We start from the raw sequence: 72089 nt of genomic DNA, 5'->3' as shown, positions 1-72089 counted from the left end.
AGCCTGCTCTCTCTCTCACTCTCCTGGCCTCTCCACTGCTAGCCTGCTCTCTCTCTCACTCTCCTAGCCTCTCCACTGCTAGCCTGCTCTCTCTCTCACTCTCCTGGCCTCTCCACTGCTAGCCTGCTCTCTCTCTCACTCTCCTGGCCTCTCCACTGCTAGCCTGCTCTCTCTCTCACTCTCCTGGCCTCTCCACTGCTAGCCTGCTCTCTCTCTCTCACTCTCCTAGCCTCTCCACTGCTAGCCTGCTCTCTCTCTCTCTCTCTCCTAGCCTCTCCACTGCTAGCCTGCTCTCTCACTCTCCTAGCCTCTCCACTGCTAGCCTGCTCTCTCTCTCACTCTCCTGGCCTCTCCACTGCTAGCCTGCTCTCTCTCTCACTCTCCTGGCCTCTCCACTGCTAGCCTGCTCTCTCTCTCACTCTCCTAGCCTCTCCACTGCTAGCCTGCTCTCTCTCTCTCACTCTCTTAGCCTCTCCACTGCTAGCCTGCTCTCTCTCACTCTCCTAGCCTCTCCACTGCTAGCCTGCTCTCTCTCACTCTCCTAGCCTCTCCACTGCTAGCCTGCTCTCTCTCACTCTCCTAGCCTCTCCACTGCTAGCCTGCTCTCTCTCTCACTCTCCTAGCCTCTCCACTGCTAGCCTGCTCTCTCTCACTCTCCTAGCCTCTCCACTGCTAGCCTGCTCTCTCTCTCACTCTCCTAGCCTCTCCACTGCTAGCCTGCTCTCTCTCACTCTCCTAGCCTCTCCACTGCTAGCCTGCTCTCTCTCACTCTCCTAGCCTCTCCACTGCTAGCCTGCTCTCTCTCCCTCTCCTGGCCTCTCCACTGCTAGCCTGCTCTCTCTCACTCTCCTAGCCTCTCCACTGCTAGCCTGCTCTCTCTCTCACTCTCCTAGCCTCTCCACTGCTAGCCTGCTCTCTCTCTCACTCTCCTGGCCTCTCCACTGCTAGCCTGCTCTCTCTCACTCTCCTAGCCTCTCCACTGCTAGCCTGTTCTCTCTCTCACTCTCCTAGCCTATTACTATACACTCGGGTAGCTTCTCCACTGCCTCTCACTATACACTCTGCTAGCTTCTCCACTGCTAGCCTCTCACTATACAGTCTGCTAGCTTCTCTACTGCTAGCCTCTCACATTACACTCTGCTAGCTTCTCTACTGCTAGCCTCTCACTATACACTCTGCTAGCTTCTCTACTGCTAGCCTCTCGCTATACACTCTGCTAGCTTCTTTACTGCTAGCCTCTCACTATACACTCTGCTAGCTTCTCCACTGCTAGCCTCTCACTATACACTCTGCTAGCTTCTCTACTGCTAGCCTCTCACTATACACTCTGCTAGCTTCTCTACTGCTAGCCTCTCGCTATACACTCTGCTAGCTTCTCTACTGCTAGCCTCTCACTATACACTCTGCTAGCTTCTCCACTGCTAGCCTCTCACTATACACTCTGCTAGCTTCTCCACTGCTAGCCTCTCACTATACACTCTGCTAGCTTCTCCACTGCTAGCCTCTCACTATACACTCTGCTAGCTTCTCTACTGCTAGCCTCTCACTATACACTCTGCTAGCTTCTCCACTACTAGCCTCTCACTATACACTCTGCTAGCTTCTCCACTGCTAGCCTCTCACTCTACACTCTGCTAGCTTCTCTACTGCTAGCCTTCCGCTATACACTCTGCTAGCTTCTCTACTGCTAGCATCTCACTATACACTCTGCTAGCTTCTCCACTGCTAGCCTCTCACTCTACACTCTGCTAGCTTCTCTACTGCTAGCCTTCCGCTATACACTCTGCTAGCTTCTATACTGCTAGCCTCTCACTATACACTATGCTAGCTTCTCTACTGCTAGCCTTCCGCTATACTCTGCTAGCTTCTCTACTGCTAGCTTCGCATGCTCACATTTAGGATTCCACTAGCTTCTCTACTGCTAGCCTTTCTCCCCTCGCCTCTCCAACCTCGCCCTTGCCTCCAGTAGGGGTTAAGCCATCACCGCTGGAGAGGGCGAGCTGTGGAGATCGGGGACCTGGGACTTCTCTTGTCGTTCGTCTTGTCTTCACTCCGACCAACTCAACTCCCTCTCTCTCACGCTCCCCTATATATCCCCCTCCTCATTAATTGAGCTGGCGACCTCCCGTCGCTTCCGCCGCTATCGCCTCAATCTCCCGTCAACCTGGCGCCTGTTCCCCGCCTGCATTTGCAGCCGGCCAATCACCGCGATGCATCTTCATTGGCCGTCTGCTTTCCGTTGCTCTCTCTCGCCGCACCTGTTCATCCCGATGCGACCTCACTGTCCGCAACTCGCACATGCGTGCACACCGCTTGCAAACTCCCGCGCGCGTTACTCCACTATACATGTGAAGTATTGGAAATGACGGCAGGAAACTCCTTGACGGGTAACACACTTCTTTTATTAAATCTTCACTTATCTCGATACAACGTGTAGTCTCTATTCTTCCGCGTACAGTCACCAGACACCGGTACAACTCGTAACCTCTTCTCTTCTTATAACACACCGTACTGAACTCGTGTAGACTCCAAGCCTCTAGCTACACACGCCTCACTCGTCTCGTGTAGACTTGCCTCGTGTAGACCCTATGCCTCTGGCTACACACACATCACTCGTCTCGTGTAGACTCTTCTCGTGTAGACCCTATGCCTCTGGCTACACACACATCACTCGTCTCGTGTAGACTCTTCTCGTGTAGACTCTATGCCTCTGGCTACACACACATCACTCGTCTCGGGTAGACTCTTCTTGTGTAGACTCGTCTCGTGTAGACCCTACGCCTCTGGCTACACCCATATCACTCGTCTCGTGTAGACTCTAGGCCCCGGCTACACACTCGGCATGCTGACACCGCATGCTCACACTACCCCCGCCTCTGGGTTACACAGAGTCCCGGTCCTCGCAGGACAGCGGGACTAGGTACCGCAGGGCCCTGGCTCTTCTTCCCGTCTTCAGTCTTCGCTGGTTACACTCCCCCCGTGCGCCTGTGCGCATCCCCTTATATAGTCGTTCCTCCCGGGAGACGGAGCGGATGCGGACCTCGATGCGAGCATCGCTTGTTAGTGAACCAATCACAACGCGTTATCTGTACGATCCTTTTTCCCCAACGCGTGTTTCCACTCACCAACCAATCACGCCGCGCTGCCACTCGATCACTCCCACACCAGCACGTCACCGGCACCCAGCCAATCAACACCACACAACCCACGATCCCGCGCTGACCCCTGATCCCTCACCGTCAGCGCGCGTCACCACCCACACATCCAATCACAACGCGCTGGCACCTGATCGCTACCCCAGCGCGTATCACCACTACACATGTGTAAGTTGGCCACACTGAGTCGCAGACGTACTTCTTAGAGGCAACACATTTTTTTACACCAACACGAATACACAAAGGGGTAGCTGCCCCTTTACCAGAAAACAGCCAAGGGTGGTGGACCACCTGGCTAACTACACTAACACACTGGGAGTTAGCTACAACGGACCGGACTCCGGCTCGGGTCCCAGACCACGTGTTGGAGGCTTCTTCTTGACGTAGAACGTAGATCTTCAGATGACGGAAGCAACGACGACTGCGGCCCCTTCCGGGGACCCGGCTTATATGCTCCCGGGTCGGGGCCGGCTCCACCCTTGGCCCCGCCCACCTTCGAGAGAGCTCTGGCTCTCTTTCTCGACTCTTCTCGAGACAACCTTCCTCCGGACACGTGACCACTCCTTAGCCCCCATCTGGGGGCCCCCTGTAGACTTGACCGGTCACGTGCCGTTGGGGTCAAACAGAGCGCCATGGCCCGGGGTAACCCTATCCCTGGGCTTACACTCTCCCACTCCCTCGGGTAGGAGACAGCACTGCACGCCACGCATGGTGCCATTGCGCTATCCCAGCGCTCACCAATCCCTCACTTGGGCTGGTACTACACCCACCTGTGTAGTTGTGTCCGCCCAGGATACTTCACTTCTCTTCCCCTTACCCTTATCTTAACTATTAATCAGCTAATCCCCCCCCCACTCCTTGGCTCCTCCACCCCTCTTCCCCTATATAATCACGGTTCTCTAAACAACTCTCTTTATTCACTACATTAATTTTACTGTGGCGGTTCCACCTGAAGACGGAGGCTTGTGTTGCTTCCGAAACGTCGTGATTTAATTTAGTTGTGTTCATTTTAATTTGTTTTATTTTTTTATCTACGTGACTTTTACCGAAAAATACAAAAAGTAAGTACACCTACGGGGTGTTCGCGATGTGAGTAGATCGCACGCCGTGCCCCTCTAGGGTCGGCACCATACAGTGACATCCGCGATATCACTACATATGCAAACAATTCTGGAATAGCTTCGACAGTCTCGTCAGCAAATCAGACTTGTTTGAACCAATGCCGTTATATTAACTCCCTGATGTACATCGGCAAGGACCCTCTCTATAAGAAATGGACCAACACATTCCTGCGGAGGGAGCTGGTAGGAACGTTGGGTTGCTCGGTCAATGGCCAGGGTCAACGGCGGCGTGGTGTATTCCGCAAATATGCCCGACTGTGAGGGTGGGCACAAGCCGGCGTGAGTAGGTTAAACGTTGAGTTTTATAAGGGCACCACGGGGTGACCAGCCCCTCCCCTCCCCACCCAGCCCCACCCCCCCACCCCTCACCCAGCCCCACCCTCCCACCCCTCACCCAGCCCCACCCTCCCCACCCAGCCCCTCCCCACCCTCCCCACCCAGCCCCTCTCCACCCTCCCCAGCCCCACCCTCCCCACCCTCCTCTCCCTACCCAGCCCCTCCCTCTCCACCCAGCCCCTCCCTGCACGACGGACGGACGGACACAATAATCCCCTGTGGGCTGGTGTAACCAGGAGGTTCCTTCCAGTATAATTTTACATGAAATTATACACTGTAATACATAACACGAAATAATAATTTAGCATATTTGTGGAGAATATTAACTCGTGGTTTGGTAATGTGTGTACATCACCATGCCACCCATACAAGTTATGTGAACACGTATGCATTAACCTGTACAATGAACCCGAAACCAAAATCTGAGCCCACTGAGAGCATCAAGACAATGGAGCATGTGATACAGAGGGATTCATGTCTTGCTCGATGTATTCTGGAAAGCTGCTAGGCTGGCTTGGCATAGAAATTATCAAACATTTTAAGACAAGAACAAGGAAGCAACATTTAAGGACTTATCGTCCTTTACGGCAATTGGAAACCCTAAGTGCTACTCACGCACGTGACCTCCGCAGTATCACGTGAGGACTAAACACGGGGCCAGAAGGATGATGTGGTGAGAAAATGTCACTCTCGTCACGGCGATCCGGAAAGTTCCGGCTAAAATTAAGGACTAACCATAACTGTAACGTGTACAACCCATTTGTCAATCCACTGCTGGATGAGGGCCTTCGTGTGTTGTGTGGGTCATGGGGGTTGTTTGACAATACTTCACCACGTCCATCGGTTCCAGTTGGTGAAGGACTGGAGCATGAACGTGGATTTTGCTGCACTGCTTTTTCCTGAGCTGCAGCGGCAGCCTACAATGCCTGTTATTATGCACGGTGGTCGTTCATCCACGCCCTATGCAGGCTTAACGCTGCTTGGCTTCTGAGGTCGGAGGATACTTGACGCATTCCAGGTGATTTTGTCATAGGGAGAAAGTACAGAAAGTATTCACACCTCCGATTAGCACGATTGGCTGCGTACTGCGCGAAAAAGTTAAACATGTACATTTACACTTTGCAGGAGAGTAAATCTACACATGCTCGTACATGTATATTTGGTCAAATAAATACCCACGACCCGCGGGGTGTGGGGAAGCCCTCATTCAACGGTGGACTGACAACGGGCTGTACGTTATTATACGCATACCATGTCGGGGTTAGTGTGTATGGATGTCACCTTCACATGACCCCTGCCCCCCTCTTTGCACTCCACCAAGGGACACGGGAGTGAACAATGCACACAAGCTCATGGTCCGTGTTTGTAACCTCGAAGGGCACCCTGCAGTATGATGCACACTCAAGCGACTTCATCAACCAAGGACAGTGACGGAGTGACAGCCAAGGAGTGGAATGCGGCAGAGAGCACGCACATCGGGGGAGATGGAGGGATGAGATCATCTCGTGTGGCAGGTGCTTGGTATAGTATTACAGGCCACTTCTGAAAAAGAGCTATATAGCTCAATTGACCTTACCTGGTAAAAATGTTGTATAGTTTAAATAAAAAACTGGTTGAAGGTTTTACATTACAGGATCATGAGAGATGGTGGTGGCGACTTGGGGAGGCCTTCATCCAGCAGTGGATTAACCATGGATGACTATGATGATGGCCCTTTCTGCATCCATAAACAATATGCTTCAATAAATATAACGGAACCGGTTTTTCATCGACTGGGTTTGGAATCGAAATCAGATTTTCGGGTTATCGGCTGGTTGTATTGCCATGACATGACCTTCAAACTTCCCGATTGATAAATGCACACACGCATTTAACAGTACATGCCTGTGATCCAGAGACTTGGAGGTAAGGGCTGGTGGGGAATGCAGAGATGAGAGCCTATCTCGCTGGTTTGCGAGCAGTGGCCAGGAGATGGCAGTAGAAACAAGTGGATTCGTGAACCTGTGCGTGTGGACTTTGAGTATTATCCCCTCGTTTGCATGGGGGGGGGGGGTCTTCTCTGGGAACTCCGATTTGCTCGCACACACAAAGTGCTCCTTGTAAACAGACCTGGTCAAGCAGTCCAATGCAGGACCCTCCTGAAAAAGAGTATTGAAACACAGCGGGGATTTCTAAATATATAAATTGCACTATTAATATTCAAATATTACAATCCTGAGTGAATAAAAAACATGATAATGAATTACCAGACTAAGTTAGTGCATACAAAAACAAATGGAGCACTGTACTGCACAAATAAAGTTAAAACACGTGTTACCCAGAAGAGAACAATCCTACAAAATCGGTTGTTGGACTGCACTTAAAAACTTTGACGCTTATTTATGCTCCCCATCTTCACCAATCCGCATTGACCAACGTGGTGAAGTATGGTGAAGTGACCCCTATCACCTACATGGTGTGCAGAGGCCCTCATCCAACAGTGTATTGACAATGGGCTGTGAACTATGATTATTATATAAGTTGACATTATGCGAGCATGTTAACAATATATGTTTACCAATAGATAGCCCAAGTCTCAAGATCTAGTATTGTTCATGAGGGTATGACCATTTCCTTGTGAGATGAAACCAGAGGTACCGCAGAGAACGCACACACACGAGGTGATACACGCAAGGTGATACACACGAGGTCAATGCAGAGAGGTGCCGCTTGACCAGACAGATTAAACAAAACACATTTATTTATGTTAATACATTCGTATAACCTCAACTCCAATTACAAAAGTAAATTCACTCTTATACAGTATCTATCACACGCTTAGTGGTGCTGTTTATCACTGGTAGGTTGGCATTGCGGACCTTTTGTTCCTGTGCTCAGCAACCATGGCAAAACAGTGAACCATGCGAGAGGCGCATAAAACTCGACCTTTAAAAGCGATAGACTGCAACACACCTGTCACGCAGGGCTATGGCACGCAAACACAAGGAAGTGCGGTGCTATTTTGCAAGTGGAGATTTGAATACCGCATGCAAACGAGGCGCACGGTCGGGTGCATGAAAAGGAATTCAGGTCCAGAGTTCCGTGCTTGCAGCGGCTAAAATTCGCACGCGCCTCACCGGCTGCACGCACGGCGCTCTGTGTTTAACACGGCCACGCTGTCTAGTTCTCTTAAGATGTTAACTGCCTCGCCTGGTATACAGGAGGCCGTGGGTTCGATCCCGACCCTGACGCCTGCTGTATATTTGGAGTTTGCATGTCTCTCTCCCCGTGGTCGCGTGGATTTTTCTCCGGGTCCTCCGGGTTTCCCCTCCACATTTAGAAACATGCGTTTAGATTATTTGGCCACTATAAATTTCCACGTGATAAGCCACTTTGTTGAGCTATCAGTTGTGGCCAGGTCGCTTCTGGAGAAGAGCTCTCTAGCTCCGGTGGACTTTACCTGCTAAAATAAAAATAGTTTACTATACTGTGGTGAATAGCAGGGTGGAGTGTTATCTAATAACCTCCACAACCCGCATGGCTCGAGGTGCCTTTCATCCATCAGTGGATTGACAAAGGGCTGTACATGCACATCAAAGGTTCACGCCTGGGCTACGTATGATTCGAGGGCATTTCCCAGACAAGTGGACAAACAGCGAAATCGAATAGGGGCAACAAATGCTGCAGGAAACTGATTGTGAGGCCGATGCAGGGCGATGACATTTAAATACACGGATACTGTGTGTTGCATTCTTTTGCTGTACCCTATTGCATGATTGTCGTGAGCCAAGGTCTATCTACTGCTGGTGAAAGGCCTCCCCATCAAGCTGTTTCCATCTATATATTGTCCATGGGATTCTGCAATCCATCTCGCACCTGTGGGTAAAAAATGGATCTTATTGTTCCATCGTCCACAGTGGCTGTCCTTAGCCATGCAGTAACACAACTATTAACACAATTAAGACTCGGGTTTTATTGTCTCTTTCCCCAACTATATTCGAACTGTTCTACAACAACGACTTCTACAGCGCCGCAACATGGCAAGCCATTACAAGGGTGCTGAACAAAAACAAAAATATGAAACATCACTCACTAGTCCATTGAAATGAGAATGGGATGTAGTACTCTCTCGTGGCTGTTGGCAGGCGGTTTTAGAGCGAGAGTCTGAATGACGACAGCGACTCGGCAGCTCTGACGTGCAGCGGCAGAGCTGCTCCAGACACGTGGGCTGGCGATGCCAGAGTTCCTCTTACAATGAATCGAAGGCGTGGGAAGCACAGACGTATTCCATACAAACTTGTCGGACCTGTGTTTGAGAATGGTCCGCAAAGGGAGATATCATAGAGCTGCTTCTGAAATATCTTCACTGTGATCTCTTATACACCGACCCTGCTGCAAATAGTAATATTTGTAGCGTGATGCTAATTTTTAATTGTAAATGCGGGAATTAGCCAAAGCAGAGCCAAACGTAATGTCGTGGTTTTGTCTGCCGCTGCTGCAAGATGTTAACTACCTCGCCTCGTGAACAGGAGGTCGTGGGTTCGATCCCGACGCTGCCACTTGTATATTTAGAGTTTGATGTTCACCCCGTGGTCGTGTAGATTTTTCTCTGGGTCCTTTGGTTTTTCCCTCCACATTTAGAAACATGCGTTTAGATTATTTGGCTGTTATAAATTTCCACTTGATAAGCCACTTCGTTGGGCTATCATTTGCGGTCACGTCGCTTCTGAAAAAGAGCTTTATATCTCAGTGGGCTTTACCTGGTAAAATAAACAATAGTTTAGTTTAGGAACCTGATTTAATTACTCCGCTGGAGTTGAGCCCAGGTTCTCAGCGATGCCAGCTCAGTGTTTGACCTGAGCCATCCAGCCACCTCACAGCATTATACATTTAATACCGAGACAAATATTGATACAAAGCTTCCTTGTTTGTACGAGCATGACACGGTGCTCATCTCTGTTGGCAGCCCTGAATCAGTTGTAAAAGAAAACCACATCCCTCTGTCAGGGCAGGTCTCTCCAGAGGGCATCGGTTTGCCGACTTCCCACAGTGGCATTCATTTGAGCAATCCTGTGAGATGATCAGCTGATGACCAATTTAACCATGACGCCACCTAGTGACATAGTATGTATCTAGAACTTATTTCGTAAGGTACGTAGCCAACCATGCTAGCCGGAGGTGCAGGGGTAGGACAACAAACTAAACACAAAAAGCAGTACTAAAGAAATGATACAGGTTTTTGGGTTAGATCGCGTAAATATATAAATGTGTTGTTAAACCCGCCACCGCCCGACACAGCCAACTAGTAAGATTTGTCACGTAAACAGAACATGCCAATTCGTCACTCGTACAGCACACCGGTGTGTTGGAGAGAAAAGCTACAACATTTACAATCTGAGTACGATGTTTTGGGTGGTGGCGGGTTTAACGACACATTTTATGAAAAATTACTTCAATCTAAAAAACTCTAGAAAATAAATGTATGTAAGACTGCTGTTTGTGTTTCGTTTGTCACATCGTCTTGAGACTCATTTTAGGAGGGTCCTGCTTTGAGTTGTTTGGTCATTTCCTGAAGTTCTAGATTTGAAGCTTTCGTGACTGCAAGGATTCATATTCTTAGGTTTTTTCGGTAAAGTCACATAGGTAAAACATTAAAATTAATAAAAGTAGAATAAAATAAAAATCACGACGTTTCGGAGGCAACACAAGCTTCCGTCTTCAGGTGGAACCTACGTGACTTTACCGAAAAAACCTAAGAATATGAATATTTCCTGAAGTGCTGTACTGTGTTTTTAGAGTGCTGCTTACGTGGAGGAAACCAACATGCCAAGAGAAAACCACGCACAAGGGAAGAATATGTCATGGATGAAGGCCTCCACATGCAATTGCCATGCCTGACAGTCCAGTGCCCGGTTCCATCCATCTCACTTCTTTGCCTGCGATAACCTCATCGCTTCATTTCCATGATGCACGTCCTATTAGGTGCGTTGAAAAACTTGTTCACGCCACTAATATTTATTTAGATTCTTACTTTAAGGAAATGTTGCACGCTCATTCAATTCATTTACCCACAATACTCCAAAACGGTACTTTAATTTAATGCAATATTGCTTGTTTGATATTCTTTGGGTCTTTCGATAAAGTCACGTAGATAGGTTCAAAGAAAATAACAAAAACTACGACGTTTCGATCGCAACACAAGTGGTCGTCATCATCTTTTCCTGATGTTGTGATCGAAACGTCGTAGTTTTTTGTTATTTGTTTTCAACCTATCTACGTGACTTTTCCGAAAGACCCAAAGAATATGAATTCCTGCAGTCACGAAAGCTTTAAGTCAAGATTTTGCTTGCTTGAGTTGAACAGGATGCTTGGACAGGATGAAGTACTTTCACCAATTACATCTGTTCAGCAGGGTTATTTCAACCTTATGGCGGGACCCCGGGGTCCCGAATAAACAGAAGTAAAAATCTTAATTAATTTATTTCTTTTTGGTGACTCCGTCCCACCGTGCACATAAACGCCGTGACCCGCCTGGCGCGGATCGTTCTGTTGTCGTGTCTCTTATCTTCATTATTACTTGTGACCTATCAATGTCTGCAGTCAGGATCAATCAATGGCAATCCTATTGCCTGCAGATAATTAACAGATGAGATGCGTTGCACCGTTAATTCCTCCTGTTTGATAATACTTCTCTTGTCCGTATGCATCTGTGCAGATAGGTTTTTAAATCCTTTATATTAAGTTCGCTTGCTTGCTTACGACCGTGCAAATCTTTCGGTCGTTTTTTAACCCACTTCCCGTCATCCAATCGAGCTGACATTTTCCACACAGACTCGTTGTGCGTGACAATTAATGTTCGTGAAAATTTTTTTCCAAAATGTTACACTTTTTAGGCAAAAATGTTTTATTTTACATTTATTCAAATAGAACTCATTCATGGCTTTGGCTGAACGTCACAGTGTAAGAGCCCAGAGCGTGGCACCTCCACAGGCCCTGGCGGAGTAGTGCAGTTGGTAGCGCCCTCGCTTCCCATGCCAAAGGTCGCGGGATCGATCCCCGCGTCCTCCACAGGCGAATATATTTTTAAATCCTTTATTAAATCCTTTATATTAAGTTGACTTGCTTTCTTGCGTGCTTACGACTGTGCAAATCTTTCGGTCGTTTTTTAAACCACTTCCCGTGATCCAATCGAGCTGACATTTTGCACACAGACTCGTTGTGCGTGACAATTAATGTTCGTGAAATTTTTTTTCCAGAGTTTTACACTTTTTAGGACAAAAATATTATATTTAATTACCAATTGCTTAATGGTGGCATGCAATCATCTGACCCATAGGTGGCAGCCATCTCAAGCCAGAGGACGAGAGGACTCTAGCCGCCACGCATATAAAGGATGTATAGTGAAAACTTTGTTTTTACGGGTTATACTTGTTTTTTTGCGGTTAAGCCATAGTCCCCACATACCGCTCGTATCAATGCGGATAAGAGGAGCGGCGACCCACTGCTCTGTAGAGTAACATTGGTATAAAAGCTTGTTACAATATGAACAGCGCATTGAAAGCGCGTACTATTTTATGTACTGTTTACAAAGTGCGTTCATAAATCTACACCAAGAAACACGATGATTGACAGAGGGGTGTAAAACAAAATTTCGATAGTGTATTTAAATAGAGGTACGGCAGGTAAGTAGTTTTCAGTTTTAAAGGCATAGTTTAACAAGACAACACTTGCCACTATCCTTCAAACCCATTGGTGAATAAGAGCAAATTTTTTGTTGACATTATAATTTAATGTTTATGCGAGAGACGGGGCGTATGGGACCCCTGGAGTCCCGCCATGAGGTTAATTTGCTGAACGAGCCTTCTGCTGATAAGACCTGAACGGCAATTAACGGTTCAAAGTTTGCTTGCTTAAGCAAATTCTGCTCGATAATACTGTATTTATCTGGAGAGCCAATCGGCATACCCACTAAGATGTAATGCATTCTGTTTGTTCAAGATGGGGCCAGGTGGCTCAGAGGTCAGAGCTCTGGGGTGGTAAGACAGTGACTATTTAATTTTTATTTTACCAGATAGAGCCCACTGAGCGAAATAGCTATTTTTCAGAAGAGACCGGCCACAAATGATAACTCAACGAAATGTATCGCATCAAAATTACTATTAGCAAACCGGGCTCCTAAGCATAGTGCGTTGTGATCTCGGGCTCGTCACAAGAACTACTCCACGTGCTCTACCAAATACATCCTAGATTTAATTTAGGAGCTTTCGTGACTGCAGGAATTATTCTTTGGTTCTTTTCGGTTAAGTCACGTCTAAAAATAAAATAATAAATTAAAATAACATATTACGACGTTTCGATTGCAACACAAGCAATCATCATCAGGTATAAAAGAAATAGCAACAAAATCTAACTAGAAAAACTATAGACAGACATACAATGTGATGTCTGTCTGCTTGTATGTCTGTCTATAGTTTTCTAGTTAGATTTTTGTTGCTATTTCTTTTATACCTGATGATGATTGCTTGTGTTGCAATCGAAACGTCGTAATATGTTATTTTAATTTATTATTTTATTTTTAGACGTGACTTAACCGAAAAGAACCAAAGAATACATCCTAGATCTCACATTCACATGTGGTTTGCATCTTCTTGGTTCTTTCGGTAAAGTCACGTAGAATGGAAATAATAAAATAATAAAAATAAAGCATAAAATGTTTTATTTTTATGTTTAATTTTTTCTTATTTTATTATTTCCATTCTACGTGACTTTACCGAAAGAACCAAGAAGATGAATCCCTGCAGTCACTAAAGCTTTAAATCGAAATGCGGTTTGCACTTCATGTCCTATGGATAGACACGCCGCCATTATACCAATGTGGAATTCCCACCACTGGCTCGCGGCTGTAAGCATCAGATAAGCATCACCTCAATTCTCATATAAGCAAAAGATTATGACTTTGACGTTTAGGTTTGTACTGGTTGGACTGTGTTGTCTGTCTCGCCTGTATATTGGCAGTACTGTCTCATTTGTTTTCTTCCGTTCGTTCCAACTGCTGTAATTATCCCTAATTGCCAAACAAATATTTACAATTCGGAGTTATCGAGACTAATCGATTGATTTCGTGCAAGGCTCAAAGCACGTTTCATGGGAATCAGACAAACTTGAACCTTTGTAATCCATCCGTGCCGAGTAGTAGATTGACATCGTGTAGGCTCATTCGTATACCACTAGAGGTCGGCATACGCCTAATAAGCCTCTAGTGGTACCGTATTCTAATATTTAATAATATTTACACGCCAATTTAAAAACTGGTCATCACAACATTTTTTTAATGTAATTCTCATGATGTAAAGTTTCACTCTGTCACTCTGTCGCTCTCGCCTCTCTATTTAAGTGATATGAAGAAAGGCCACTTCCCGAAATGTCGCCTGTTTTATATTTCCCTTTAAAGACCACACTGTGAGACATTCTCGACGAATGTGTTGACGTCTGTGCTTGTGCACCACTGCCAAGGCTCCGCGACCCCGTACGAGATTAGTCGACGTGGGGCGCTTCCTTCACCCCCAACCCCACGGCGATTAAAGCCAACACTTTATTCATTTTGTATTATTATGATTTATACAACAATTTAGGCCCGGAATAGTGCTGTCGGTGACGTTAAAATGCGACGGGGACAAACTCTGGGCCCTGAGACCCGAGTTTATATAAGACGGGGGATGTCACGGGGGGTATGTGGGGATGTACATGTATCCATCTGTCGCCTTTTTCACAAATAAATCGCGTCGGGGAGCCGATGTGCTTTAATCGGGGGGAAGGGATGGGAAGGGAAGAAGGGGGGGGGGGGTACATTCAACTTATGGAGTAGTCCCAGGCCCGCAGGGGATGAGAGTCGCCTCCAATCATCACCACGAATGCGGTCGCCGGGAACGTTCAAGATCCCCACCACCTGCCCGAGAGTCGCCCTCGCCGAGACGCCGAGGGGGGTTCGATTCCCCTCCACTTCGGTTCCTTTCCCCAGACCCCTTGCCTCATTTATTTACTTCGGGGTTTGCGCCAAAGGGAACCATTTGGCATTAAACTTATTTTCCGTTCCATTTCAGTTAATGACTCCCATGTTCTATGCTCGCATGGGCAAGGAACATGTCATGCCACTGTTGCCAAGTAGAGGGTCGTGAATCTTCCAGTTGGTCGGTATAACATTTCTGGCAATAATGTTTAAAAAGTCTGGAGCAGTGCATGCTGATGCCTTGTTACCATGCCAACTTTAAACCCCCGGAGTCTCCTCGCAGATGGGGAGAGGTACGTGCCGCACAGGCCGTTGAAGAAGCTCGAGATGTCCTGGTAGAGTTTCATAACGTCAGGGCAGAGCCAGGAGGCCTGCGAGGAGGTTTGTATTGTGCCCCGGCACTGGACAGTCTGAAGAAACCTCCATTCATTGTCCCCCTTTTCTCAATCGTTAAGTATGCTCCCTGAATGCATTTAAATTGAATGAGCTTAAGAGTATGGGTTCTTGGGCTGCATTTAGAGGCCCGCCATATCTGCGCCCAAGCCTAGGGTGGGGGGGGGGGTGCACGAACCTGCCCCAGAGTTTCTAAGCGGCTGCTCTCGTGGCAAAAGCCCCTTTGCCCGGGAGCCGAAAGGCCGCAGTCTGTAACTGTCCAGAGGTGTCTCTTAACCAAGCAATGATGGCGTGATGGGGGGGGGGGCTACTATATATGCATCGGGAGACTTCGCTATGGTGTCTTTGATTTGGAAACACCTGAAGAATTGGGCCTGGGGGATGCTGTGAATGACTCGCAATCTTGAATCTTACTTAAATCTTTCGTGACTGCAGGAATTCATATTCTTTGGGTTTTTCGGTAAAGTCACGTAGATAGGTTCAAAGAAAATAACTAAAAAATAACTAAAAAAATACGAAATGTCGATCACGACACAAGCGATCGTCATCAGGACGAAAAAAAGAGACGACCGCTTGTGTCGTGATCGAAACGTCGCAGTTTTTTGTTATTTTCTTTGAACCTATCTACGTGACTTTACCGAAAGACCCAAATAATAACTCGCAATCTTTCAAAGGTTTGCACTCTCCTGTTTGCCGACAGGATTCCGAACCTTGTTTAGACTCCTTCCAATAGTCACCTCTTATGACGTCTCCCCCATTTTCAGCGATGGGTTTCCCCAAAGTAAATCCATAACTTTAAAAAAATATTTGTTTATTGTTGGCTTCGTTTCTCCATCTCGTTTGTCTTGTTTCTCGCATTGCTCTTCTGTCCCGGGTTTGTTTGCTCCGTGAACCTCAACGTAACCTTACCATACAAGTCGCATAATGTGCGTGCACATCCCGCTCCTTCAATCCACTGCTGGATGAGGGCCCCCCTCCCTCAATTTGCGGGTCGTGTGGGTTTCTTTGACCATACTTCACCGCGCTAGTTAGTGAGGGCTGGTGGTGGGAGGGACGTCCTAAATAACAATGGATATTGTTGCACTGCCCTCTGAGTTTTACTCCACAAACTGCTGGTGCTGGGACTGGCACGACAAACTGCAGGAATTTATCCCAAGACTCTCATTTCAGAAATCGCAATACACTCAGTACAAACGTGGTAAATTGTGAAAATTATGCTTCGAATGTTTCCTTCACAATTCCCGGCCGTCGACGTTTATGTCCAGATGGTTATACATACTGTCAGCTACTTGGTTTCCTTCTCGTTCACCGCCGCCTCTGCAATATATTTGGAGGGCAACGTCGCACATCCGACTCTCTGGGAACTGAGGTTTGTGAAGAGGTCGGCGATGAGAAGATGACAGTGACACTGTCGTGCACGAATGGGTTCCTGGACAAGAATGAACCCTCCACGGGGCGGATACTGACGCACCTCCGAGGAGCATGGGTGGCTACGTACGGTGCGAAAGAAATAAAAAATACACACAGAGTCGGGAATGCGGTGCAAAAAGTGTTCCCCTCAAAACTAAATTTGAAGAAGAAAAAACTCAAAAATCTTCGTTTGTCAATAACACAGTATGTTTAGCCTTAAACGGAAATAATAGGCGACGTTTAGGGTAACGGTCCTTCTTTATTGCACAAAAATACACATTATGTCGGCCAAACCTTTTCACAGTGACAGAGATTGTGTCCACACTATTGTGTCCACATCACAGTTGTGGATGTGAAAAGTCCCATGTCTCATTTCAAGACTATCCAATGGGTGCACGTACTGGTTGTGTAACAATTACAAACATGCTGGTCGTGTTGGGGGTTTTTTTTATTGTGGGTTGTGAAAGTTTCAGTTGATAATGTTTGCCACATCAACAAAAATGCGTGGTTATTTAGACTTAGTACAAATACCAAAGTATGTTAAAAATATCAAGCTCGTGTTTCTTTCTTGGAAGCGACGTGCACATTGCTGTACAGTGTTTGTTTGGCACTAATCGCGCGTGGTTAGGTGTGGTCAAACAATCTCCCGCAGCTGACACAGCCGTGGATTAGCAAATAAATCTTGAAACGTATCATGTCAAGCCTGCTGAAGCAGCGATGATCCGCGTCTGTCACTCATTGTTTATAATTAGTATCGAAATATAGGAAATCATAATAACCCCTCATATCATGTTGTCGAGATGGCGACGTCGTTTAGAAGTCTTGGCCTCAGTCAACAATAACTGCACACACACAACATCGATCCCATTAAATCGAGTGTTGCTCGTAATTTGGATAAATTCCAGGTCTGAAATTTAAAGCATTGGTGTTTAGTGTTAAGCGATCGACAATGTCAGCAGCAGACGTTATGGGCCAGTGTGAATCCTACTGAGTTAAAAACTAAAATTAAAAGCAACTTAAAGTATTTTTTTTCTGGAGAAGTCCTGTGGGAGAAAAAAAACCTGTTCGGCAACCACGTTCTACAACGAATGGAGCTCCCTGCGAGATTGCCAAATAGCTTAGGAAGATCGTAACGTAAAGCCAACAGCGCATTTTTTTCTCGGCTGGGGAAACAGCCCTAAAAGAGGGGGAACAATCTCCCGTTTTTACCAAGTTACAGGGTCTAACGGTGTTTATTAGAGAAAACACAAAGACTTGCAATCATGGCTAATGATGATGATTAAATATTTATCCAAGCCTTGAGTGCAAATTAATTCCTTAGATTATACATTTCGGGAAGTAAGATGCACTCAGGACGTGTCTCCTGGGTGAATAAAGTTGTGCAACTTTATTTTAATCGAAATCCAACTGAGCTGTATACCTATTTTTCAGGAGCGACCTGGGCACAAATTATAGCTAAACGAAATGCTTTTTCAAGTGGAAATGTATAGCAGCTAAGTACTCTAAATGCATATTTCTAAATGTAGAAGGAAAACCGAAGGACCCGGAGAAAAATCCACGCGACTACAGGGAGAGAGACATGCAAACTCGAAATATATAGGCGTCAGGGTTATGGTTCGACCCCACGACCTCCTGTATACCAGGCGAGGGAGTTTACATCTCACCACTATGGCACGATTTTGGGGCCGAATCCCCCAATAAATCAATTATGAATCAAAGCTATACAAGTCTGGTCTCTCGCACACACAAACATAAGGTGCACCAACAACTTTGCTTCATTTTGTTGGCATCATATAAACCATATAATATGGTAACTCATAGCGCCCCCTAAAATCTTATAATCAAGTAAACATTAAAATAAACGTTGGTCCACAAAACGGAACTCGAGCAGAATGTGTTCCAGAGTTGACTCACTTAAAACAAATGCTGCTTCAAAATATTGAACTGTATGGTCTGGAGAGCCAATGGACTTGGACGAAGAGATATTGTTTATTGAAAACAAAATCAACGTTTGCCGAAACAGTATTTGCTTTAAGTCAATCTGCCTCGTGTGTGGTCCCTCCCAGTACGTCATATTTTCCCCACAGCACCGTGACCTCAAAGAATGAATGCATTCGTGCTTAAAAATGTCACTGCTGTGTTAAAGCTGTTTTTCAGATTTAGCATAACTTGACCTTGCTTTGAATTATCGCATTGTGATAAAATGTTCCACAGTCTTTTTTTATATTCAAGAAACCAAGAACACGGACATCACAGATTACGAACATGTTTCAAACCCGGAATAATACACCCTCAAATGGGTGGCCGTCTGGAGGCACGTGGTCTCACTACCCTGCCACAGTAGGGGCACCGAATGGGCGCAGCAGATGAACGGGGTAAGGGGAAGAGGAGCACTTTCCCCAACCGTGTGTTAAGGCTATCAGGGGTGTCGTTGTATGACACCAGCGCACACTTTGCTATGAGAAATGACAATGATGATGGTAACGCACCTCCAATTAGCACGGTTGGCTACGTACGGTGCGAAAGAAGTTCAACATACGCACATGCGCGAAGAGGGGGAGGAAGTAGAATAACGTAACCAAACATAAAACAAGAACTAAAGTAACTTAAAGCGCAATGTCTTGGTTTAACCTTTGTGTTTTCCCCGATGAGCAACGGGTTTCAGGTGCTTACCGCAGTGTCAGGAGTCCATCTCCTATGTTTTACAGTGGTATAAATCCATTTTATTTTAACACAGCTTTTCTGAGCAAAGGCCAAACAGAAAGCCCGGGACGTCAAGTGGACAGTAAGCCAGCAGCACGAATCACAAGTCGTAAAAGGGCATAGCAGGTCTGCTGAATTGAGCGAGGGAAGGTTATACAAGAGCTTGTGCGAAACAACAACAACAACAGAGAGACAATGATGGGAAGAGGAATTCCAAAGAGGAGCATTGAAGAAGCAAGTGAGAAGTGTTGTGACCTGCAGTGAGAAGTGTTGTGACCTGCAGTGTGGTATGCACGCATGTTGAACTTCTTTCGCACGGTACGTAGCCAACCGTGCTAACCAGAGGTTCGGGAGAAGGATAACAAACTAAACACACAATTTAGTTCTAAAGAAATGAGTCTTCAATCTAGATTTAAAAGTGCATAGCTCAAGTGGCTTCCTAATACAGTACCGGAAGGAAGAGCATTCCAGACGGCCGCAGAATGCGCGCGATGCGGTGACCGTGTTGGTGGTTGAACACGGGGCGTGTGAGACGACGCAGTCCCGTTTGATCAGTCCCCAACACGGCTGGAGGATTGTCGACGATGGTTTAACATTTCAGTACCATCAACGAGATTGTAAATACTACGTCACTCTACATGTATCAGCTTTTATATATCGCTGGTATTTTAATCTCAACTGAACAAACTAAGTTAAGGACATGGAACTGAAACATGCATATAAACACGCGTGTTCACATTTAAACCATCTTAATCTACACGTACATCGCTTTTGTAAATCCACTGCTGGATGATCAGTGATGGGGGAGCAATGGATATTGCTGCGCTGCACTCTGCTGCCCACAATGTAGCCGCGCTGCCACCGAGAGGACCTGTGAATACGAGTCGTGGTAGCCCATCCAAGCACCATCCAGACTCAAGCTTGATTAGCTTCCGAGATCTACAAAGATGGAGCGCATTCCGGGTGATATGATCATACTGTGATTCGATGTGCACGTATATAATTAACGATGGCGAAGTATAATCAACCCGGCCAGGTGATCTCAGAGGTACAGCAAGATTTTTAAGTTCAGATGCCACCTCCCCCCCTTCGCCAGAGGAATATGTAATTTCCACCACTGACTGCTGTAAACAGGAAATTAGCATTTGGCATGGACAATCCAATATCAATTGAATAATCACATAACTCAGCAATAATCAACAATTCTCGAGGTATATCCATGCTAACAATGATCGTACATGCAGGCTTCGCTATTGAGCCATCTCTGGTAATACTGTAACGTCTGCCACCATGTGTTTATGTAATCTCTGATAAGTGGATGTAATTCCGTGCTTAATTGGCTGCTATACTGGCGTGATCTAGTTGTCGGGGGCGTGCAGGTGAGGTTTTTCGAATACAAGTGCACGACACGAGCTCACCCAACCAGCTGGTGGCCTCACAGCTTGAACATTGCCAGTTCAGCTCCGGGTATATATCTGGCGGTGGGTGTCCTCGCCTCTCGCTTGGTCGATAGCGATTTCTTTGAAGTTGTAGACATGGACTCAACCCTCGCCTGTTGCTCGTTGCTGCTGGCAATTGTGCTGCTGTACGATCTACCTGCAGGTAAGGGTTGGTCTGTGGACTAACCTCCGAGGATCGTGACAAGAGCACACTTATGCGATACCTGGACACCTACAGACCATACCAGCCGTGGTTTTTGCTTTGCATGCATTTAATATACAAATACGGAGTGCTCTTGCCAATAACACGTGGGAATGCAGAAACATTTGTTTGAAACCTGTCCAGAGTTAGATTTATTATACGAATGCTGCTTTGTAATATTGGGCTGGAAAGCCAATAGGCTGAATAACTAAACATGTTTTTATATATACAGTACGTGTATCATACCACCACAGGTCGGGTGCCAGCTGGCCAACTTGCTATGCAGCAAAGACGTGCTGTAGATAATATATCACATTCTGTGCTGTCCGTATATACAGGACTGCAGACAATAATCTGTAATTTATACATGTACTGTTTAATGGATGGGTTCATGGAACGTTGGTGGAATGGTTTACGCGTTGTGCTGTGAGCCCCTCCGTACCCGAGTTTGATTCGCAGTCATGGCTGACATCAGTGGCGAGTATTATCTGAACGCGGCCTGGACACACCTCTTCCCCCTTCACCTATTCCTAACCAACACTCACTCACCTGCGTACTTGAGTGCGTCAGCTTCCACGGTACGGTATGGGGAGGCCTTCATCCAGTCATCCAGCAGTGGATTGGCAAAGGCGCTGTCTGTACATTGTTAGTGTCCTTAGAATAACGTGGTTGGATGTACCGTGTCTCGCATCGAACAGGGTCTTCTTTGGGACCCCTAAAATGCAACTGACTTGAGGGAAATCAGGGGGGGGGGGAAGTAAAACTCTTACTCGGGATGCTCACAACCTGAGCAATGCGGACAGGCCGGCTGCATTGCTTGAGCGAGTATCATTCGCTAGCGTGTGATTGCTCAAATTCAAATCAAAGAGTATTGGTCGCACACACAGTTAAGCTGTTACAGCGGGTGACGCTAAATTATTGTTTTCAGCTCCAAACCATTGCAATTGAATGGCTAACAAATAATGAATCCATAATGAATCAACAATATGGAAATACAGAAACCTTGGATTGCGAGCATAATTCGTTCTGGAAACGTGTTTTTGTAATCCAAAGCATTCGTATGTCAGTTGTGATCACGTGACGCTCGGCAGACAAAGCATATACGTACTACTCGTATTGCAAGACCTCGCTCGTTTATCAAATTAATATTTATTTAACATTTTTGCTCGTCATGCAAAACACTCGCAGACCAAGTTACTCGCAATCCAAGGTTTTACTGTATCCGAACGAATCCCAATAGCCCAAATAACACTAACAATGAGCACAATCTGCGTCTATACATGGGATGAATGAACAGAAAGATAGACTATCTATATATATAAAATCGCAAATCTGTCTGTCTGTCTGTGTGTCTGTCTGTCTGTCGCCGGACCATACGCAGTTTCATTGGACGAAATGTGAGGGATTTGCGAGACACGATTGGTCCGTTTGGTTTTCCTAGCGCTGCAATTGGCCCGTTCATCGAGGCCGTGGCGGAGTAGCGCAGTTGGTAGCGCCCTCGCTTCCCATGCCAAAGGTCGCGGGATCGATCCCCGCGTCCTTCACAGGCGAATATATTTTTAAATCCTTTATATTAAGTTCGCTGCCACGCATATAAATAATTTATAGTGAAAAACTTTTTTTTACGGGTTATACTTATTATTTATTCATGTGCATGACCATCCCAACTCACGCGCCTTTCGTGGGGGAGACTGCTCATGCCAAGTCGCACGCTGGTAGTGAGGGGGACATTTTATTTTGCGTTAAAAATGCTTTAAAAATACACTAAACGCTCAGGTAAATTATTCACTGCGTGATGTCCCCCCCACCCCGATGCGTGCAGTGATTACTACTATACATTTGCTAGATGCTACCACTATAGGCCGTAGATATTACTGCAGAGCGGCACATATACAGTCGATAAATACTGCTATAGAGTCAGCATGTACTGCTGTAATCATAGCAGGTACCACCACAGTATGCACTGCTGCAGTGAAAGCAGGTACCACCACAGTCAGTACGCACTGCAGTTACATTATTAAGAGTAGTTTTGAAATATTTTTAAAACCCGGGCAACGCCGGGTACTTCCTGCTAGTGAATATGTACAATAGATATCAGTGATCTTTGTCGAGTACGAAATAAATGCACTGTGTATACTCTGTATATAAATTGGAAGTGTCCAGTGTTCAACATTGTTATATGTGTAGTGACATAGAACGGTCACTACTGTGTTGGCCCGTACGAGGGCTGGGGGCCCCAAGGGGGTGCCTGGGGGGTCACGTGCTGGAGGGATCCGGACCTTCCTAGAGGTGGGGGAAGTGAGGCGTGTCCTGGGAAGGGAGGCGTGGCCTGGAGAGAGCCAGCCACGCCGGGGCGGAGCCGGCCACGCCAAAGCAGATATAAGCGTGGTGTGAACGCAGAGCGAGGCTGTTGTACTGTACTCCGAAGAGTGAAGACACCATCGGTCGTCAAGTCCCGAGTCGTCGTCCTGGGCCAGGCAGGCCGTTGCCTGCCTGGTCCAGTCTGTGTCGCGTTCCAGAGTGTTAGTGAGTTGAGGAAGGTGGTCACCACCTCATGTACAGTGTTATATTACTTACCGTTAATAAATAGTGTTGCCTCCAAGCTGCGTGTGTGTGCACCTAATTCGAACCCACTACATATGCAAAGGAGAGCCTTCGTTGACTGCGTTATTTGTGCGAGTGCGAGAGACTGCGTGGTGTTTGTGTGAGCGCAAAGGCGCCACGGCGACTTCCCCGTCACTGGTGGCGAGTGGCGGGTATTGGTGTAAAAATGTCTCTTAAGGGGCAGGTCCGAGTACAGGGCAGATAGACAACTAGTGATGGCTGTTCAACAGTCTAATGGCCTGGTGGTAGAAGCTGTCTTGGAGCCTGGTCCTAGATCCGATGCTCCGCTACCGTCTGCCAGACGGTAGCGGAGCGTACAATCCGTGGTTTGAGGTGGCGGAGGTCATTAATGATCTTCTCGGCCTTACACGGATCACCGAGCATTGGAATGGTCCTGGAGGGCAGGCGGCGTGCCCCCTGTGGTACGGTGGGCTAACCGCACTACCCTCTGCAGAGCCTTGCGATCGAGGGACGTGCAGTTGCCGTACCAGGCGGTGGAGCAACCTGACAGAATGCTCTCAATGGTGCATCTGCAGAAGTTCGTCAGGGTCTTAGGGGCCATGCCGAATTTATCCAGCCGCCTGAGGTTGAAGAGGCACTTGCGCCTACACTGAACTGTCGATGTGATGGGACCATGTCAGGGCCTTGGTGATATGCATGCCCAGGACTTGTAAGCTTTTTGACCCTTCCCACTGTAGCTCTGTCGATGTAGATGGGGGGGGGGGGCGTGCTCTCCCCTCTGTCCCCTGTAGTCCACGACCAGCTCGTTGGTTTTGTTGACGTTGAGGGGGCAGCTATTTCCGCTAGGGCTCCAATCTCCTCCTTGTAGGCTGCCTCGTTGTTGGTGATTGGGCCTACTGTCGTGTCGTCAGAACTTGATAATTGAGTTGGAGTCGTGTGTGGCCACGCAGTTGTGGGTAAACAGGGAGTGCAAGAGGGGGCTGAGCACACGGGGGGGGGGGGGGGGGAGGCCTGTTGATGAGGATCAGCGTTGTGGAGTCTACCTGTCAAAGTCCAGGACCCAGTTGCATAGGGAGGAGTTCAGACCCAGTGCCCTGAGTTTGGTGACTGCTTGGAGTGGTACTATGGTGTTGAAAGCGGAGCTATAGTCGATAAACAGTATTCTCACCTAGGTAATCCTCTTGTCCAGGTGGGAATGGGCAGTGTAGTGCAATGGCGATTGCGTTGTTCGTGGATCTGTTCGGGCGGGTATGCAAATTGTAGTGGGTCTAGGGTGTCTGGTAAGGTGGAGCTGGTATTTTTCCGTGACTAGCCTCTCAAATCACTTAATGATGATTTGAAGTGAGTGCTACGGGGCGATAGTCATTTGGTTCGGTTACCTTCACTCGCTTAGGTACAGGAACGATGGTGGACCTATTGAAGCACATGGGGACAACAGGCTGGGATATGCAGAGTTTGAATATGTCCGTAAACACGCCAGCCAGCTGATCTACGCATGCTCTGAGAACGCGGCCCAGGGATGCCATTCGGGCCGGCAGCCTTGCGAGAGTTAACGCGCTTGAAAGACTGACTCGCGTCAGCCAAAGAGATCGAGAGCCCACAATACTCTTGAGCAGCGAGGGCCCATGTCGGTGGGTTGGTGTTTTCTCGAAGCAAGCAAAAAAAGGTGTTCAGCTTGTCTGGGAGTGAAGTGTCGATGTCCGTAAAGCAGCTGGTTTTCCCTTTGTAATCTGTGATTGTCTGGAGTCCTTTCCACATTCGTCTCGTGTCTGAGCCGTTGAATTGCGACTCCACTTTGTCCCCTGTACTATCTTTTTGCCTCTTGGTTGCCTTTTGGAGGTCGTAGCTGGCCAGTTTGTGTTCGTCCATGTTCCCGGTTGTCCTGTGGTTCAAATTGCGGTGGTTTGTGCTTTCAGTTGTTTTAAAATGTATATGAAATCGCATTTTATAGTTTTATAATGCAACTGCATCCATATACGGTACAAAGTAAGACCTTTTTTACAAGCTGTAAATGTGTTAATTATAATTAACCAATTATTTATCTTAATTGAAACATGGAGTATTTGTTAAATAAAATGGCGAAACAGGGCGGGGCACGCGAGCTCTAAATGAGTATTTCTAAGACGTCATCAAATGTATGGCTGTCTTGTGCAAAGGCGACCCTCTCCACCTACCTAGCAACCCTCCCCTCCACCGTGTTGCCCGTGATCAGCATATGGCACGGCCGTGAGCGCCACTCGCCTGCGTTGTGGCCGGGGCTGGCTGGAGGTGACGGTGCAGCTGGAGTTGCTGGGCGTGGGGGCCCAGGCGCTGCGACGAGGAGGGTTGTACCTGGGCGAGCCGGCGTGTCACGCCACCGGCGAGGGGGAGGGCGGCTCCCTTGTCCTCCTCTACAACCTCGGCGCGTGTGGCACCCAAGCCTCGGTAACGTAATTTTCATCCACCCTGACCCCCTCTATCTGGAGTTTTCATGGTGGGACCATTTGCAGTTTGGCAGCTTTTCCCCCCTGATTGAGACCCGTTGATTTGCCAAAAGACCATCTTTTATATAGGAGTGTTCTTCGATGGAAAGCCTGCATGCCACTGGTGGACATTAGTTTGGCCCTGATGTGCGGCCCCCGATAATACATATCTCGGCCTCGCTGTGCGCTACGGTGCACCACTATCCGAGTAGTTAACCTCACATTCAATAAACCTTCAGAGCCAGGGTGAACATCCGACTCCAACGTAATTAATGCATAGAACGAGGTAAAACTGAACAAACAGCACGAAATACAGCATCTGTTAATACTTGCAATATCAATACAATGAATGAACATAGAGCATCGGAATATTGTCTGAGATGACATGAATCTCAACAATAGGTACTGGATTGACCAGGCACTTACTTTAGCACTGACTAGCCATACAACAAGAGAATAAGCTACTGTGTTAAATAAGGTCACTGTGTAATCACCGTACTGCAGCCTAAATGTACAGTGCTGCATATAACACTGAACTGTGGATGAGATACATCTTCATCCTTGCTCTCAGGATCGCATTAAAGTTTCATGGGCAATAGTCTGGCTCGACTTATCCAACTACAAGTAACATTCGCAATGCAAGTGACAGGCTTCGTTGTTAACTAGGCCTTATATTCATTACAATGTAACAGCATCATAAATGCATTTACAGTATTATAACGGCAATCCTAACATAACAGCATTCCCAGTATTATAAGAACATAAACGAACTTGCAGACAATGCTGCTTAAAGTCTCACAATGAATTGATGCACCCGTCTTCACTGAGACGCTTTGTGCCTCCATTCTGTACTCTGTAATGGCTGACACCCTGCCTCATGGCCTAGAGAATCTTAAATCGTAACTTCCTGGTCACGTGACCAAACACGCCACCATATCAGGAAGTTCCTGTGGAATCAACGCCCCTTATCTGCCATGAGGCAGAACAATACACATGTGAAAACACCCTCCATCATAAACGTGGTTGTCCCAAACCCAAATGGTTTAAAATGTGTGGCCCTCGCACTGTCTTATCAGCAAAAGTGTCTACAAACTAAGTTGCGCCTGTGGCAGTAGTTACATTGGGAAAACTAAGCGACCACGTCTCGGACCGTGTTCGTAAACATAAGGTAGATCTGAAACACGGTAGGATCAATACCTCGGCCGTGGCTGATCATTTCTTTAATGCAGTGGGCTCACGAAATTGATTTCCCCACTGGCTATCAGAGTCGTTCATGAAGCCATCCATATATATATAGATGCAGACAATTTCAACCGAGAGGATGGGTACAAACTCGGCAATCGCTGGAAGGACGTTATCAACCAGTTCAAGTCGTAACTTACTGTAATGTTTCCATTTTTAGACCTGGTAGCCCTTTGGTAGAAACCCAGCACCATCATTACCTACTACTACCATCACCTCTAGCAGCAACCTCCACCGTAAGCTGTGTGGGTGTGTTGAGCGAGGTGCAATGTTTGCCTGGTGGCCCTTTGATTGGTGGAGACCCACTGCCGGTGTCGTTTCCCCTACATTAACATTAGCTGCCCTGCCCATGCTGCTGACACACTTGAGCTATGCCCATCTTTAAACCTTTATAAACAATTTTTCTTTAGAGGCTTAACCCCCTTTTCCTGATGACGACCGCTTGTGTTGTGATCGAAACGCCGTAGTTTTTTTTATTTTCTTTGAACCTATCTACGTGACTTTTACCAAAATACCCAAAGAATAAGAAGTGTTTATAGCATGGCTATCATTGTGGATATAACATCTCCTAAGAGGCAATTTCCAGGTTAACTGTTTACTCTTTGGTTCTTTCGGTAAAGTCACATAGAAATAAATTAAATAGTAGAATACGACGTTTCGATTGCAACACAAGCAACCGTCATCAGGTTGAACTAAATTTGAGAGAGACAAAACACAGATATAGAGACACCGACAGAGACACAACATAGACACAGACCCAATGCCTCTGTCGAGGCCTTAAATAGAGAGAGAGAGAGGTGGGTCTGCTAGAACAGCTGCTGGAGCAGAGAAATTAGTATGTCAATGAAAGACCCAACACGACTGGTACATTTTAGAGTTGTGTGGAAATCCACCTCAAAGTGGCTGGAGGGAGAGAGCGAAAGGATCTATGAGAGCCTGGTAAATTTTAGAAAGAGAAATAGGCCGTTTGAAATAACAAACTTTCATTTTTTTGGAAATGCTATGCAACTGTAGGCTAACACATTCTAGATTTGAAGTTTTCGTGACTGCAAGGATTCATACTCTTTGTTTTTTTCGGTAAAGTCACGTAGGTAAAATAAATAAATAAATGAACTCAATTAAATCACGTTTTAGGCGCAACACAAGCGTCCTTCTTCAGGTGAGGACAACGTAGCGAAAGCACAACCGCTTAGGTACGTCTCCAGAGATGGCTGTGACTAACACACAGTTAACGCATAGCCTGGTTGATGACGATTGCTGCTCCAGCAGACCCACCTCTCTCTGCCCCCCCTCCCCTCTTTCTATATAAGGCCTCGACACAGGCATTGGGTCGTTGTGTGTCTCTCTCTGCTTGTCTGTCTCCGTGTCTGTTTTGTCTCTCTAAAATTTAGTTCAACCTGATAACGGTTGCTTGTGTTGCAATCGAAACGTCGTATTATATTATTTAATGTATTTTCTTTCTACGTGACTTTAATCGAGCGTTTGATTTCTGAGAGCCGAGCGTGATGTAATTAATGAGTCGTCTTATCACTTGGATCAATACAAACATTTTTACTGCTGTAAAGTAATCCTAAAGCTAAATTAGAAAATGCTTCCTTAATGTTTTTTTTTCCACAACAGATTTTTGCCCTGTGTTTTAAGTTTTGGAGCGCTGTATCGTAATTGTTCACTCTTTACCAACTTACACTGACCAGCATGGTGAAGTATGGTTAAATATCCCATGTGACCTAAAGACATCGAAATCTTTATCAAACAGTAGATTGACAAAGGGCTGTAAGTTTTTATATTGCCACAGCGTTTGCTCATTGTTAGCAAGAGAATGGGTAAAATATTTACTTTTCTTCAAATTCATGAAACCATTTTTTGTTGGGCCCCGTAATGATCTGGCCAAATTATTTGTCTTCCACACTCCACCAGCCGACACAGCCACAAAAATGTAATTGTTACAAATAAATGTTAGCGACCCACCATTACAGTTTCATCTCACGAGTAGAGCAACTGGCTCAACCAAATTATAGCAATTCGATATGTAACTAGTCCCTTTAAACCACACCGGGCATCATCAGGACAAGATCCAGGAAAGGTTCATTGTGGTGTGGTTGTCTGCGAAGGTATAATTGCCATGTGCTTGTCTTTTTGTGCTGTATAGACCTCTGATTTAATTTGCGAGAAAGGATTGTCGGGCTCAAGCTGCCCATCGTTTGTGGTGGTTGTTGACACGGACTGATTTTGGTGGTTTCAGGTGGAAAATGATGACATCGTTTACACAAACTACCTGCATTACGAGCCTGCCACTCGCAGTAACATCGTGAGAGTCCACCGGACGAGCGTCTTCCTGGAGTGCCGATACCACAGGTCCCTTACCCCAACACTCGCACCTACTGCGTCAAAAAAGTATTTGTCTGATGGGGGGGGGGGGGGGCGACACTACCTCTCGTAGAGATTAAAATATAATAACACTTTTAGGATAAGATTGGGCAGGTTCATCAAATGGTTACTCAAAATATCTAGACACAAACAAGAGTCAAGAGCCAAGTCGCATATTTGCACTTGCAAATCCCAAGTGTGTTCTGCCCTGAAAGTTACCCGTTGACTTCCACATGGCTGTTATGAATGATGAATTCTAGATTTGAAGCTTTCGTGACTGCAAGGATTCATATTCTTAGGTTTTTTCGGTAAAGTCACGTAGGTAAAAAATAAAAATTAATAAAAGTAAAATATAAAATAAAAATCACGAAGTTTCGGAGGCAACACAAGCTTCCATCTTCAGGTGGAACAGTCACAGCACGATAGCTGTATCAAGTGAGAGAAATTCCAAGAAAACCGTATTGTTATATGTATACCGGTTGAGGGTGGGAGGAGCCAAGGTAGGCCCTGAATATTATTATTATTGTGAGGTTCGGTGCGGCTGAAGCACGCTGTTAGGAACGGGCCTTTTGTTGTGTAAACTAGGTGCGGATGATGTATAGGTGCATGTAAACGGGACTGAGCCTTTTTGTTATGTAGAGATGATGTGGCTGAAATCGCTGCCAGGAAATTAGTCTTTGTGTAGAATGGTTGACTGAGCCTATTATTATGGAGAGGTGGTGCGGCCTAAATCGCTGCCAGGAAATTAGTCTTTGTTGTGTAGAATGGTTGACTGAGCCTATTGTTATGTAGAGGTGGTGGGGTTGAAATCACTGCCAGGTATGCTCCAAATATGTGTAGTTAAATCTTTTTTGCATGGTTAATAACATCTTTCCAATGATTACTAAGTTTGTACCCATCATCACGGTTGAAATTATGTCTGCATTTGTATATTTGAATGGCCTCGTGTACAAACCTTTGATGGTAGCCAGGAGGCTTGCAGAGCACCTTAGTCTCAGAAAAGACAATTTCATGAGAGCCCACAGCGTTGCTACATCTCGTGCCATTTTACATCTAGGGTAAGAACATCATTATCTAGAGTAACATAAATAATAGAATACTTTTATTTATTTTATTTCTACGTGACTTTACCTAAAGAACCAGAGCTTCCTGCGGTCACAAAAGCTTAAAATCAAGTTTAAAGTAACGTAACTAACTTATTCGAGAGGGGGGAAAATATCTAAACCCATCTTGTTGAGCTTTCGTCGATCCTTAAACATGTTATCGTAACATTCAAACTTTAAAAAAAAATAACTTTAGTGTACTTGGGCAGGACACATCACTAGGAGGGGAATGATGGCCGATGCAGTGGAAACTAATGGAAAGTGTCTGAGCAGACAGCCACCGAAGAGATGGAGTAATGACGGTCATGTGCCAGATGGATTGTTGCGTTGTACGATCGTGAGTGTTGGAGGTAGCTTGGGTTGGTCACGGCTAATGACGGATTATTTCATTGTGCTGTAGTATTTAAGGACACGTTGAGTGGCACCCACCGTTGTCCTAACCAGATCCTGTGGTGTTTTCAGGGGGGGTGCCCCCTCGCCCCCCCCCCCCCATGAAGGCTGGGCTCTGTCCCCCTTTAATAAACCGTTTAAAAAGCGAGTGCAAATCTCCGTATATTAGTACAAATGAACAATCGGCATCACAGTATTTATTAGTGTAATGACACTTGCACGTATTCGGAGCTTTCTTTATTAGACAGAGCAACCACAGTAGGGCCCGGCTTCTTCCTTGAGTCTTGAAGCTCATACACTCCCCGAACATCTCTCCTCCCTCCTGTGCTTTACCCTTGTATACCTTTCGAGCCCCTTCGCTCGCCCCACTCATTTCAGCAAATCCTCATCTTCTCCATTAAGGGTTGTCAACCGTCGCCTCAACACTCAACCTTTGCTTCCTGCCTTTTTCAGGTCAAATCTCTCCTCCAATTCCTTTTGAACCTTGCCACCCGACCAATAACCTATGGAGGCCATATTCTTTGGGTCTTCGGTAAAGTCCCATAGAAACAATAACAATAAAATAATAATACATGATAATAAAGTGAAAAAAAATATAATACAAATATCACAACGTTTCGATCGCAACACAAGCAATCGTCATCATGAGAGGGGGAAAGCTGCTAAGGCAGGCTGTTTTTAAAGGTTTGAAATGGGTGTAGCCTAAGGGCCATAAACGAAGTTGGTGGGGCTAGTGATTAAGTGATAAATTTGCATGTAAAATGTAAGATCAGAGAGCTACACGACAAGGGTGCAGTGGTGGCCATTGTATTGTGAGAGATTAGCATGTCAATGTAAGATCGCAGAGCCGCCACCACATGGAGGACACGAGCAACGGCGGCTGTGTTGGTGAGACATTTAACCTGTTAATGTAAAATCAGTCGAAAACAACTGCTAACATCGGAAGGTAAGATGGAAACATCACTTACAGTTATGACTTAAACTGGTTAATAATGTCCTTCCAATAATTGCTCGGTTTGTACCCATCTTCTCGGTTGAAATTGTCTATATCTGGATGGCTTTGTGAACGAATCTTTGTTGATAGCCAGTGGGTTTGCAGAGCACCTTCGTCTTGGAGAAATCAATTTCGTGTGACCCCACCTCATTAAAACAATGATCAGCCACGGCCGAGGTATTGGTCCTACCGTGTTTCAGATCTGCCTTTATGTTCACGAACACGGTCCGAGACATGTCGCTTAGTTTCCCCAATGTAACTACTGCCACAGACACAGCTTAGTTTGTAGATACCAGGGTATTGCATGTCAGGGATCACATCCTTCACAGATGGGATCAAATCACAAATTTTATGTACGATGTTAAATCAGACCTGGATCTTGGGTTTGCTCATGATTTTGGAAATCTTTTTGGTGACCCCTGCTCTGTATGGTAAGATGGTCGTTTTGATTGGGTCCTCAGATGGTTCTTTCCCAACGGTTGGTGATAGCTTTATGGATTGTGTAGTCTGAATATCCATTCATCTTGAGGGCTTAGTGTACGTGTTCCAGTTCACTGGCTAGTTGGTGATGGTCGGAAATACATTGAGCTCTGCGGTGTAGAGTTTTGATGAGGGAATTCTTCTGGGATGGATGATGGTGGGAGTCAGGTTTTAGGTAGGCATCCGTATGGGTGGCTTTCCTGTAGACAGTGTCCCATTGAGCCATCTGGTCTCTTTTTGATTAAGGCATCCAAGAATGGTAACTTGCAATCCTTTTCCACCTCCATAGTGAATTTGATGGCTGGGTGTATGGAATTGATGTGGTTGAGGAATTTGTTCAGAGCTGGTCGGCCATGTGGCCTATGTAGGCCTCTGCACCAATAGGAGGCCTTGGCCTACTTCCTGATAGTCTCTTTGCCTGCACGTTTGCTTTGGGTGAGTGGTCTGGATTTTCGGTTATTACACCAATAAGCAGGGGATGAGAGCAGAATGTATCATGAGCCAAAGGAGATTGCATTATTACTCATCCCATTTCGTACCTAATGCACGTTTTGAGGCCTGTTTCCCGTTGACTGTCGTGCCCCACTTCCCCCTTCCCAAGTTTATGTATGCCTCTTCCGTTAAGCAAGGATAATGCGTGATGGATGGCCTTCATCACGGTGCCTCATCTCCATCCTGTACAGTTCTCTGCAGATAAGCACATGAAAATATACATTTCTGCAGCTGCATACGAAGGAAATTTCACTACGGATGACAACTAAAGATTTTTTGAATGGCCTCCCGGATATGTAATTACATGAAGGGCTGTAATGGGCTTGCGTTTTGTTAAAATATATACGTTCTTGAATGGAAAATCGACATGTTCAACGTTGTAATGCATCATGGTTCTGGCATGTACCGGGTTTAGAACTCGTTTGAAGAAGGTGCTGAGAACCTCGACATGCTACATGTGCAATATGGAGACGTGCTTGGGATGCTGCCATGTTGGTGTATTGACCGGTGCAAACGTTGATCTACTGGCATGTCGTGTGCAGTGGTGTTAAGTGTGGATGCTTGTGCTTCTGGGATGTCTATGTATATTGACCTTCTTTCGCACCATACACGGCCAACGATGCTAATCGGTGTGTGGAAGAGTAGACAAAATATCCTCTGGAGGGGCTCTGAAGCTTCCTCGTGGAAACCATTCCACTAGCAGTGGCTAGGCAGGCATTTGTACGACTGCATTGTTATCCTTTACAAGCTACCTAACGTTCTAGTGCATATATTATACACGTTGATGTGTAGTGAGTGCTATACACTATGTACTACATTACGTATACTGCATCGAGTACCTAATACTATGTAACATTAATTTAGCTCGTCTAACATGTGGTTACGTTTTCTTTAGGCCAGCAAGTGTCAATGTACCATACAACATTATCTAGAGTAACATAACCAATTTTCAGATGCCCTTCTGCGGCTGTCTGGAACGCTCTTCCTTCAGATATTAGGAAGCCACTGGAGCTATGCACTTTCAAATCTAGACTGAAAATCCATTTGCTTTAGAACCGATTATGGTTTTTAGTTTGTCCTTTCCACACACCTCCGATTAGCAAAATGGGCTCTGTATGGTGCAGAAGAATTTCTACATTCATAAAAAGTGTCAATTTTTAGTGTTTTAATTATCGATATTTGAACCATCCTGTGTTAAGCCACTGACCTTTGTGCGCGAACGGTTGTCAACGTTTGGCAGGAAGCACAACGTGACGAGCGGTGACGTCGCTCCAACGTGGCTGCCCTACACCAGCGAGCGCGTGGTCCAGCAGCGGCTGCCCTTCCGCCTGCGAGCCGTGAGCGGTAAGCGAGCAAGCGTCCTTGGGCTCCAATGAAGGGGAACGCAACACTACTTCATCTTGCTTAGAGTTTTGGTGATACTGCCAACTCTCCAGACTGCTTCGCAAAGACCTCTCCTAAAACCGAGATGGTGTGTGTGTGTTAGTAAGGTAGATGGAGTAATTGTGTACTGGGTGAGGTTTAGCACCTGACCAGTGCTGGACTTGCCAGTCCAGAAGCCAGCTTATTCTGGAATACGTTTTACCTCCAAGTTGGGTGACAGCCAGTTCAGGATGAGTCTCTTAGAAAGTTTGTAGAGGTGGCAGAACAAGGAAATTGGTCGGAAACTAATTGAACATTCTGAGGAGCCCATCCATTGGGAACTGGTCACCAAAGTTCAGATTCTGTTCTTGTAAATTTGTATGACTTCGTGCCGTCATATTGCATAAGTCACTGCATGACGGCTATGTTGCATGCAGTTGTCTTTCTGGCAGATAATTGGCTCTTGCAGAGTGGACATGATGACATCCCTAGTCTACTGAAATGCCCCCAGATTTGCAATCTTACTCAAGCACCTGTAACTTCCTTAGATTTTTTTGTGGCATTTGGATCTTACGCCAATCCATGTTTACCATATTTTATGAGCTTCATCTGTATCAGAACCCTGGCATTTAATGTTTCTCTTTTGGTTGCTGGCACCACAGACGACTGGCTCAGCGATTACAGTGGCCCGTACAGGCAGGGTGATGATGTGCGTGTGGAGGCTTCCGTGGATCTTGGCCCCCACCTCGACTTCCTGCTATTCATCGACGAGTGCTTGGCCGTACCCTTTCCGAGCCCCGACGAGCCCAATGCTGAAATACTCATCCAAAACCACGGGTATAGTCTCCTACCCCTCTCTTCCATCCCTACAAGTATGGTTTATTTTCTCATGAACGTCACTCCACTGTTTAACACGTAGGCTTTCACGACCAATATCATCCATAACATAGGTTTTTTTTGGGTTGGATTGCATAAATATAAATGCGGTGTTAAACCTGACACCACCCGACACAGCCAATTAGTAAGGTTTGTCATGTAAACAAAACATGCCAATTCGTCACTAATACAGCACACCGGTGTGTTAGATTGTAAATGTTGTGGATTTGCTCTCCGAGTACGATGTTTCGCCAGTGATTTACAACCGGCATCATCAGGCAGCAGCCAGATTGTCACTCCACTAGTACAGCACAAAAAATATATTACAGGTAGGAACAACAGGTTCCACACTGCCCAACCAGGGATGATTTATCTGTTTGTCGTGCACGAATGCGCTGTCCAACCAAGTTCCTACCTGCCCACTCCGAAGGAACGCGTTTACGCGGTCACTCCACTGATTCACTCCATCACTTATTCACCTGGCAGTTGGTTGCCTCGTAACTCTTATGCCACTGCTACCATGGCCACACTTGTGTTGGTGTAGGTGGTAACTAACAACTCTTGCCCCAGCACAGTCTATAGATTGTAGCTATACAGGGGATCGTAGCTTTTGTAGAAATGTCAGCATGCTTGCTGATACCACCTGCTTCAGCAGTCGTTTGTGTGTGTGTATGTGCGCATGTGTATTTAGGTGTCTAAAAATCCAAAATGGGCTCAACCCTGGTCACTTCCAAGCAAGGCTGAGGCCGGATCGGTTGCGGTTTTCTTTCAAGGCCTTTGGATTCCAGCAAAACTCATCCAGCCAGGTTTCATTGCATCTGCTTTGTTGTTATGCACACTCCAGTTTGTCTTTTAATACACTCGAGTTACTCTGCAGTTTTCATTCTTATATATTTGGGTTAGGCCACATAATGACTTGACAATTTTTTGTTCTAAGGCCCTCCAACCCGACGCAGCCAAACAAATTAAATTCTCATAAGGTATACAAGCATTTATTGACACACCAATTGTTATTTTTAGAGCTTTGCTGGGAAGTTCAATACCAATTCCCCTCGACTGCATCAAGCACTTCTCGATTTAAAGCTTTCGTGACTGCAGGGATTCATCTTCTTGGTTCTTTCGGTAAAGTCATGTAGAAGGGAAATAATAAAATAATAAAACATAATATGGATTCTTTGCTCAGCTGCAAGTCTCCCATCACCACTCTCCCATTGACATATTTCGTTGCTACCTCTTAGTATCTTTCACGCGACGGTCAATGGTATAGTGTATAGCAGATTGTTTAATAATAAATAGTATAAAATTGTAATGTTTAATACAATGTATAAGGTAATATATAGTATCGTAATTGTATAGTGAATATACAGTCGGTGGGGTAGAATAATACATAGTGTAATATTACAATGTATAGCCGAAGGTATAGGGTGGTGTATAGTAATACAGTATATAATTTAATGTTGGGTTTGTCTATGGCAGTATATAGTACGGGGTAGACCCGTGTGATGTAGGAGAAAAAAGTTTAGCTGGAAGCGTATTATATTTTTTGCGACGTAGAATTGTAATTATTACTTACTGTTAGTAGCTCAGCTTATTGGAGAGTATATTTAGTATACTGATGATACTATGTAGTTCATACTTAAGTTTTTTACGTGGTGGTTTAGTTACTGCAGCTACATACTATTAACATTCCTTCCCTTTATTAATGCTTACCCCTATCCCCTCCCTTGGATGCTGCTAATCCTGCATAATGCACGGGCATAATGACTTTGAAACCCCCCTTCCACCTCCTACGCATTTCACAAGTAGCACTAATCCCATATCTGCATTTCCCATAAATATGCTAAATTCCTCTAGAGAAGCAAATTCTTTTTTCAAGACGCTCTTCTCCTTCCAACCCAGCTTAAATATACGCTCCAAGCCTGGGGTGTTTCATTCAGACGCTGTCTTCCCGACAGACCTGTTCTTCACCTGAGGACGGCTGCTTTCGTTGTGGCCGAAACGTCGTGAGAATTATTTTATTATGTTTTATTTTTATTATTTTATTATTTTCCTTCTACGTGACTTTACCGAAAGAACCAAGAAGATGCACCAAGCACCTTGAGGAAAATCCAGTCGGTCAAACCAAATTTAGGAATTGGAGGGTTGAGAAATGTTCAACTCGGTAAACTAAAACGGTTGTAATTGACATGTTAAATGCTTTTAAAATAGAATTTGGTTACTATGTTACCCAACCCAAAAATGATCACAAGTCGTGTAAATTCAGCTGCGAAAACCGTTGCATTATGTATGCATTCTTTTAGTTGATAATGTTACACTCGTCAATTGAAGCCACGCAGAGTTTTAATTCACTGCTGGATGAGGGCCTCCTGCACTGCAGGGTGATGGGGGTTGTTTGACCACACTCTCTTCACTACACTGGTTAGTGTGGGTTGGTAAAGGTGGGGGGCACATGTATGTTGGAGCATTGAAGTAGAGTATAACAGAATTTTGCTACATTCCCCTCTGCTGACAATATAGCTCTTGACCAGCCCAAAAAGTTTTTGTGTATGTGTGTGTATATATAATGATGATCGGCCAGCCATGCATTATCCAGCCTAATCTTTGCTTAGATTCTGACATCGAGTGCATTCAAAAGTGACTTGGGGTTTTGTCATAGAAACCACGTGGCAAATCGGTACACCGGGGTTTTGTTAATTCCCGAAAATAGTCAAACTTCTCTTCATTTGCTTAATTTTTTATTCTATTCGAGTCTCAAGTTCAAATGTCTTATTCCGTCTGGGTCGTGTGTTTTTAAACAATCTCGATACCCATATAGCCAAAACCTGGTACAGCGCTTGCTTAAACAAATGCCACCTGGATAATATAGGTCTGCCCCCATGAGGGCCTGTCTTAAAACCTTGGCAATTCTTTGAAAGGTGTTTGGCCAATTGTATGCTATGACTAAATTATTCGGAACCAACTCCCATTAGAGACTTAAAGAAAAGTGGGCTTGGGCAAATATAAAAAATATATGCCGATTTGATAATATGGAGAATGGCAGCCACAGTAGAAGAAACATGACCACCATGCACATGGAACGTTGAGATAGGCATGTGCACAAGTGAAAGTGCCTGTCGAATCAAAAGAGGGATGCTAATGAGATGGTCTTCGTCCAGCAGTGGATAAATCGCGGCTGTCGGTGTAAATGGACAGTTTGCACGATGCAGCAGGAGATGAAAATGAGGCCGTTTGTGCAACTGGCTCCATCCGTGTAGCTGCCCTTTGAATTCTACGGGAAATTGGTAGAGCCTGTTATAGAAATGTAATACCTTGTGAATGTTTCAGTCTCGTGGTTTACCCTTGACTCGGATTGTCATGTTTTTGTTTAACTGAAAATGACCTAGGTCCCGTTTTCATTGCAGTGGCAGCTGCTGCCAATTTAGGTTCTGGTATAAAATGGTTTGTCTTTACCCACAGCCTTTGAGAAACAAGCGGAAATCTAATACCAACTATGCAAGATTATTATGAACTTATTTACTATGGGGGTGTTCACAAAGTGGCATTACATTATTATTTTGCTGCTTTGAAAACTTATTTAGTAACCTCCCTTTTCTCAAAGTGGACTCCCTTGCCTGAGTGACATTTAAATGTTTCTCGGCCTTGGTTTCTGTTCATTCTCTCAGTTTCTGGGGTTTCTCTCTCAGTTTCTGGGGATTTTTCCATTTTTTGTATTCCTCACTCATTTTAATAATTTAGGGTTTAGGTGTGTGCCATGTGTCCTAAACGCAACGGTCCAAAATCCAAATCGTAAAATGTCCTTTTCCCAGGTTCTTGTGTTGTAAACGATGACATCTTCTAATTAACCCTAAGCCTACCACTCATTTCCGCTTCTATGAAATATAATTGTGGAACGAAAGTATCAAAACAAAAATAATCTCTTCACACAGGACCTCCTTGTACAAGTACTATACGGCCCTTTATCAATCCACTGGTGGATGAGTGCTTGCACATTGTTGGTTGTTCGAAGTATCCCTAGTCACTGCACAGATCTTAGACACTGGAGCATAGCAGTATTGTGCAAGAGTTTGCTGCACTGCGTGCAATGAGCTTGGGGCTGATGCTAAATAAGGGGACTGCATGTGTCGTGTGCATGGTTTATGTGCTAGGTTTATCTGCGATGCAACCTCAAGGTGGCGGAACAAACAACATCTTCCAATGCTGTTGACAAGGCGTGCACCTACTTCCCCGAGGGGTAATGCCCCTCACATTGCGCTCAAAGCATTCAGTTGGGGCACTGGCGGCAATGTTAACTACCTCGCCTGGTGTACAGGAGGTCGTGAGTTCGATCCTGACCCGAACACCTGTCTATTTGGAGTTTGCATGTTCTCCCTATGGTCGTGTAGATTTTTCTCCCCGGGTCTTCCGGTTTTTCGATTCCACATTAGAAGCCACATGCTTTTAGAGTATTTGGCAGCTATAAAATGTCGACATGAGAAATCACTTCCGCAGTCTGGTGGGGTTGCTGATCGGGTGAAAATACACATGGACATACAAGAGCACTTGTGTGAAGGATAGCAGGGGGCATTTAAAGACGCTGAGGTACATCACGGAAGCACGTGTATGTATGTACATCACAACTATCACTTGGTCTGTACCAGGGGTGGGCAGCCTTCCAACTGAATTTAGGCCATAACCTCCATTTGATTCTTGGCCACAAGGCCTTGAACTTCAAAACATCCTGCATAAGACGTTTCTCCACTAACCTTTTCCATATGGGTAGAATGTGTCCTGTTTACAAGTGTCCTTTATTGAGCTTGCAGATGACGTGAACCCATTGAGACTCTTGAAACGATGCTGCCTCTTACAAGCTGAGAACAATTTTAATAACAATTTTTGAATACATTTAAAGTAACAAATGTGGACTAAATTTGACAAGTCAATAGAATGTAACGAAGGCTAATTAATAAGGTAAATTGTAATTAAAATAATAAATATATTAAATGTTGAAAATATGGCTTTTGGAAATGAAAGTTATTGTAAGCCTCGCCTTCAATGCTGCAGGCAACCTGGCGGTGTGTCCTGTCTTGTAGAGTAATCTCTTGTCGAGTCATCTGTGTCACGCGTGTGTGGAGGTTTGATTTTCTGTCGGCTTGCCAAGAGGTTCATCGCACCTCTTGGCGCAATGAACCCAGTCGGCCAAATGATTCCTACTTACGGCCAACACTCGTGGTAATTATTTGAACCGGTCATAGGCCTCCCCTAGGTCTACTCCGCCTCAAATGAGTACCTGGTATGTGTGAAAATCGCCACTAGAGAGACAAAGGCGACCCAGGCATGGTGCTTGCCACCCAACCGCTAGTGTGCTGTGCCACCCTTTATAAGTGCTCACTAACGATACTTGGCTCAAACAGCTGTTTAGGATATACATGACATTTGGCTCTTGTGTGACTTGCAGATGGATGTCCCCAGATGGCAATAACCATGTATGCTCATGCTGCAGCAACCTCTGCTCCTCGTCTGCCCCTGCCAAGGCTGCACCTCTTCCACTTGGTAATGATTTCCCCAAAGTCATTGTCATCTCAAGTCTCAGGTGGTTGGGCAGCTCATGGAGGTTGTGGTTTGCACTAAACAAAATGTATGAACTTCTTTCACACCGTATGTAACCAACCACGTTAATCGGGGGGTTCTGCTGGTTGGTGCTCGGACGAAAACATTTCCGAGAGGATCGGGTTTGGCAGTCTCAGACTCCAAGATACAGTGTTCTACTCGTCTAAAGAACCTCGGTACCATACTCGACCAGAATGTCCTTTGGTCACTATATGCAAAATACAGGCAGGTCCTGAAATTTTAATATTGGTGCTCTACAACACATTCCACCACCTTGAGTCGTGATTAGGCCACGGCAAGGTAAGGTAAAAACAACGAGCCTACCTTTACCCTACCTTTTACCTTGCCACAATACAATCACTCTACCCTACCTTTTACCCTTTAGCAGGTAAGGTAAAAGGTAAAAAGCAACGAGCTTACTTTTACCCTTACCCCATACAAATTACCCAATTACAGGGTAATTACTAGGGAACTACTACACATGAACAAGGTTTATAACGGTAAATGCTAGGTAGAGCACTGTATTCATATAGAATACTCTCTATTCCAATTTTACACGCTTGTTGTCGTTTTTGTTGTCGTTATTGTTGTTGTATCCTCAAATCTTAACTCAATTTTTACCCACTTCCTAATGTGGTATCGACTGCAAACTTGGTATACTTAGGTCATACTGATGACAATACTATATTATATCATTAAAAAATCTAAATATTTTTAAACAATCTTTTTTTATATGCTATGTTTCAGCTTGGGTCTAATGTTCCACGGTCAACTGACATTGGCTGTAAATCACTACGGCCCCTTACGTTATGGCAAGCTTCCAGGCCACTTCCTGGAGTCGTGGAGTTCTGTCATTACTCGTACATTTCATAAAAGCGTGTTTTTAATAAAGTTTGTTTTATTATTACTTATTAAATGTAGGCCACTGACTGCGCCACGGAGCTTTTAGCGGTTAACAAGGTACCGTATTTACCGGGTAATACTTCGCTATCTTTACCCTACCGGGGAATTCTTCCGAGCTATCTTTACCCTACCCTTTACCTTACCCCTTGTCATGTCGACATCTTTACCCTTTACCTTTACCCTTTTATCCGGTAAAAAGGGTAAATTACCTTGCCGAGGCCTAGTCGTGATGTAGCCAACACGGTGGAATGTAATATAGTATCAACAAGGCTCGATTATTGAAACTCCCTACTCTACGGGACGTTTGGCGAAAACATACACACGCTACAGCATGTACAAAAATTATTTGGCACGTGTTGTGATGGATACTGCAAGATCCGACCATATCCATCCAGTGCTCGCCAATCTGCATTGGCTTCGGCTGCCGAACGAATACGTAATATAAAGTTGCACTTTTCACAAACGAACCACGATACCTTGCTAATCTCTTCAATGAGCATACACCATTATGCAAACTCCGGTCATCCTCGCAGTGGCTTTTGGCTAGCCATCGAACAAAGATGGTCACTACATCCTGCACTTTCAGTTACCCTTCGGTAGTCGTCTGGAATGTTCTTCAGATTTATTAGGAAGCCAGGAGCTATGCACTATTAAATATTAGATTGAAAACGAATATATTTCGAACTTGCTAATTTATTTATTTTGTTGTCCTTCCCCTGCACCTCCAATTACTGGAACTGATAATCCCCAAGGTGAGTAGCTGAATAACACGAGTGTTTGGCATCGGGCAAGGTTGGGAAAATAATAATAGCAAGGAAGGAAATAGAGATGCACTCCAAAACTAACATCCCTATGATTCAATCTGGCCATGTGTGCCAGCACCGACCCAGTAACTCTTAAGACCCTAGGTTCGAATCTGTGTTCAACCGCCTGTTATTAAACCAGGTTATACCTAGCCCGTTTTCTATCAGACACTCTGCTTCCCTTCATAGGCAAGACCTCTTCGGCAGTACTCAACTCAACCCAATTAGTCTCTATGGTTAAGGACATGGTACTATCTCCTGATGACATCCTCGTCAGTTTTGATGTAGTATCTTTGTTTACCAAAGTCCCAGTACCGGACACCTTACCAATAATTGAGGACTTAGTCCACCATTGATTGAATTCTGATGTACCTGCGCTGGTTAGGCATTGCCTCACCAACACCTATTTTACCTGGAATGGCACCTTCTACAAACAGAATGAGGGTACCCCTATGGGCTCCCCCTTGTTCATGTTAGATCTTGGAAGCTAAGTTGGTTTGAGCCTGGATGGGCGACTACCGTGCACACCTGGTGTTGTTGGCGGCTGCGTAACTACAGTGTCAGCAGCAGTGGCGGGCAGTGCAGCAAAGTCTATTGTATTGCACATCTATGCACCCTGCCGAAAGTCAATGTGGTGAAAAACTCAACACATTCATCAATACTGTGGCCTTAAAAAGAAAAGTTTAATAGATGTTTAGGGCAGTGGCCCTTCGTAGCGCTTGAAATGATGCTATGAAGAAGGGCCATTGCCTGAATTGTCGCCAATTTCAAATATATACAGGGTGTTCGAAAATTAATATCCCAAATAACGTTGAAGAGTTTTGTTATTCGAGATGTGGACATTTTATATGACTAGATGTAGTAAACTTATACATCCATAATACAGGTTTTTTTTGGGTTAGATTGCGTAAATATGTAAATGTGTCATTAAACCCACCACCACCCGACACAGCCAGTTAGTAAGGTTTGCCACGTGAATGGAATATGCCAATTCGTGACTCATGTCGTGGCTGACTCGGACACGAAGAGTAGGAAGCACTCTATTTATTAAACACCGAGCACACTTTGTAATCTATATACAATACACACCTTACACTGTCTTTTGCTTATACGCAACTTTACTCTAGTTGCTAGCCTACACACAATGCTAGCCTTCTGACACTGACGGCGCTGATCTAAGACGGCCAACTACGTCTAGCAGCGCAATTATCAAGTGGAGATGACGGCGACGAAGGTGACGAAGGCTCGAGACTACAGCGACGATCTTGAACAGCACAATGACAATGGGGATCCCATTCCAAACAACAGCCCCAAGCTCCTGCTTGGGACCCCCTTTTTATCCTGTTAGCGTCACCTTGCTCTGCCCTGGCCATGCCTCCCCCTTCTGGAACCTACTAGCGGCCTCTTGACATGTCCCTTCTGTAATCTTTACCCTAGATCCCTCCTCGGGTCTATCACGTGGCCTGCTGTCAGTCAGTTGGCTGCTACAAGCTGCAGATCCCCTTCCCTGCCAGCAGCCAGCGCTATGCTACTTGGTGACCAGTTCTATGTCACTACACTCGTACACCACACTGGTGTGTTGAAGAGCAAATCTACAACATTTAAAATTTGATTTTTTCCAGTAATTACAACTGGCATCATCAGGCGGCAGTCAGATTTGTGTATTAAAATAGCAGTACTTGTTGTTGTCCTTCAGAAGGTACAAGAACAATGGGCTTGCATAATGCATGTTGATTACCATATAAATGTAGCGTCGTCAGGCATTGTATATAGCATTGTTATGCACACTTACCTGTAGTAGCAGACACGTCCATAGGGGGTGGTAACCTGGGATGGGCAGGATGAGCTGGGCTGTTGGGACACTAGGCTCTCCCAGCCCCAAGAGAGGGGTTGGGGGATATTCCAGAGCCCGCTAGAGTTCCAGAAGGAGGGCGTGGCCAGGGTTGAAGAGACCCGGCCACGGGTATAAAAGCCGGACCTCTGGACGAGTCCGGCAGTCTTCGTGAAGCTGAAGTAAGAAGACCAGCTTGGCTAGGACCCTGGGAACCCCCAGTCCCGACGTCCTTTTAAGGGCCGGGACCGAGTGGGCCAGTGGTCGAGACCCGAGGACCTTGGCTGGGTTGGGTCAGGTAGTCTCCCCTTAGGTCCCCTTAGTCGGAGGGATTGTGAGTGTGGCCCCAGTGATAGGACACGCTAGCCCGGAGGCCATAACTCCCTAAGTATCAGGTAGAGGGGCCGTTACCCCTCTGTTAGGAAACGTGTTGCCTCAAGTACTCCGTCTCTGGTCTCCTGGAACCCACAAATAACCCAACCTGCAATGGATACCCATTGTCCTTTATATGTTTGTAGACGGCCGGATTTAGACTTGCCGCGGATGGCAAACAAACACAATGGGCGTGGCTACATCGGGACGCGAAGACGGTGTTTACTGCGACGTCCGCGTTGTTATCCTGGGGGGCTATTGCGGAGCTGGGATCCCCCACAGCCCCACCCCTCAAGGGGGGATGGCTATTTAAGGCGGCGAGTCAGACGGCTCGGGGTCGAGTGTTAAGCTGTAACCAGTGAAGAAAGAAGACTCGCTAGACAGGCCCTGGAACTCCCTGGGATCGCTGCCCTTTTCAGGGCCGACCAGGCAAGCGTGGCCCTAAGAGCCCAGAACCGACGCTCTTCTGAGAGCCGGACTGGGTATTCCGGGTGCCGTAACCTAGCTATCAGCTAGCTGTGAGTCAGGCTGTTGTGTTCCGTAGCGTAGACGGGTGAGGGGCCGATACCCCTTCAAGTACTGTAAGTTGCCTGTTACTCGCTGGTGTTAATAAACAAGCATGTGCCTCCAACTACGTTGTCAAGTCTCCGGGAACCTTACTACATCTGCATTAATTAACTTTCCCCCCTGCCTCCCCCACACATCGCTCAAGAAGTGCTCAAGTGGTATCACATCTACCCCTTTATTTGAGGAATGAAACGGGAGGATTTCTCCACCTGGCTGTTGCTGGATGAAGCTAGTTGTAATTACTGGCTAAACGTCATACTCAGATTTTAAATCTTGTGGCTTTGTTCTCCAAAACATCAGTGTGTGTGCTGTACTAGTGGAGTAACAGCACTGGATGGCACCATGCTGTAAGTGCCGTGCCGGCCCTACAGGACACGGTGTGTGGGTGCCGACCAAAGGGGAAGGTCGTGCGAGGCCACGGCACTCTGGTTGACCCGGGAGGACACGTGACTGGTTAAGATGACAGGGTCCCCCAAGAGGAGGCTAGGGGGGGGGGGGTCACGTGATTGGGACCCAGATCCTTCTCGATGGTTTTGCAAGGTGGATGTGGCCAAGGGCAGAGCCATGCCGCGGAGAGAATATAAGCCTAGTCCCGAGAGGGACCGGGGTTGTTAATCCTGGGAAAAGAACCCTTCGTCTACGATCTCCGTTCTACGAGTCTTCCAGCACGTGGACCTGGACAAATGCTGTTGGTCCTGGGTCCGTAGTAACAGTTATGTGGTAACTAGTGTAGTTAGCCGGGTGGTCACCACCCGAGGTTGTTATTCTGTTAAGGGGAAGTTACCCCGTGTGTTGGAACCAAATAAATGTGCTGCCTCCAAAGTCTACATCTGCGACTGTTCAACCCACTACACTAGTAAGAAATTGGCATCTTCTGTTTACATGACAAACCTTACTAATTGGCTGTGGCGATTTTAATGACATTTATGCGATCTAACCCAAAAAATCTATGGAGGATATTGATCACGAAAGCCTACGTGTTAAACTGACTTGTACGTTTTTAGTTGGTGTAATTTTTCCATGATATTCGACAGTTATTAATAAACTTGTACATGCCGTCCATTCACTATCAACATATTTTAGCATTCAAACACCGCTATAGGGATGGATAACATGGCATCAACAATACGATGTTGAAGTGCTTCAAGTCCCTTGTTTGCTAGTGTAGACTTTACTATTTAACAAACGTCAGATTAAAATCGAATGGTGTCAAGTCGGGTGAACGGGGGCGGACTTGTCGTATCAGATAATGGGGGTTCTCTTGAAACAGAAGGTACCAATAAATATTCACAACAAACTACAACTTCAAGTCGAATGCATATTCATATAAGATTTGAAAGTATCTCGAATGACAATCTAACTCTTCAACTTTCTTTTTGGTATATTCATTTTCAGACGCCCTTTATATTTCTTTGAAGGCCACAGTGTAAATGACAACTGAGGAGTAGTTCTCTGCTTGTGCACCACTGTCAAAGCAGCAGCATTGGCAAATAAGTCTCATTTGGTCGGAGGGAAAGTTTTTGTACTTTTGACTTCATTAACAGACGACCTCGTGGCTGTTGGCTAAGGGCCCTTTACCACACCCACCCAGCTTTCATATCTGTGTTTATTAACTTTCTAGGTTACATCTGTTATCATTTTGTCTCTCCCTTGTTGCGGTTCAAAATACAGCACGTGTAAGTCTCTGCATTACAACAAATGCCTCATTCCTCTGTTGGTGTTAATATGGACTGAGTCATGGCCTTAATTCCGCGTGGAGGTTGCCTGTTCTCCAGGCGCGGCGAACGACCCTTGGCGATTGCCTGCCGTTGACACGAGCTCGCGAGAGGCTCGTGCACGTCGCGCACGAGATCGATTGAGACTCGACGTGTTCCATCGTCGGTCGCGGCGCGCCGAAATAGCGCTCGGGTGATTGGTTTTATTTTCAATTTGTGGAAAAGGCGACGGTTCCCGCTGCTTGTGGGGCCGTGAGCTTCCTAATGGCAAGAGATTATTTGGTTTCCACTTTCATCCCACATGGTAAACACTCGTTAATGAAAATTATTAAACATCCAAAATTTAGCCCTTTCCTGGATGAAGCTGCACTTGGTGAGACTTTCCTGACCAACTTTGCAAAGCAAGGTTTAAAGAATGAATGCCTTAGCTCTGTCTCAAACGTCTGGGGCACAATAACTCGTCATTGCAATAGTAGTTCATCATGTACGTCATCTCACTCTGGGACTCGCAGCTTTAGAACCGCATAATCGCTAACGTATGTAGGTTAACCTTCTTTTGGACTGCAAATTAAATCTTTAACTAAATGCTTTCCTGCATTCAAATGCAATTTAGGGAGTGGCAGGATCCATGCACACCCATGGTTTGTCTTCCTTGTGTTTTTAAATCCTTTATATTAAGTTTGCTTGCTTGCGCGCTTACGACCATGCAAATCTTTCGGTCGTTTTACTATTTAAATCCTTTATATTAAGTTCGCTTGCTTGCGCGCTTACGACCGTGCAAATCTTTCGGTCGTTTTTTAACCCTCTTTCCGTGATCCAATCGAGCTGACATTTTCCACACAGACTCGTTGTGCGTGACAATTAAATTTTCGTGAAAAAAAAATTTGCTAAATTTTACACTTTTTAGGAAAAAATATATATATATTTAATTACCAATTGCTTAATGCTGCCAGGCAATCATTTGACCCATAGGTGGCAGCCATCTCAAGCCAGAGGACGAGAGGACTCGAGCCGCCACGCATATAAAGGATTTATAGTGAAAAACTTTGTTAATACGGGTTAATTTTTTGTGTATGCAGGCATTGTGGTGAGCGGCTACGTGGGCCTGGGCCCCCTGACCGTGAGCGGGGACCAAACGGATCATCCCGCTGTCGACAAGCGCGACCTGCTCCGCTTCGGGAGGGCCCACGACCATGTCGGTGCAGTCCGCACCTCCGTCACCCGCGTGGGGGATATGCAATATTTTTTAATTAAAGCACTTTTAGCAATTGCCTCTATTTGCAGCTTTACACACCATGACGGTGCACCTCTGTCAGCCATGCTTTCGGAAAACATATTTTGGATCTTGGGCTTTTTATAGCCTTGGCCCTCTGGTTTGAAACGCTTTCTGTCTGTAGAACTGCACCCGACCGCTGACATTCTCCCATTTAGCAAGAAACTAAAAACCTTATTTCCTATAATATGTTATGGAAACTGGAGATGTGTTTTTCGTTGTGTACATTTTACTGTGCATATGTTGACCTTTATTTCGCACCGTATGTAGCCAACCATGCTATTTGGAGATGCGGGAAATCTGAGGTACTGTACGGTGCTTTGAAGCCCTTTTTGAGGTCTGATGTGCCTTAAAAAATCCTAAATAATAGTAATACGTTACCGATTATCAATTATTTTTTAGAGGAGCCCGAGTAATCGGCTCCAAGAACGTAGTCAATTCATCAACTGAATTGCTTGATCTGTCCCGCTCCAAGTACGTCATCGATAGTGTTCCAAAGTGAAAACGGACTGTGGCCTCATTAAATTAAATCTGCATATCTTACTGCAGATCTGCCCACGACGGTAGCAAGTAAAAATTAAAAAAGTCTGGAGTAACGTTGCAGAAACCCTGACCAGCCAATCGGGTCTCAATTGGGATTACACCTGCAACTAATCACACCACTGTCGGTCTCATGCCTGCTTGCAGGCCAGGTGCAGAATTATTGTTCTGCACAGGGACAGCTGCCACTGGGGGTGCCCTTTAAAACGTGTGAGACGTTATGAAAGCTGTATCTCGTGTAAAGTGCTCTGACAAGCTCTGGCGTTTCGTGCGCCCAATTAAAAGAACGTTTCATTCTTGACACCAGAGTGGCGACCCACTGAACTCTTGGCTTCAGTTGATGTGCAGTGGACTGTTGAACTCATTTCCACAGGCCCTTTTGGATTGCACCCGTTGGGTTGCACTCCCTCGTCGAGGAGGCCGCTCTCCTCCTATCTTTCAGTTACATGCTGATTTCTCACATTAACATCACTAGCCCCGGCCACTTCTCTTTGGATCCTTGGGCTACACTCATTTCAAACCTTTTAAAACAGTCTGCCTCAGCAGCAGACCATGCTTTCCCACCTGATGACGGACGCTTGTGTTGTGCCCAAAACGTCGTGATTTATTTTATACCTACGTGCCTTTACCGAAAGAACCAAAGAGTAAAGATTCGTTCATGAAGCCATCCATATATACAGACACAATTTCAACTGAGAGGAAGGTTATAAAACTCGGCAATCATTGCAAAGCTGTCATCAACCACTTGGGTCATGACTTGACTTGTGTTTTCTTGTCAATCAACCTCCACCGTCAGCAGTGTGGTGTGTGGAGCGGTGTGCAGTGATTTCGTGGGGGCCCTTTTGCTGCATTGGCATTGCTGCCTGGCCCATGCTGGTGGTGCTGCAGATACACTTGGGCTACGCCCATCTCCAAACCTTTATAAACGGTTTGCCTTTAGAGGCTAACCCCTTTTCCTGATGATGACTGCTTGTGTTGCGATCGAAACGTCGTGACATTTTTATTTACTTGATTTTTATCGTCTGTGATTTTACCGAAAGAACCAAAGAATATGAATTCCTGCAGTCACAAGTTTTAAGTCAAAATCAAAACTGGTATATCAAGTGTTTCTTTTGGAGACGTTGCCCCTTTACCAAATTGATCAGAACGCTGTTCAAAACTTGGCAATGGAAACTGCGCCTAATGGTTTCGCTGCGTGTCACGTTGTTAATGCCAACCGAATACCTTAGGAGAAGTGCAATGTTGGATATTGCCCCATAATCGTTGCACCTGCACGATATTTCCTCATTTGATTGGGCTCATTTGGTTGGCTATGATGAGAATTAATTACAGCTGCCAATTCACTGCTGGATGGAGGCCTCCCTGCCCTGTTTGGTCATGGGAGCTGTTTGATCGCCTCCTTCCACATTGGTCGCTGTGAGTGAAGGGTTGGCACTGGACTGGTTTCTGTCTCGATCGCTCACACAGGTGTTCACCGTGACTACCAATTCAACCTCGGCTTTTTTACAACTCGGCCATGAATCTGGTGGTGCTGTGGCATTCAGAAGACTGCGAGATTTTTGTTTTTTGTTGCCATTCAGACTCGAGCGGTGCGGCGGAGGAGACGGCGGTGACAACGGCGGCAGTGGTGTTGCCTCTCGCCGTGACGGTGCTCGTGGCTGGCACTCTGGCATGGAGGAGGAGGAAACTCCCACTACCCCGTGCCCTGATCCCAGCGTGTTGGCGAATCTAGCACGGACCGCTAGCACTTACTCCCCACTCGTCCAGAGGCATTCACCAGCAGGGAAAACACCCCCACCGCCCTCCCTGTCATGGTTTGGCCGGTGCGCGTGTGCCCTCAGTGTCGAGTTTGGGATTTTTTTTTTTGGTATTTGCGGATTTGTTTTGTGGTGTTACAAAACACGATTATCCACCTGTCTTTGTGGTATTTGCCTTGAAAAGAAATAAACAAACGCACAAATGGGTCTCATTGCTCTCGCGTTGTCGTTGCTGCAGTGCACGATGTAGTAGTTACCCGTCGGATGCTTGTTACAATTTATTGGCCTACATTTTTTAAAATCTAAAATAACTTGACCACGTTTTCCCGTCAGTAGACATACTTTGCAAACCAGGGAAAAATGTGCATCTGATAGTTTCAGAGGTTTTAAAGAGATTGGAATGTCCCTGTGGACAATGCAAATGTGGAATGCGTGTCTTTTAAAAATAGCAACGCGATCTTTGTGCATCCACGTGCCAAAATTACGTAATGTGGTTAATTTCCATTCCAAAAAAATCATCTAATTATAGCCCTTGATCAATCCAAGGCCCGCCTCTTCGTTTTAGGTATTGTTTGAATATGCCTCACAATGCTGGGCAGTGTGGGTTGAAGTGGGGGAGAAAGCTAGAACTGGTTAATATGAAAAGCTGTTTATTTGACTGGGAATCGAACTCTGGTCACCAGGCCCATAGTGGTCCACTTATCACCTGCACCACCACTAATACCGTATTTGTTAATTATGACCGTGGTAAATTATGTTTCACACGAGAGTAATTGGATTATAGTCCTTGCGTTTTACAATGAATATCATTCTGCTGCAGTGCAGATGAGTTGCCAAACGTGTATTGTACATTGAAAGCATCTATAGACATTCCACAATGGACTTGAGGCCAAATGTGAGACTGCCGACACTTTCCAACTTGTTATTGTGGTTAGCCTAAATATAGTAGCAATGAGGCATATATATGGATACTGATTAGGAGTTGGTTGGATTAGTTGGAATTATTTAAGCTTGCTTTATCGATCGACTGGATATGTCTTGTCTTAATCTTCCTTCCGTTACTGCCTTAAAGCCTCGCCTCTTCTCTCTTGCCCATTCTCACCCTATTTTCTCCCTTTGCCCCTCTTCATTTCCATATCCCTCCTACCCTTTCGTCATCCCCAAGTACCCCTCAATCGCTGTCACTCATTTCTCAATCCTTGTACCGCCCCTGCCAACTGCATCATTTAATTCCGTCATCTAAGCTTTGTCAAGCGCCTTGAATGAAGGCGCACTATAAATTGGATTCGATTGACCAGTCTGAACATGCATTGTATCCATTAGCGGAGGAACAAAGCATGTATTGCAGTAAAATCTGCTCTAAAACATTCAATACACGCATGGGATTGTGTGTGTAATCAATAATGTTCGCTTGGCATACCCCTGATGTGGGAGACCAGTATCCCAGATTGTATTTGCAATTTCACACTAGTTTACGGTAGGTAAGAATTGCAGCTAATTCTGGCTAAAGGAAGAATAGCAGTGTGGCTAAGAATATTTTAGTTGTGCTATGTATTCACACTTTTGCTTCAGATTCTGATTCTATGGAATCATGTAACCCCCCCCTCTCCAGCCACTAGAGTCTGCTACATTCACCAAAATGTTAAATACATTATGGGCTTGAATCAAAAGTATGCTGGGGGGAAGAATGCATTCTGAAAGTACTCGTGGCTTAATCATAGCAATCAAAATAATGAAGACTCTGAACTACTATTGCTTTACATTGTTTGAACAAGTACTAAGCACTGGCCCAAAGACCCAACACGTCAATTAGCCAGAAACAAACGGAACTTCTTGGAGTTGAGGCATTTATAGAATTGAGCCTGGGTGGAAATTCCACGGTCGAGCAGTGCGAGGAAAGAAAGCAGAAGGTTAAGTGTTTTGCGTGGGGCGAAATAATACTCGTCGCATGTCACGTCTCTTTGAACAAAGACAACGAAGCGTTCCACTCTCATTCAAATTTCTTCCTGCCCCAAAAGCAAGCATATGTGATTCTAATAATCTCATTTGTCGTGACATTTTGCTGCAGGGTCTTTGCCAGGATGTGGTGTGCAGTCTGTTCACGCCCACGCCCGTACATTGCATCATCGCGATGCAAGTGTGTAGGTCGTGTGAGGCGGATGTCAAATATTGGAATGTTTGGGGAAACTTAACTTGCATTCCACTTGCAGCCTTTTCAAAAACTGCATTGCTGGGACATGTCTCGTCTTACAGAAGAAAATGCCATTTTTAGTTTTTCGCAAAAAATGTGTTTTTAACAAATGTCCTCCCTCGTATCCGTGCTTTGTTCCTGCTCGCTGGATTCGAGACGACGTTCGCACACTCTTTTACCTGAATGTGGACAATCGGCAACTTTTAATGCTTTTTGAGTCGCACGATCTGTCCTTGTTTTTGGGGAAGCTCTCGTGGCTTGGACTATAAAATATACAAATCTTAACAAAACTGTCTGATGAAAAAATAAGAATGCCAAAGGTAGCAGCTGCTTGTTGTTGAAATGGGTGGTGATGATAATGCCAAGCTAGCTGTACTGTTACGCAGCGCTAACATCGGTTCCGTCCATCCATCCCTGGGTTTAATTTCTCATGGAATATTTTCTGGGATGTCTGCTTGATGACAGCTTCAGATGCTCGCTGTGGATAGGTGTGTGCAGCTGTTACAGATCCTACAGGAGAAGGCAACGGAGTGGGACTATAGTGAGGGTTTACAATGGATGGACTTGAGGTGGAGTTGGGTACCTAACTGCATTGCATACATCATTATTGTTAGCTAAGATTAATCCACTGGATAAACACCTCCCCAAGTCGCTGCCACCTCGAGCCTGAGATGTAATCATCCAAAGATTCTATTTCATGGATTATAAACCAAAATTATGATTTACAGCCTTTATTAAGAATGCCTCAATGCTATGTCAGTCGTTGGGATTGTTTGACCCCACCTTGCCTATCGCCACTCTACATACCTAAAGTAACAATTCTAGATTTGAAGCTTTCGTGACTGCAATGATTCATATTCTCAGGTTTTTTCGGTAAAGTCACGTAGGTAAAACATTAAAAGTAATGAAAGTAAAATAAAACAAAACAAAAATAAAAATAAAATTCACGACGTTTCGGAGGCAACACAAGTCTCCGTCATCAGGTGGGACCGTCACAGCCAGATTAGCTGCATCAAGTGAAGCAATGATTCAAAATGTAATCCCTTATAAGCAAGTTGAAGGGGGGGAGGAGAGGGGGGGGGGAGTTCATCAGAATGTGGTAGCCAATGAATGGAACGTATCGGGAGGGAGGGGGGTGGGAGGGGGAGGGAGCCAACAAAACATTTGGCGGCGGCTTGGACGCGGCTGCTGCGCACGCCAACACAATGGGCAGAAAGGGGGGAGGGGAGGTCTGATACACATGATAGAACAAAGGAACGAAAATGCCCATGTTTATACCAATGCAGGCTGAAAAATGAAGAGAGTACTGTTAAAAATAACTGGGGATGTTAACACTCGGTGAAGTAAATTAAAATAGTGCCTGTCAGATAAGATGGTCCAAAAAGTGTAATTAAGTCTTTTTTGCGTGGTTAATAACATCTTTCCAGTGATTACTGAGTTTGTACCCATCATCACGGTTGAAATTATGTCTGTGTTTGTATATTTGTATGGCTTCGTGTACAAACCTTTGATGGTAGCCAGGAGGCTTGCAGAGAACCTTGGTCTCGGAAAAGACAATATCATGAGAGCCCGCCGAGTTGTAGCAATGATCGGCAACGGCCGAAGAATCAGTTCTGCCGTGTTTCAGATCTGACTTGTGCTCGCGGACACGATCAGCAACATGACGTTTTGTTTCTCCAATGTAGCAATCACCACAAATGCAACTCAATTTGTAGACTCCAGGATACTGTAAGTCAGGAACGACATCCTTCACAGATGGAATCAGATCACGGATTTTATGCACTGTGCTGAATCGGACTTGGATCTTATGTTTGTTTAGAATTTTGGAGATCTTTTTGGTCACGCCTGCTATGTATGGTAACGTGATAGTTTTGGTCGGAGTTTCATGTGGTTGTTTCTGTGTGGTGGGAGAGACAGCTTGGCGGATAGTACGGTCAGAGTATCCGTTCATCCTGAGGGCCCGATGTACATGTCTTAATTCATCAGTCAGGTGGTGTTGGTCAGAAATGCCATGGGCTCTGTGGTATAGCGTTTTGATGAGAGAATTCTTTTGAGATGGGTGGTGGTGGGAATCCGGTTTCAGGTAGGAATCTGTGTGGGTGGCTTTCCTGTAGACAGAATGTCCCAAGGATCCGTCAAGCCTCCTCTTAAACAGAATATCCAAGAATGGTAGTTTACCGTCTTTCTCCACTTCCATGGTGAATCTGATAGATGGGTGTCTAGAATTGATGTGGTCCAAGAAGTGGTTCAATGCTGGGAGGCCATGTGGCCAGATGACGAAAGTGTCATCCACATATCTCTTCCACAGGGAAGGACGCAGGGTGGATGTCTGGATGGCGTCTGATTCAAACTTTTCCATGAAAATGTTGGCTATAACTGGTGACAAGGGGGAGCCCATAGGGGTACCCTCATTCTGTTTGTAGAAGGTGCCATTCCAGGTAAAATAGGTGTTGGTGAGGCAATGCCTAACCAGCGCAGGTACATCAGAATTCAATCCCTGTTGGACTAAGTCCTCAATTATTGTTAGGGTGTCCGGTACTGGGACTTTGGTAAACAAAGATACTACATCAAAGCTGACGAGAATGTCATCAGGAGATAGTACCATGTCCTTAACCATAGAGACTAATTGGGTTGAGTTGAGTACTGCCGAAGAGGTCTTGCCTGTGAAGGGGAGCAGAGTATCTGATAGAAAACGGGCTAGTTTGTACGTCGGAGAGTTTATCGTCGACACGATGGGTCGTAGCGGGGTGCCTTCTTTATGGATTTTAGGAAGACCATAGAGTCTGGGAGGTCTTGCCGCCGATGGTTTTAGAGAGGGACGTTTGCTTGGTTCGATTAGGGAAGTCGAACTCATGATGATACTGTTGGTTTTTGTCGTTAGGCTTTTAGTGGGATCGTTTTTAATTTTGGAGTAACTCCCATCATTAAGAAGGTCCAGGATTTTGTTGTTGTATGAATCTTTATCCATGATGACCGTGGCATTGCCCTTGTCTGCCGAGAGGATGACTATATCATCTCTCTTTTTTAAATTCGCGAGTTCAGAGCGTTCGTTTTTGCTGATGTTACTAGTGGGTTTCTTAGCATTCTTGAGAATAGTAGCTATTTCAGCTCTTGCTACATCAGCATGGATGTGTCCTATGCCTCTGAGGGCTACATCAATCTGAGAAATCATATCCTCTACTGGTATATATTTAGGGGTGACGGCGAAATGTAGTCCTTTGGCCAGTACCGTTTTTAGATTGTCAGAGATTGGAATGTTACTCTGATTAATCACGGTCTTGTTAACATCCAGCTTTGCGATGTGTGGCTCTGATTTCTTTTTAGATAGGAGGTTGAATTTAGAAATCAGGTTAGCTTTGCATTTGGCTGACATTGAGTCAGCAGAAGCAGAAGTCATGTTATCAACGTGGTTCCAATCAGAAGGTGACATTTTTTGTGTTAACATTAGATGTGTTTGTAAGAGAGTCTTGTCTAAATTATCGAGTTCAGATCGGAGTAACCTTATTCTCTCCGAGATTAGTGATAGGCTAGCTTTAAATAAGATCTGTTTGGAGTTCGGTGAGGACACAGCAGCGGATGTGAGTGTGAAAGCGATGGGTATTACCTTGTTATCGCGGCATCTCTTGAGGAAGGCCAGCGTCTCGAGAAGCTGTGACTTCTTGTCTCGTTGAGACAAGAAGTCACAGCTTCTCGAGACGTCTTGTCTCGTTGAGACAAGAAGTCACAGCTTCTCGAGACGCTGGCCTTCCTCAAGAGATGCCGCGATAACAAGGTAATACCCATCGCTTTCACACTCACATCCGCTGCTGTGTCCTCACCGAACTCCAAACAGATCTTATTTAAAGCTAGCCTATCACTAATCTCGGAGAGAATAAGGTTACTCCGATCTGAACTCGATAATTTAGACAAGACTCTCTTACAAACACATCTAATGTTAACACAAAAAATGTCACCTTCTGATTGGAACCACGTTGATAACATGACTTCTGCTTCTGCTGACTCAATGTCAGCCAAATGCAAAGCTAACCTGATTTCTAAATTCAACCTCCTATCTAAAAAGAAACCAGAGCCACACATCGCAAAGCTGGATGTTAACAAGACCGTGATTAATCAGAGTAACATTCCAATTTCTGACAATCTAAAAACGGTACTGGCCAAAGGACTACATTTCGCCGTCACCCCTAAATATATACCAGTAGAGGATATGATTTCTCAGATTGATGTAGCCCTCAGAGGCATAGGACACATCCATGCTGATGTAGCAAGAGCTGAAATAGCTACTATTCTCAAGAATGCTAAGAAACCCACTAGTAACATCAGCAAAAACGAACGCTCTGAACTCGCGAATTTAAAAAAGAGAGATGATATAGTCATCCTCTCGGCAGACAAGGGCAATGCCACGGTCATCATGGATAAAGATTCATACAACAACAAAATCCTGGACCTTCTTAATGATGGGAGTTACTCCAAAATTAAAAACGATCCCACTAAAAGCCTAACGACAAAAACCAACAGTATCATCATGAGTTCGACTTCCCTAATCGAACCAAGCAAACGTCCCTCTCTAAAACCATCGGCGGCAAGACCTCCCAGACTCTATGGTCTTCCTAAAATCCATAAAGAAGGCACCCCGCTACGACCCATCGTGTCGACGATAAACTCTCCGACGTACAAACTAGCCCGTTTTCTATCAGATACTCTGCTCCCCTTCACAGGCAAGACCTCTTCGGCAGTACTCAACTCAACCCAATTAGTCTCTATGGTTAAGGACATGGTACTATCTCCTGATGACATTCTCGTCAGCTTTGATGTAGTATCTTTGTTTACCAAAGTCCCAGTACCGGACACCCTAACAATAATTGAGGACTTAGTCCAACAGGGATTGAATTCTGATGTACCTGCGCTGGTTAGGCATTGCCTCACCAACACCTATTTTACCTGGAATGGCACCTTCTACAAACAGAATGAGGGTACCCCTATGGGCTCCCCCTTGTCACCAGTTATAGCCAACATTTTCATGGAAAAGTTTGAATCAGACGCCATCCAGACATCCACCCTGCGTCCTTCCCTGTGGAAGAGATATGTGGATGACACTTTCGTCATCTGGCCACATGGCCTCCCAGCATTGAACCACTTCTTGGACCACATCAATTCTAGACACCCATCTATCAGATTCACCATGGAAGTGGAGAAAGACGGTAAACTACCATTCTTGGATATTCTGTTTAAGAGGAGGCTTGACGGATCCTTGGGACATTCTGTCTACAGGAAAGCCACCCACACAGATTCCTACCTGAAACCGGATTCCCACCACCACCCATCTCAAAAGAATTCTCTCATCAAAACGCTATACCACAGAGCCCATGGCATTTCTGACCAACACCACCTGACTGATGAATTAAGACATGTACATCGGGCCCTCAGGATGAACGGATACTCTGACCGTACTATCCGCCAAGCTGTCTCTCCCACCACACAGAAACAACCACATGAAACTCCGACCAAAACTATCACGTTACCATACATAGCAGGCGTGACCAAAAAGATCTCCAAAATTCTAAACAAACATAAGATCCAAGTCCGATTCAGCACAGTGCATAAAATCCGTGATCTGATTCCATCTGTGAAGGATGTCGTTCCTGACTTACAGTATCCTGGAGTCTACAAATTGAGTTGCATTTGTGGTGATTGCTACATTGGAGAAACAAAACGTCATGTTGCTGATCGTGTCCGCGAGCACAAGTCAGATCTGAAACACGGCAGAACTGATTCTTCGGCCGTTGCCGATCATTGCTACAACTCGGCGGGCTCTCATGATATTGTCTTTTCCGAGACCAAGGTTCTCTGCAAGCCTCCTGGCTACCATCAAAGGTTTGTACACGAAGCCATACAAATATACAAACACAGACATAATTTCAACCGTGATGATGGGTACAAACTCAGTAATCACTGGAAAGATGTTATTAACCACGCAAAAAAGACTTAATTACACTTTTTGGACCATCTTATCTGACATGCACTATTTTAATTTACTTCACCGAGTGTTAACATCCCCAGTTATTTTTAACAGTACTCTCTTCATTTTTCAGCCTGCATTGGTATAAACATGGGCATTTTCGTTCCTTTGTTCTATCATGTGTATCAGACCTCCCCTCCCCCCTTTCTGCCCATTGTGTTGGCGTGCGCAGCAGCCGCGTCCAAGCCGCCGCCAAATGTTTTGTTGGCTCCCTCCCCCTCCCACCCCCCTCCCTCCCGATACGTTCCATTCATTGGCTACCACATTCTGATGAACTCCCCCCCCCCTCTCCTCCCCCCCTTCAACTTGCTTATAAGGGATTACATTTTGAATCATTGCTTCACTTGATGCAGCTAATCTGGCTGTGACGGTCCCACCTGATGACGGAGACTTGTGTTGCCTCCGAAACGTCGTGAATTTTATTTTTATTTTTGTTTTGTTTTATTTTACTTTCATTACTTTTAATGTTTTACCTACGTGACTTTACCGAAAAAACCTGAAACTAAAGTAACAAGTTAATTAAAATAATAATAACTGGTGTTGTATTAACTGTCGCCAAGAGAAGCGAAGCATCCGTTTTGGCCAAATGGAAACGCTTCCCCAGAAATAAATATTCTTAGTGGGTGGGGGTTGTCAGATAATCGGTGTGGGAAGTGTCAGACTTGAATTTCTGGGTGGCTGGAAATTTAATTAGTCATCTACCTGTAGTAAACATTTTTGAAAGCGTTATTATTTAAGCCAATGGTTCCCAAACACTCCCGCAGTTTACAAAGACCACAGTCCACAGTGAAATTGTCAGTACAGTGCTAGCAAGGCGTTTGTTTCATTTTGTAGAACACCAGAGAGCCTACGCTATGGCGTTGTCTCACCAGTGCTAGGCCAAAGGCCGCCATAAAGTGAGCAGTACAAGGACAAGGCAAACACCAAAGCTTTCATAGCTCCACGTTAAGCAGTTAAAGCTATGGGACCCTTTCCCCAATATGAAGACTTTGAATGATAAAAATAAAAACGGCTTTACCTGTTCATTTCACAGCATACAATATATATTTTAAATTATATTTCCATTGAATGTCATCTGGACTCTCCTGGAAACCCAATCTCATTTTATCACAGGGTCTGGGGGCCCAAACTCATGTCTTGGCTGAGTTTGCGTGCTAGGCTGCCTCGGGGACAGGTCAAATATGGGGGAAATTATCCCGGGACGAATCTCAGGTGTGTGTGTGGCGAGGGTGTATTTCTCCTCCTTGCAGATTGATGGTCATGGCATGACGTGGTACAAGAATTAATAAGAATCAGGATCTACATGTGTAGTGTAGCAGCGCAGACTGGCGACCAGGGGTAGTAATTATGGGTATACCCACCCAAAGGGAAGATCTGGGGCAAGAGTCATGGAAGGGAAAATAACTGGGCCAAGGGTCTTGGAAAGGATCCATCTTGTAGCTCCCAGAACCAGCTCGATGGTTAAATTTTGACTTAACTTTCGTGACTGCAGGAATTCATATTCTTCGGTTCTTTCGGTAAAGTCACGTAGAAAAAAAAGTGACTGCGCATGAACACGGTCTGAGTCACTTAGATTCCCCATTTAACTGCTGCCGCAGATACAGCTTAGTTTGTAGACGCCCGGGATATTGTATGTCAGGAATCTTGTCCTTCACAGATCACGAATTGTATGTACTGTGTTAATTCATACCTGGATCTTGTGTTTATGATTTTAACAATCTTTTTGGTTAGCCCTACTATGTATGGCAGGGTGATGGTTTTTATTGGATCCTCAGATGGCTCCTTCCTCACGGTTGAGGTGATGGCTTTGTTGAGTGTGTCGTCAGAATATCCATTTGCATTGAGAGCTCTGTCTACTGGTTAGGTGTTCATGGTCGAGATACATTGAGCTCTATGGTGCAGCGTTTTGATGAGGGAATTCTTCTGGGATGGGTGGTGGTGGGAATCAGGTTTTAGGTAGGCGTCAGTATGGGCTACTTTCCTGTAGACAGAGTGGCTCAGCCATCTGGTCTCTTTTTGATTAGGACATCCAAGAAAGGTAGCATGCCATCCTTTTATACCTCCTTCCCATAAAGAAATTGAATGTCAGATAACTGGTTGCGTTCATATGATCATGGAGCATTCTTGTAAAAAGCTTTTGCGCCTCAAATAATAAGAAACAGTATCGCCTCATCAGCACCACGCTACAGTCTGCATTATAGACTGCCAGTATGCTCGCCGAGGTTAAGAACCAGGTTACAGTCTACATTATAGACTGCTAGTACACTCACCGAACTTAACCAGGCTACAGGCTACATTATAGATTCAATGGTGGAGCCAGTATTTTCAGGTAGGGGAGGGCAATCCCTCCAGCAATGAAAAATGATAGTTGTAAGTAAGTACTTGTCCCTTGCTTTTTAGTCGAATTTGAACCGTGTGACCGGCATCATGCTCGCTGAAGGTATTCCTTCAGGGAAGTTGTGTACTATATACGCAACTGCGCACAATTATGTGAGTCACTTATAACTGCGTTGCCGTTACTTATTGCCAATTATGGACTCGCACAAGATTGTCCTATCATCTCATAGAGTCCCAGGCACGTAATAATATGCTACAGTGGCAGTGGGGGTCGCAAAATTACTAAAATCCCAATGATCTGATCGAAATCCCTAGTTTTGATGGATCATTGGGGGGGCACATGCCACCCCACTTCCCCCCACTGGCTCCGACAATGTTTTGATTGCCAGTACACTCCGATTTAAGAACCAGGCTACAGTCAACATTCGTGTTTTTTATTTGTATTATTATTAACTTTAATTTTTATTATTCTTTTTCTATCAACGTGACTTTGCCAAAAGAACCAAAGAATAAGCTGGATGGTTCCAGAAGGGGGGTGTGGGCGGGGCTGGGCCTCGCTGAAAGGATAAAAGGGGGCAAGAGAAAGAGCTCAGGGCTGTCCGTGGGAGTCGGGGTCGTCTCGTCGTTGCTGCTGTCATCGTCACCGTCGTCACTGCCGTCTTTTGTCATCACTCGACGTCGCCACTGCTATATAGTTAGCCAGCTATCTCGTCGGTCAGCACCGTCGTTGCTAGGCAGTCAGTGTTGTGTTACGTGCTAGCAAGTGTAAAAGTGCGAGTTATGAGAAATAAATAAGAAGGTGCCTCTGCAGTCATTATCTCAGTAGTCGTACATTATACATGTATACTGGATGATTAATATCTGTGGCAAGGTCGTCTGCTTTTAATAACATTAATAGGTGGCCTGGTATGAAGAATGTGCACATTCCGATCAGTTTTTATTTGAGTGAGTTTTTGGTGATAAATTATTGAGTGGGTGTTTTTTTTTAGGTAAATGTTTTATAATGGTGAAAATAATTAACCATGGGTTAATATTACATTTTCTTGTAAGATATGGTACTATAAAAATAGGATAATCACAATTGAATAGTACGTGCCATGGATAAAATGCTAATGGATATCGTTCAGATGAGCACCACTGCAATAGGTGCTATGATAGCACCTATTGCACGTAACTTGGCCTATGTAGTTGGAGCGACCCAATGCAGTTCGAGGACTGCGACAACGCCGTTTTGCAGTTGTATTTAGGGCTTCTGGTGATACAATAAAGACCTTTCTGCTGGAACTATGTCAATGTCTTCAGGAGAAGTGTGGTGGCGAGATGTTAACTCTCTTGCCTGGTATGCAGGAGCTCATGGATTTTTCCCCGGATTCTCTGGTTTTTACCTACACATTTAAAAACACGCATTTAGAGTATTTGGCTGATACACATTTCTACATGAGAAACCACTTCGTTGAGCTTTGTGTATTTTGCCAAGAATATTCTTAGCGGTACCACCTTCATGCTATGACAGGGTATTAACCCCCGGGCAGGGCTGTAACTGTTCAGACCACGACTTCAAATTGCAGCCACGATCAACACGGCTCATCATCTGTCCGGGAGCATTAAATGAGCACAAATTGGGGAGGCTGCACAAACCTTCATGGGGCTCTCAAGGATCAGCCAGGTCTATGCAGTGCCAAGAAAGGCATTCGCATGGGTCAGCCACATCTATAATGTGGGGATCTTAACGTGGTATAATGGTTAGCGCACTGAACTTGAAATCCGTATCCTGCTGCAACTATGCATTCTCGCACCCATAATGCTGACCGTTCCATTTATATTCCCTTCACTGGTTTCCCATCGACCCCTGAATCAAGTTGAAGATCGGACTTTCTGATTTCAAAGTTGTGCATGGACTTGCCCCCTGCTTATCTTTCCCCTCACATTTTCATACACCTCGTCCTGAGTTTTTGTCATCCAGGCTGCAGTTGCCGACTAAACCTCAAAACAAGCGCACGATTTGGTGGGCGTGCATTCTCAGTTGCAGCTCCCTTGGTTTGGAATTACATTCCATTCAAAATTCGGCAGATCAATTCCCTATCATTCAAATCCGGGCTGAGTTCCTCATTGTTTACCTCAGCCTTTGGCTTAAAGATGCTGGTGCTGTATGGGTTGTATTTGGTCTGATGGTTCGGGGCAGAGTGCTACTGCCCCCCCCCCCTACTTGCAGCTGTCCTGAGGGTTATGGTTGGCGTGCAGAGCTGGGAAGTTCTTCTGGTGTAATGGTCTCTGGGTCTGGGACAGCCACGTGTTCTATTCATATTTTGACTATAGCTGTTCACTGGTAATGATTACTCTCAGCAGGTGCTAGGTGCGGGGGGAGATCAGTCTGTTGCTGATCTGGCAAGACTGTGGAGCTGGTAGAATTCATGTCTGTATTGTTGCCTCCTGGGAGGCAATTCCTGGCTGGAGTACGTATGTGTGTTGAACTTCTGTCGCACCGTACGTAGCCAATCGTGCAGATTGGAGGCGCAAGCGAGGAGCTGGGGAATGCTCCAGCGCTTTGCGCTTTGGAAAGCTGTGCGCTCGTCCTCTGAACCCACTCTGATTTCAGGAGCACAAGTGTTGACTGGCGCGCCTAGTTCACGTTATGTTTGACACCATACCCTTCATCTTGTTAGTGTTCATCACTGTGCTGTTCTCATCCGTTTTTGGTTGTTAAAATGTGGTTTATTTACTCATGCGGAACCCTACTTATTGTTTCACATGGCTGCTGACGCAAATCAAGAGCAACAACTACAATGTCACAATAAGGTGATCAAGCCAGACAACCGCGTCAGCAGCAGCGGAGTGTATCTGTGATGTCGCCTTCGTATTTGGACGTATTGGCAGTACACCGGTGCAGCATAATGCACCAGTCCTCAAGAAGAAACTGCGTCCCTGCTGACGACGCAGTTGCCCGTTGATCGAACTACTGACGATAAAGCTCCAACACACGCTGGAGCCGTTGCTGATGCTCCACCATAAGAAAATGCCTGAGCCGTCGCTGTTGCTGGTGCCGCTGACTGAGCTGCTGCTGTAGACCCACGAGGTAAAGATAAGGCCAGAACTAACGATGTCGCTGGTGTCCTTGAGTGAGCTGCAGACTTCATCAAAAGTTGCCTTGGATTCTGAAGCTGCTTTCTCATTCGACCGCGTGACACCGAGTCGTGATTTTTCGATGCCACCGTCTGCCAATAAATTATTCCGGAAATGAATGGAGGCACGAGTCAAATCTGCCTTTGGAACACGGAGCAGCCAATCGTCATCAGGCTGGGTGCTGCTATACGGCAACATACTGTGAAGCTTCGTGTTCAGCCGTTCATAATATTCGTCTTCTGACTGCTTTAACATCATAATTGGTTTTTTACCCTTCTATCTGGCAACAAAACTGACACCTTCTTTTACAAGGAGTCATGTTTGCATATACCACAATACCTGCAGTCATAATGCAAACAAAAAACATAACTCTGATAATGTATGCACTGTCCTTGAAGTTGTTGCCAGATAGAAGGGTAAAAAAACCAATTATCATATTTTTTACTGGCAAATGAGGTTCCAATGGTGTAAATGCTTACCCCGAGCTCTCATACTCTAATGGTGCATTGTCTTTGAGTTGTGCGCCTTTTGGCGTCATCTGGTCCAACCCATGTGAGACTAGGCTCTAAGGAAAGCTGCCTCGGGTGTGGACCAATCAACTTCAAGGACAGTGCAAACATTATCAGAGTTGTGTTTTTTTGTTGCATTATGACTGCAGGTATTGTGGTCTATGCAAACATGACTCCTTCTAAAAAAGGTGTCAGTTTTGTTGCCAGATAGAAGAGTAAAAAAAACAATTATCATGATAATTCCTGTTGTTCCAGAGATTCCAAGTCCCATGTCTTTGTTTTGTTGGTGTCCGGAATCTTCGGATGCCCAGGTGAGGTCTGTTATGCTCAATTCCGAATTACTGATGGGTAATCTTACTTGTGACCTCTGAATACGTTTGTAGTGCTCGAACCGACACGACAGCTTCTTGTCTTTCCTCGTTACTTTATTCCGCGTATATTGTTCCACATCTCTCCTGTCAACACCGCTCAATGTTCCTCCGCTCGCTCGCCGTGCTTCGCTGGCCTCGCTCGCTCCCCTCTACGAATCTCTTCTCCGATCTCTCTCTCTCCAGCTCGGCTGCTCTTTATCAGCTCCGCTGTCCCACTCCCTCGTAACTACACCAGTTCTCCTTCCACGCTCCAGCCGCTTCCTACTCTCCGTCGTCTCTCTGATGCTCTACGCTACTCCACTGCTACCCTACACTTCTCCACTGCTACCCTACACTTCTCCACTGCTACCCTACGCTATACTCACTCTGCTGCTCCGTCTCTCCATCCGTCTCTCCTCCCAGGCACGAACTCTCGTCTCACTCCACAACCCCTGACTTTATTCCCGAACCAATCAACCCATAATTAATAGGCCATCCCCCGCGACGCCTTTACCAGATTGTCCGGGTAGTTGCTGTTAGCGAGCAGCTATGAAGGGCCACAAGGCACACGAGGGAGTTGGGTGGCCAATACCACGCCTGGCTACCTTTGTCTCCCCAGTAGTGATGTTTACACACCACGCCAGGTACTCATTTGAGGCTGAGTCGACCTAGGAGAGGCCCAGGACCGATTCAGATAATCGTCACTGGTGTTGGCCATGAGCGGGAATCGAACTCGGCTTGCCAGGTTCAAGGCGCAGGACACTAACTGCTCCACTACCACTCCCCCACGCTGCAAAATATATCCACACACACACATTTTTATATGCATATTTTTACATGCATGTGTAGTGACATAGAATCGGTCACATAGCAGCATAGCGCTGGTTGCTGGCAGGGAAGGGGATCTGCAGCTTACAGCAGCCCTGGCTGACAGCAGGCCAGGTGATAAAGCAGAGAGGGATCTAGGGGAAGGGTCACAGAAGGGGCACACCAAAAACCCGACAGTAGGTTCCAAAAGAGGGCGTGGCCGGGGGCGAAGCCAGGCCACGTTGACAGTATAAGAGGGGCTCGGGAGGGGACCTCGGGGCTGTCATCTTGAGTGGGATCCCGTCGTGCTGTTGGAGTCTTCACCGTCGTCTCTGTCTTCACCATCTCGGCGTCGCCAGTCAGGCAGTCTACCAGCTGTCCTGACTGGGAAGATCAATCACCCCCAATGTGCCGTGATGACCACATTCAGTTACATCCTGATGACGCCAAGTGTAAAGTTCAGTCATTCCGTTGAGAGGCGCAAATTCCAGGGAAGGAATTTCATGAATGCGTGTTTCCATACAAGAAGTATTTTCATCGCGTACCTCTACTTCCGTTTCCTCTAAAACATGTTGACAAACTCATTAAGTAGAGTCACGCTTAAAGTCTTAATAGCTGAACGCGCCTATGCCAAAACGCCCAGAATGCACCCCATTCCTTCAAATCTTGTAAGCTAAGAAGGAAAAATGATCTTGGCTCGTGTTTGGATAGGCGACCACAATGCATAACCAGGTGTCATAGGATTCAGCGTTACGTTGTGTGAGCAGCAGAGGGCAGTGCAGCCAAATCAGTTGTATTGCACTACTTCGCTCCCCGCCTTCATCAAACCCGTGCTGACAGCATGGTGAGGTATGGTCAAATAACCTTCACTCTCCCACCCTGGAGAGGCTCAAATCCAAAAGTTGATTGACAAAGGGCTCTTACACGCACACATTGCGTTACAAATGTAGTGACTCTCGGATAACTTGAACTGTAGAGGTTTCTTTCTTTATTTATTATTAAGGGCGCTTCACGCAGGTAACTTGAACTCGGACAAGGCACAGGTAACTTGGGCCAGGGATAACGCACAGGTAACTTGGGCCAGGGATGGCACGCAAGTAGCGACGATGCGAAGATAGTGACGCGATGACAGCAACAGCCCGAAGACAGCGATATCGTGAAGACAGTGATGGCGTGAAGACAGTCGACCCCGATCCCACGGCCGCCTCAAACCTTGCTTTTCGCCTCCGTTTTATTCCCGGCGTGGCCCTTATTCGAACCCTCTAGCCCATTCCCAAACTTCCCAGATGGTTCCCCTTTCGTGATTTCCCATCGTGACCACTGGGCCACGGACTGTTCCTGCACCCGCACTGTCTCCACACACGCACTGTCTCAACCCCCGCACTGTCTCTACACAAATATTAAAGATTGTACCCGCACTCAATCCAATTTCCTTCTACCAGTGTCTTGTGGAATGCAAAGATTTGAGGTGTTTCTTATAATCCAGGAAATGTGTGTATATGTGTGTGTGTATGGGGAGCGGTAGTGTAGCGGTTAGCGTGCTGCGCTACGTTTTCAGTGACCAAAGTTTGATTCCCGCTCACGGCCAACACCCGTGACGATTATCTGAACCGGTCATGGGCCTTCCCTATGCCGGCTCAGCCTCAAATGAGTACCTAGTATGGTGTGTAAACATCACCACTGGGAAGACAAAGGCACTCCCTCGTGTGCCGTGCCGGCCTGAACAGTACACGCTCTTACAATCTGTCAAGGCTATACGGGGGATCTTTGTCTTAATATGGGTGGACACCTACTCAACAGTCTTCATAGACTAACCAAGGCATTCTGAAAATCTAAAGATTGTTTTCTAAATTATTTAGGCGGTAGAAAATGAAGCGTAAAGCTGGGATATCTTTCTTATGACTTCACTACACTCGGCAAAGGCATTCCACTGGGTCCTGTGCTTGGTCCCGTATTTTAATCTTTATTAGTAATTAATAAAACTACATTATATATTTATTTACCAGCTAAGGCCCACTGAGCTATGAGCTCTTTTTCAGAAGCGACCTGGTCACAAATGACAGCTCAACGAAGTAACTTATCATGTAGAAATGTAAAGCAGCCAAACACTCTAAAAGCATGTTTTAAAATGTCGATGGAAAAATAGGAGGACCCGGAGAAAAAAAAGATCCGTGCGACCCCCGGGACAACATGCAAACTCCAAGTATACAGGCGCCAGGTTTGGGATCGAACCCACGAGCTCCCGCATACAAGGGAGATGACATCTGGCCACCTCAAAGCCCCTATATTACGTTGTATTATATATGTGTAGAGGATGTTCAGGACATCCTCACACACAAACGCCACACAACCACGGGTTAAGGGTCACGGGAGCGCTGCCGCGTACGATACGCAATCTGATTATTGAGTGGAGGTGATCGGACTGGCCCCAGAAGGATTCACAGTGGAGAAAACCCGAGAAGGATTGTCAAAGGGGAGAAAACCCGAGAAGGATTGTCAAAGGGGAGAAAACCCCGGGAGGGTTTACAAAGGGTGGAAACCCGAGAAGAGAATGAGTGTTCAAAAAAGGGGGGCAGACGGGCTATGTAAAGGGAGAGGATTTGGAGGGTTCGAGGTTGGTTTTCGATGATGAGTGGAAGTACGGTGTGAGTTGCCTTGGAAATAAAGATCCTGCTTAACCATCTTAAGTCTCCTCTTCATATGTATTTCTATTATTATCTAAATATTATTTATTATATTTATGCCAAGACAGGTTATTAACAAATTTCAACTTCAAAGGAAATAATTTGACCAAGTTAATGCTTATTGCATGCAGAAATAACTCAGTCTCTTACCTATCCAAAAAAATTCTCAATCTTAGATATTCCATAGCACTAGAGTGCATTGCATCGAGGAGAAAAAAAACCCTTACGTGGCTCTCACTATGGAATTCTATGTCTTCAAAAACGGTAAGTCTCCTTATTCTCGGACATGGGATATTGTAGACGGTGGGAGCATGCCTGCTGCTTTCTCACAGTTAGCCAAAACACCTGCTCCATCAGCCAAGGTATCGGGGAGGTCTGGAACGCATACCCATTTCAGCTGCTACCATCGCAGCTGCATGAGTCACACACCTGAACCTCACCCATTTTCCTTACCTCCGATTAGCACGGTTAGCGACGTACGATGCGAAAGAAGTTCAACAACATACAATACATACGTTCTCCTCGGTATCAGGAGGGAGGGGGGGCGATGCCAACCCAAACTGCAAACTTTGATTACATTATAGCTTTCAACCTTCAGCGAGCCGAGACGAGGCTATTGTCGGTATGAATGACCCATCAAGATGACACTTTATCCAAAACCTTGGACAGGTCATAGAAGGGATCTGCCTGTATTCATCTACCGATATTCATCTTCGGTGGAGGCATAAGCCACCACCATCATCCCTCGCCTCCTCTTGATGGGAAGGCGAGCGCACCACAGCCTGTGACTCACAGCCTCCCACACCCCACCTCCACGCTCCCACAGCCCCGTCATTGTTTTGTTCATTAGAGCCACTTCCCGTTGTTTGGAAGTTTCCTGTCCTAACTGGAGGAATGATTACTCCTCGTGGTGACAAAGACACTGAGTCACACAAACACAGAGAGCGACATGAAGACAGAGAGACAGGGATTAAACATTTTCCTATAAGTGGGCTTGGGCAGGATACGTCGTGAGTTACTACTCGAGAGAATCGTAGACTAACACCTTCTGGACACCTTTCCGTTTCTCTATCTTTGTGTCTCTGCGTGTGTGTCCCGTGTCTGCGTGTGTCTTTGTTGCATGTGTATCTCTGCCTCTGTTATGCGGAGAGAGACACGTGTATGTCTCTGTCATTGTTTGTCTGTGTGTGTGTTTTGTCTTCCGTGAGTCTGTATCTGTGTGTACGTGTCACTGTATTTCCGCCTCTGTTCCTTACACGGAGAGACAGACAAGTGGAGCACCACGTGTTTGGACACCAACGCTTCACCGACAGCGCTGCGTTTAAAAAGAAAGCTTAATACCCGCGATTTTATTCGCGGATAAGAGTAGTCGAGCGACACATTTGTCCTATAAACTGCGGGGTTATCCGCGATTTCTTACCCTATTGGATAATGAGATCAGTGATATTGGTCCCCATTTCACCGCAGATCAGATTCGTTCTCTCGTATCTCTGTTTCGTGTTTGCGTAACTGCGAGGCTTTGCCATTTGTGTTGTAATAAATTAGAAACGTACGCGCAAATGGTCCCATTTGGTCCCATGGTCCCATTTGCGCTGCGGATAATTAAATATTTAGCTTTGAATCTTGATTTGAAGCTTTCGTGACTGCAGGAATCCGTACTCTTTGGTTCTTTCGGTAAAGTCACGTGGGTAGAAAGTAAAATAAATCATCAGGTGACGGACGCTTGTGTTGCGCCCGAAACGTCGTGATTTTTTTTATTTTATACCTACGTGACTTTACCGAAAGAACCAACGAGTATTTAGCTTTGATTTAACATTGGCAATATGTTAGATCCCTCATGAGATGCAGTTGCTTTAGTGACCCGCCGCTCCTGCGAATGAGACTCTTGCTGGCCTTGTCATTGCTCACCTGGTTACACAGTCAACTCACTTAGGAGGCCAAATTTGCGTCACTTTGTGAACACCGAGGTGCGTCTTACTTTCTTCTAATACGCAGATTGCGGCGTTATACACGACAGATGAGTAACCCTACTTTAATCCCATATGTGTGTATGTTTACTTTAATGGCGGAATAGATTGCCGATATATATTAGGAAGGCCTTCATCCAGCAGTGGATTGACAAAAAAGGGAAGAATATGTCCATATTTTAAACCCCGTAGTCTCCGGAGTATAGGACACTCGGGAAGATAAGATCCACCCCAAACTTGTGCCCGGTGTCAGTAACGTTATACAAACCTCGTCACACGGATAGCTGCTGGATTCAAAGATGCACCCACAACTCTCCTTTTAAATATAGTGGAACAGTGCGTCGTACAATACAATAATACACACAGACAGCTACTGGAGTATAAGACGCAACCACAACGTTTATGTAAAACTATAGGGGTAAAGTGCGCGTCTTATAATCCGGACAATACGGCAGTGAAATTGGAATCACACACACGTAAAGCCTTCTTCTTGGTTCTTTCGGTAAAGTCACGCAGAAGGGAAGTAATAAAATAATAAAAATAAAACATAACTTTACCGAAAGAACCAAGAAGATGAATCCCTGCAGTCACGAAAGCTTTAAATCGACACGTAAAGCCGTCCAGGTTTCGCTGATCATCTGGCTTTCGCTTTCCCCAATGGCCAAGTGCGCGTTTCGTCTGTAGATGACTCTGGTGCTGTGTTTGTTTGGTCGCGGTCTATTGCGCGACTAAGCGGTCTGAGCTATTACCGACCCACAGCCAGATAACGTGCGGTGCATTGGCACGGTGTGTTTCATTGGCCGGGGGAGTGGTGGTGCAGTCGTTAGCGCGCTGCGCTATGGACCTATCCTACCGGAGTTCGATTTACAGCCCGCAGCTAAAATCACCGACATTCGTTAGTCCTCATTGGCCAGCATGGTGAAGTATGGGAAAATAACCCCCCATAACCGACACAACATTAGGGAGCCTTCAATCCATCAGTGGATTTACATAAACGTCAAAGTGATTATCAAACAATGAGGCGGTGCTCATCTCCTGTTTACAGCCATGAGCCTGGGGTTGAAATTTCATATTCCTATGGCGGGGTGCCAGTCTAACCATAATATAACCACGTTTGATTTCCCCACAATCGTATTGACAAAGATAAGATTGTGATTGACACACAAACAAGAGCAGCCACTAGTTGTCCGCTAAGAGACGCGGACGCCACTACATCCCTTGTGCCAGGCTAGGTGCACTTTGAGGCCAGGAAGGTGTTGTATATATAGGCCTTTTTCCAAAAATTAACATTAAGAATAATTCTGCCAATACATAATTTAATAATGAATCGGGGTATAGAAAAAAAGGTGAAACAAAACACCCTCTCACCCCGCTACCTTTCACAAGCCACACCAAGCATCTGGAGGCCATTAAATAATAAAACCCCAGGGCAAAGGAAATCTCCACGGGCAGGAGACCATGAGCCACCACCTCCTCGGACGTTTTGGACAGTTCACAAACAAATCTCCAGCAGAGACAGCCTGGTTTCAAATCAAAACTTGCTGACATAGCCTTTACACCACCCCAATCGGCTTTCCACAAAGGCGAGAGCCACAGGGCAATCGGACATTACGGCTGGCGTTGTTTTCGCTCCTCCAACGGTAAAAGTCGAAACTTAGCAACAAGAATAAATCGACATTGTAGA

The 72089-nt window shown here is 45.6% G+C and overlaps 1 protein-coding gene across 1 annotated transcript; it reads left to right on the top strand.

Moving 5' to 3' along the window:
• Nucleotides 1-14846: 14846 nt before the first annotated feature.
• Nucleotides 14847-50463, top strand: LOC144948340 (zona pellucida sperm-binding protein 3-like). Its single transcript, XM_078877768.1, has 11 exons — nt 14847-14890; nt 23032-23270; nt 25522-25733; nt 29256-29368; nt 34080-34183; nt 34864-35038; nt 35769-35883; nt 39223-39308; nt 40512-40606; nt 47934-48053; nt 50248-50463. The coding sequence occupies exons 1-11, from the start codon at nt 14847-14849 to the stop codon at nt 50397-50399; spliced, it is 1455 nt and encodes a 484-aa protein (XP_078733894.1). The 3' UTR covers nt 50400-50463.
• The last annotated feature ends 21626 nt before the right edge of the window (nt 50464-72089 follow it).

This window comes from Lampetra fluviatilis, chromosome 49 (genome assembly GCF_964198595.1).
Source record: "Lampetra fluviatilis chromosome 49, kcLamFluv1.1, whole genome shotgun sequence".
Classification (NCBI taxonomy): Eukaryota; Metazoa; Chordata; class Hyperoartia; order Petromyzontiformes; family Petromyzontidae; genus Lampetra; species Lampetra fluviatilis.
The sequence above is the reverse complement of the archived record's forward strand: the minus strand, read 5'-3'. Positions and strand labels throughout refer to the sequence as shown.

Bases quoted from the DNA above. Each gene is read 5' to 3' on its own strand.
- LOC144948340 (XM_078877768.1), top strand. From the start codon at position 14,847: ATGCCAACTTTAAACCCCCGGAGTCTCCTCGCAGATGGGGAGAG. The intron at 35,884-39,222 runs GTTTCATTGCAT...TTTATGTGCTAG, and splicing joins AGCAAAACTCATCCAGCCAG to GTTTATCTGCGATGCAACCT. The intron at 48,054-50,247 runs GTGCAGTCCGCA...GTTGCCATTCAG, and splicing joins GAGGGCCCACGACCATGTCG to ACTCGAGCGGTGCGGCGGAG.